The sequence below is a fragment of the Mobula hypostoma genome, chromosome 4 (genome assembly GCF_963921235.1).
Source record: "Mobula hypostoma chromosome 4, sMobHyp1.1, whole genome shotgun sequence".
Taxonomy (NCBI): Eukaryota; Metazoa; Chordata; class Chondrichthyes; order Myliobatiformes; family Myliobatidae; genus Mobula; species Mobula hypostoma.
Window position 1 is genome coordinate 19,510,653 of NC_086100.1, and position 72,089 is coordinate 19,582,741.

General features: G+C 44.3%; 1 protein-coding gene and 1 pseudogene across 1 annotated transcript; one reads left to right on the plus strand and one right to left on the minus strand.

Annotated features, from left to right (window-relative positions):
• Nucleotides 1-4,363: 4,363 nt before the first annotated feature.
• tm4sf4 (transmembrane 4 L six family member 4) lies at nt 4,364-24,375 on the minus strand. The gene is made up of 5 exons (XM_063045371.1): nt 24,032-24,375; nt 21,946-22,035; nt 15,278-15,420; nt 11,355-11,548; nt 4,364-5,326 (listed from the first exon to the last, which is right to left on the minus strand). The coding sequence occupies exons 1-5, from the start codon at nt 24,206-24,208 to the stop codon at nt 5,322-5,324; spliced, it is 609 nt and encodes a 202-aa protein (XP_062901441.1). The 5' UTR covers nt 24,209-24,375; the 3' UTR covers nt 4,364-5,321.
• LOC134346030 (U2 spliceosomal RNA) lies at nt 17,512-17,690 on the plus strand (annotated as a pseudogene).
• Nucleotides 24,376-72,089: the final 47,714 nt, after the last annotated feature.

The following is a 72,089-nucleotide window of genomic DNA, read 5'->3' on the forward strand; positions in this document are numbered from 1 at the left end:
CGTAATGTAGACTGGCTCATGGACCTGTGGTTTCCACCTCCTGAAGTCAATAATCAGCACCTTCTTCTTGCTGACATTGAGTGACAGATTATTGTTCGGCACCATTCAGCCTGATTCATAATCTTCCTCCTATGTGCTGATGAAAGTTTAGGGGAGATGTCAGAGATAAGTTTTTTTACACAAAGAGTGGTTGGTGCCTGAAATGCACTGCTGGGGGTGGTGGTACAGGCAGATACAAAAGGCACATTTAAAAGACTCTTAGATAGGCACATGGATGAAAGAAAAATGGAGGAGGGTTGTGGGCTGTGTAAGAGGGAAGGGATAGATTGATCATGGAGCTGGTTTATACAGGTTGGCGCAATATCATGGGCCCTTTCGGTGCTGTACTGTTCTATGTTATATCAATGTTTCAGAGACACAGGAACAGGCAGGGAATTGAGGGATATAGTGTATACACACACACACACACACACACACACACACACATCACAGATGCCAGAGTCAAAATACATCATAAATTGTGAACCAATTATGTATGATCAGCCATGATCATACTGAATGGCGGTGCAGGCTCGAAGGGCCGAATTAATTAAACAGTTGAGGCCAGTTCATTGGCCATATTTAAGAGGGAGTTAGATACGGCCCTTGTGGCTAAAGGGGTCAGGGGGTATGGAGGGAAGGCAGGTGCAGGGTTCTGAGTTGGATGATCAGCCGTGATCATACTGAATGGCGGTGCAGGCTCGAAGGGCCGAATGGCCTACTCCTGCACCTATTTTCTATTTTTCTATGTTTCTAATCCCTGGAGAATTCCATTGTTCTAATCTCAAAACATGAAAATTGTGAACCAAACATGTTCTAATCTCAAAACATGAAAATTGTGAACCAAACATGAAAATAACCGATATATTCTAACATCAAAAAGCAAAAGAACTACAGATGCTAGAGATCTGAGATTAAAATAGAAGATTCTGGAAATACACAACAAGTGGCCCTTCTGTAAAGTTAACATTTCAGGTTGGCAATCTCTCATCAGAGAGTTTCGATTAATAGTTAGCAATATCTCTCTCTCCACTAATGCTACCTGTTCTGCTAAGTATTTCCAGCATTTTCTATTTTTATTCACACTCTATTTTTTTATCCCTTTACCCACCCAAATATATTCCCAACCCCCACCCCTGTGAGCCCTTTATTTCATTATTTTTTTAAATTTAGAGATTCAGGCCCAATGAACCTGCGCAACCCAGTTACACGCATGTGACCAGTTAACCTATTTGTATCTTTGAAAAATGGGAGGAAACCGCAGCAGTCAGGGAAAACCCAGGTGATTACCAAGAAAAAGATACAAACCCTTACATACAGCGTCGGAAATAAACCCTTATCACTGTCACTGTAAAGCACTACGCTAACAACTAAGCTACTGAGCCACCCTAATGAAACAACCTCCTATGTCCCATGTTGTACATACTATTTATTATAAATTACTATCAGTTGCACATTGCACATTTAGATGGAGGTGTAACATAAAGATTTTTACTCCTCCTGTATATGAAGGATGTAAGGATGTGACCTGTACAAAACGGAAAGGTTGCACTTGAGTCCCAGGGGGACCAATATCCTGGCAGGGAGCTTTGCTAAGGCTACTGGGGAGACTTTAAATTAGAATTGTTGGAGGTGGGAACCAAACTGATATGATGGAGGAAAGGGAGGTTGGCTCACAAATAGAGAAAGCTTGGAGACGGTGCAAAAGGGAGGATAGGCAGGTAGTAGAGAAGGGATGCGCTCAGACTGATGGTTTGAGATAGGTCTATTTTAATGCAAGGAGTATTACGAACAAAGCGGATGAGCTTAGAGCGTGGATCAGCACTTGAAGCTATGATGTTGTGGCCATTACAGAGACTTGGATGGTGCAGGGGCAGGAATGGCTATTTCCAGTGCCAGGCTTTAGATGTTTCAGAAAGGACAGGGAGGGAGGCAAAAGAGGTGGGGGTGTGGCATTGTTGATCAGAGATAGTGTCACAACTGCAGAAAAGGAGGAAGTCATGGAGGGTGGAAGTTAGGAATAGGAAGGGGTCAATAACTCTACTGGGTGTTTTTTATAGACCACCCAATAGTAACAGGGACATCGAGGAGCAGATAGGGAGACAGATTCTGCAAAGGTGTAATAATAACAGGGTTGTCATTGTGGGAGATTTTAATTTCCCAAATATCGATTGTCATGTCCCTAGAGCGAGGGGTTTAGATGGGGTGGAGTTTGTTAGGTATGTTCAGGAAGGTTTCTTGACACATTAAGTAGATAAGCCTACAAGAGAGGAGGCTGTACTTGATCTGGTATTGGGAAATGAACCTGGTCAGGTGTCAGGTCTCTCAGTGGGAGAGCATTTTAGAGATAGTGATCACAACTCTATCTCCTTTACCATAGCATTGGAGAGGGATAGGATCAGACAAGTTAGGGAAATGTTTGATCGGAGTAAGAGGAAATATGAGGCTATCAGGCAGGAAATTGGAAGCATAAATTGGAAACAGATGTTCTCAGGGAAATGTATGGAAGAAATGTGGCAAATGTTCAGGGGATATTTGCGTGGGATTCTGCATAGGTACGTTCCAGTGAGATAGGGAAAGGACGGTAAGGTAGAGGAACCGTGGTATACAAAGGCTGTTGCAAATCTTGTCACGAAGAAAAGAAGAGCTTACGAAATGTTCAGAAAACTAGGTAATGATAGCATCTGCCACCTGTCCCACACCTCACCCCGGCACTCCTCTTCTGCCACCTGTCCCACACCCTTGGCACTCCTCCTCTGCCACCTGTCCCACACCTCACCCCTGGCCCTCCTCCTCTGCCACTTGTCCCACACCTCACCCCTGGCACTCCTCCTTTGTCACCTGTCTCACACCCCTGGCACTCCTCCTCTGCCACCTGTCCCACACCACACCCCTGGCACTTCTCCTCTGCCACCTGTCCCACACCTCACCCCTGGCCCTCCTCCTCTGCCACTTGGCCCACACCTCACCCCTGGCACTTCTCCTTTGTCACCTGTCTCACACCCCTGGCACTCCTCCTTTGTCACCTGTCTCACACCCCTGGCACTCCTCCTCTGCCACCTGTCCCACACCCCTGGCACTCCTCCTCTGCCACCTGTCCCACACCCCTGGCACTCCTCCTCTGCCACCTGTCCCACACCTCACCTCTGGCACTCCTCCTCTGTCACCTGTCCCACACCCTTGGCATTCCTCCTCTGCCACTTGTCCCACACCTCACCTCTGGCATTCCTCCTTTGTCACCTGTCTCACACCCCTGGCACTCCTCCTCTGCCACCTGTCCCACACCCCTGGCACTCCTCCTCTGTCACCTGACCCACACCCCACCCCTGGCACTCCTACTCTGTCACTTGTCCCACACCCCACCCCTGGCACTTCTCCTCTGCCACCTGTCCTACACCTCACCCCTGACACTCCTCCTCTGCCACCTGTCCCACACCCCTGGCATTCCTCCTCTGCCACCTGTCCCACACCTCACCCCTGGCACTCCTCCTCTGCCACCTGTCCCACACCCCTGGCACTCCTACTCTGTCACGTCCCACACCTCACCCCTGGCACTCCTCCTCTGCCACCTGTCCCACACCTCACCCCTGGCACTCCTCCTCTGCCATCTGTCCCACACCCCACCCCTGGCACTCCTCCTCTGCCATCTGACCCACACCCCACCCCTGGCACTCCTACTCTGTCACTTGTCCCACACCCCACCCCTGGCACTTCTCCTCTGCCACCTGTCCTACACCTCACCCCTGACACTCCTCCTCTGCCACCTGTCCCACACCCCTGGCATTCCTCCTCTGCCACCTGTCCCACACCTCACCCCTGGCACTCCTCCTCTGCCACCTGTCCCACACCCCTGGCACTCCTACTCTGTCACGTCCCACACCTCACCCCTGGCACTCCTCCTCTGCCACCTGTCCCACACCTCACCCCTGGCACTCCTCCTCTGCCATCTGTCCCACACCCCACCCCTGGCACTCCTCCTCTGCCACCTGTCCCACACCCCCGGAACTCCTCCCTCACCATTCCCAACATCCTTTGCTCCCTCCAGATATACCAACTCACTCTCCACTCTATTTTGATAAATACAGGACTATGCAAAAGTCTTGGGTGCTTTGATTATATATATGTGTCTAAGACTGTTGCACAGTACTGTACTTTAACCTTGTATAGATTGGAATTGATTTTTTCTGATATTACTCTTCATCATATGCAGGGAATTTCCTGTATGACTTGCTCTTGAGGACAAATGTAAAAGCCATTTAGCCTGCACTAATGGTTACTGTGAAGATATAGTGGGACTCTAAGTCAAAGGAAATGAACAATTATGCCAAAGAGAAGCAAAGACTCCGGCAAGAGTTTAATAATTCACAAAAAGATACAGAACATGATTTGTGCACATTTGTTTATTACAGCAAACTCCCATTTTTCATAAGACATGGGTCTTCCAAACAAGAGGCTGGAGAATGGACCAAAGACTTGAATCAACTGGATTAAGCATAACACAGATATTGGCTCTCTGGAGACTGGTCTTTTTGAGGTTCAGGATGTAAACTGGAGAATTCTTCCCTAAATGATGAGAAGAATTCAGGTGGGATAAGATTCAGCTGAAGCATTATAGATGGTCGGACATTTACCCGAATAAAATATTTTTTTCTGTTAGCTTTGATAGGCAGCCGTTCAAGTGGAATTGCAAACTATGACAGCCGACCACAAATAAATAGATTTATCCCACAGTGGCAATAAACTTTCCCAAGGCATCCTGGCTGAAGGGGGGATTTGTAGGTTCATCACAAGTCATAGAAATTGCCCGAGTTTCTGATTTTCTTGGAACCAATAGAACTGAAATTGAAGCAATTTCTTTAACATAGTCAGAGCCAAGGGAATGCCCCAAACCTCCAGCTGAAGAGCTCCTTCCGGAGATCTGTATTAGTGAGACAACTTCAGTCAGAAAAAAAATTACACATTTTAAAAAATACATTTTTATTTTAAAGCAGCAGTTTTCTTGAGTGATACTAGCCTCTTCCCTGACCTAGAAATTACTGATTGAAATATTACAGTGATCCTACTGTATATAGATGCGATTCAGATAGGAACCTCTAACAGTCTAGTGGTGAGGTTAAAATCAATGCCCTAGGAATGTGACTTAGTTTCAGTGGTTTCTGCCGTGTGTCCTCAGGGAACAAAAGAAAGGGTGCTGTTTTGGAAGTCCATTTGTCAAACTCTGCTGTAGTTGCATAGACCTGATTACTGAGCAGTTTGATCCCATCCAGTTCACCTTTCAGCTTCTAGGCTATAGAGGGAGGGGGAGAGAAACAAAAGGCTCATATTAAGTCAAAAATTCAAAGTTCAAGGTAAATTTATTATCAAAGCAAATATATGTAATCATATCTACTATCTTGAGACTCATTTTCTTGAAGGTATTTGGCAGGGGGGAAGAAATACAATACAATTTATGAAAAACCATACATACACTAAAAAAGTAACAATGAGCAGAAGAAGACCGTAAGACTACAAGACATAGGAACAGTTTTCGGTCATTGGGTCATTGAGTTTTCGCCACCATCCCATCATGGCTGATTTATTATCTTTCTCAACCCCATTCTCCTGATTTCTCTCTGTATCCTTTGCTGTCCTAACTAATCAAGAAACTATAAACCCCTGCATTAAATACACTCAATGCCTTGGCCTCCACAGCCCTATGTGACAATGAATTCCACAGATTCACCACCCTCTGGCTAAAGAAATTCCTCCTCATCACTGTTCTAAACGGATATCTCTCTAATCTGAGGCTGTACACTCTGGTCCTAGACTCATTCACTATAGGAAACGCCCTCTCCACAATCACTCTAGCTAGGCCTTTCAATATTCAATAAGTTTCAATGAGATCCTCCCCACTTTCTTCTAAACATCAGCAAGTGCAGGCGCATAGCCACAAAACGTTCCTCACACGTTAACCCTTTTCATTCCCAGAATCATTCTAATGAACCTCCTCTGGATCCTCTCCGATGCCAGCAAATCCTTTCTCAGATACGTGTCCCAAAACTGCTCACAATACTCCAAGTGCGGCCTGATCCTTGCCTTATAAATCCTCAGCATTACATCCTTGCTCTTAATTCTAGTCCACTCAAAGTGAACACTAACATTGTATTTGCCTTCCTTACCACCGACTCAACCTGCAATTTAACCTTTAGGGAATCCTGTACAAGGACTTCCAAGTCCCTTTTGCCCCATCATCTGCCTGTCCTTCACAGTCTCATTGTACACTGCATTTATTTGTATACTAACTGACCCATCTTTAGCCTTATCAATCTGGTTCCCAACCTCCTGCCAAATTAGTTTAAACCCTCCCCAGCAGCTCTATAAAATGTGCCCCCAAGGATATTGGTCCCCCTCGGGTCCAGTGTAACCTGTCCTTTTTTGTACAGGTAATACGTTCCCTAAAGAGATCCTAATGATCCAAAAATATGGAACCCCACCCCCCTGCACCATTTCCTCAGCCATTCATTCATCTGTACTATCATCCTACTCCTGCCCTGACTAGCACGTGGTATTGGGGGTAAACGAGAGAATACTAGCTTGGAGGTTCTACTCTTCAGCCTTGTCCTTAACTCCCTGTACTCACTGACAGGACTCCTTCCCCTTTTCTACCTGAGATTGGTGCCAGCGTGCACCATAACCTCTCTCTACTCATTCTGCAGCCACCCTGAGATGTTCTTGACCCTGGCACCTGGGAGTCTACACATCGTCTTCGAGTGTTTCTTGCAGCCACAGAATCTCCTGTCCATCCCCCGAGTTATCGTGTCTCCTGTCACTATCCCACTACCTGACTTTACCCTTCCCTGCTGAGCCTCAGATTTGGCCACAGTGCCATTGGCTTGGCTACTGCTGCTGAGTCCTGAGAGGACATCCCCTCCCAGCAGTAGCCACCAGTACACATATTGCAGCAGGGAATGGCCACAGAGGAACCCTGCACTTACCGTTTCCTCCCCTTACTTCTCCTGACGGTCATCCATCTACTATGTGAAGCCTACCCTCTCGGTGTGACCACCTCAGTAAAAGTCTCATCTGTGAGGTTTTCAGCCTTCCGGGGGGTCCTGAGTCCATCCAGTTCCAGCTCCAGTTCCTTGGCCGTGTCAGTCAGGAGCTGAAGTTGGCTGCACTTCTTGCAGATGTAAGTCATGATGGAGATCATTAGGTAACCTGCATTTCATTGCTTTAACTACCTACAGTTGTTATAACTTTGGCTCCAATTTCTCAAGCTTAAGTTCTACAATGAACTGAATGACTCCAAAAGACTCAGCCACTGCCTGTTCTTGCCAAAGCCTGTTAAACCAAAGATTGACCACCCTAACACTGAAGACAAACTGTGCAATATAAAAATATTGAGAATATTAGTTGTATAAAAACATATAGATTGTTGTTGTCTATAAAATGTGCAATTACTCTTATTATTTGTATTCTGGATTTTTAAATTGTGACGTTTATTGGGAGAAAGGTGTGTGAAGACTGGGAACTTCTCTGGTAGATCAGAACTCCGAGGCCTTAAGCATAGATCCCTTCTTATCAAGTGTATGTCTCATGTTTTGTTACTAAGACAGAGCTCTAGGAAAAGACATTGCAATGGACATTAGGACAAACCAGGAAGCAGCACTTCAACAATCAATTCCATTCCAGGCTCGATTTTCAGTCACAATCAATTCAATATCCATGATTGTAAGAAGCATAATGGCATTATAGTATATTATGCTCATTGAAAGTAACGGGCTAAGGTGTACTCAATATCTACTCAAGAGGATCCATTTCCATCTTGTGAATTGCGTTTGTATTCTAGTGCTAACAATAAGCTGGTTCATTTTAAGTAGCAGGGTTCATCCACTGGGAGATGCAACTGGGGCAAAGAGGGACAAGTTTGCAACTTTCACTCTCATCCAGTGTGCCAGGGAAACTGGCAGGCCGATCTTTCCCCTTACATTTAGTTCGGGAATTGTAAAAGTTAAGCATGGCCCTATTAACTTGTTTGCCACCATTAGCAAACGCAGTATGTTTCTTGTTGAGATCAGTGCTTTGTGAAGAAGAGAAGCAGCACACGTTATTGGTAATACAACCTGAAAGGTTAATGGGGTACACAGCAAATAAGAAAACTGTTTGACCCATTGCAGCAATGCTAGCCCTTTGAATGTACTATCCGAATTGGTTGCTCTATTCGTTTGCATTTTCAAAAATTCTTTTCCAGTTCTCTTCTGTCACTTTCCATTGAACGCACTTCCATCCTCCATTTTAGACAAAACTTCACTCATGCTATTATTAAAATTATCAGCAACATCAGCTCTTATTCTCCAACCTAACCAGCTCTGAATTGAGGCCATGGTTGACAGTCAATCACATTAGTAGTTCTGCAAGTAAGAACTGAAGGTCTTTAGTGAATGAGGTGTGCCTTTTCAACAAGTCAGTGGCTTCATTGTTGCTGTATTGTTTATTTTTCCTTCATAAAAGACTGCCCAAGTTTCAGATTTTTTAAAATTTAACTGGTTGCATCAGTATAAATTCCAAGTTCAAGTTCATTGTAACTGGCATGCATACACTCAGTGACCACCTTCTTAGATACCTCCTGTACCTAATAAATTTAGATACCTCCTGTATCTTGTCAGATACCTCCTGTACCTAATAAAGTTAGATACCTCCTGCACCTTGTTAGATACCTCCTGTACCTAATAAAGTTAGATACCTCCTGTACCAAATAAAGTGATCACTGAGTGTATGTTCGTGGTTTTCTGCTGCTGTTGCCCATCCAATTCAAGGTTTGATGTGTTGTGTGCTTGGAGATGCTCTTCTGCGCACCACTGTCGTAATGCATGCAACACACATCAAAGTTGCTGGTGAACGCAGCAGGCCAGGCAGCATCTCTAGGAAGAGGTACAGTCGACGTTTCAGGCCGAGACCCTTCGTCAGGACTAACTGAAAGAAGAGCTCGTAAGAGATTTGAAAGTTGGAGGGGGAGGGGGAGATCCAAAATGATAGGAGAAGACAGGAGGGGGAGGGATGGAGCCAAGGGCTGGACAGGTGATTGGCAAAAGGGATACAAGAGGATCATGGGACAGGAAGCCCAGGGAGAAGGAAAGGGGGGGGGAAACCCAGAGGATGGGCAAGGGGTATAGTCAGAGGGACAGAGGGAGAAAAAGAAGAGAGAGAGAAAGAATGTGTGTATATAAATAAATAACAGATGGGGTACGAGGGGGAGGTGGGGCATTAGTGGAAGTTAGAGAAGTCAATGTTCATGCCATTAGGTTGGAGGCTACCCAGACGGGTTAATAAGGTGTTATTCCTCCAACCTGATTGTGGCTTCATCTTTTCGGTAGAGGAGGCCGTGGATAGACATATCAAAATGGGAATGGGATGTGGAATTAAAATGTGTGGCCACTGGGAGATCCTGCTTTCTCTGGCGGACAGAGCATAGGTGTTCAGCAAAACGATCTCCCAGTCTGCGTCGGGTCTCGACAATATATAGAAGGCCACATTGGGAGCACCGGACGCAGTATATCACCCCAGCTGACCCACAGGTGAAGTGTCGCCTCACCTGGAAGGACTGTCTGGGGCCCTGAATGGTGGTAAGGGAGGAAGTGTAAGGGCATGTGTAGCACTTGTTCCGCTTACACGGATAAGTGCCAGGAGGGAGATCAGTGGAGAGGGATAGGCGGGACGAATGGACAAGGGAGTTGCGTAGGGAGCGATCCCTGCGGAATGCAGAGAGAGGGGGGGGGGGAGGGAAAGGTGTGCTTAGTGGTGGGATCCCGTTGGAGGTGGTGGAAGTTACGGAGAATAATATGTTGGACCCGGAGGCTGGTGGGGTGGTAGGTGAGGACCAGGGGAATCCTATTCCTAGTGGGGTGGTGGGAGGATGGAGTGAGAGCAGATGTATGTGAAATGGGGGAGATGCGTTTAAGAGTCTTTCCTTGTAAGCGGAACAAGTGTTACGCATGCCCTTACACTTCCTCCCTTACCACCATTCAGGGCCCCAAACAGTCCTTCCAGGTGAGGCAACACTTCACCTGTGAGTCGACTGGGGTGATATACTGCGTCTGGTGCTCCCGATGTGGCCTTTTATATATTGACGAGACCCGACGCAGACTGGGAGACCGCTTTGCTGAACATCTACGCTCTGTCCGCCAGAGAAAGCAAGATCTCCCAGTGGCCACACATTTTAATTCCACATCCCATTCCCATTCTGACTTGTCTATCCACGGCCTCCTCTACTGTAAAGATGAAGCCACACTCAGGTTGGAGGAACAACACCTTATATTCCGTCTGGGTAGCCTCCAACCTGATGGCATGAACATTGACTTCTCTAACTTCCGCTAAGGCCCCACCACCCCCTCGTACCCCATCTGTTACTTATTTTTATGCACACATTCTTTCTCTCACTCTCCTTTTTCTCCCTCTGTCCCTCTGAATATACCTCTTGCCCATCCTCTGGGTCCCCCCCGCTTGTCTTTCTTCCCGGAACTCCTGTCCCATGATCCTCTCGTATCCCCTTTTGCCTATCACCTGTCCAGCTCTCGGCTCCATCCCTCCCCCTCCTGTCTTCTCCTATCATTTTGGATCTCCCCCTCCCCCTCCAACTTTCATATCCCTTACTCACTCTTCCTTCAGTTAGTCCTGACGAAGGGTCTCGGCCTGAAACGTCGACTGCACCTCTTCCTAGAGATGCTGCCTGGCCTGCTGCGTTCACCAGCAACTTTGATGTGTGTTGCTTGAATTTCCAGCATCTGCAGAATTCTTGTTTTTTGGCTAAATCTTCCCAATTCTGATAAGTGAAACTACACTGTACATACTTTATTTCTACTTTATATAGGCTGTGTATTTATCATATCATTCCTGCTTTTACTATATGTTAGTGTTATTTTAGATTTTATGTGTTATTTGGTATGATTTGGTAGGTTATTTTTTGGGTCTGGAAACACTCAAAAATTTTTCCCATATGAATTAATGGTAATTGCTTCTTCGCTTTACGCCATTTCAGTTTACAAAAGGTTTCATAGGAACACTCTACTTTCGGATAGCGGGGGAAACCTGGTAATGGAAATCGGGAGTAAAAGCTAATAAATCGTGCTGGAAATCTTGAGCAAAACACATAAACCGCCAGAGCAACTCAACCAGTCAGGTTGCGATGCTGAGTTCCTCCAGCATTTTGTGTATGTGTGTGTGTGTGTGTGTGTGTGTGTGTGTGTGTGTGTGTGTGTGTGTGTTTTGCTCAAAGTTTCCAGCATCTGTTGAGTTTATGAACAGTTGCCATAATCCTCAAGAGTAATAAAGTGAATCACCTGAACCGCAGCAGGAACAACAGCTGCACTCGCCACAGATAAAACCAATCAGCCCGTTGATCACTTGAATGGCACAGAGCACGAGCTGGACTCCACTCATCACCAGCAGGAGAGCGAACAACGTTACGTGCCAGGGGACAATATTCGGAGGCTCTACGCATTCATCCCACATCGTGTGGTTTCCCAGGTAATCACTAGTAAGACAAGGAGACAAAGCATAAACCCCATGAAACAATCAGCAGACATTTCATAGCGGGAATGGAGGCCATTTGGTCCATCAGATCATCCTGTCCCATTATTCCAGCATTTCTTCACTTTTCCAACAGTTCTGGAACATTTTCTTCCATATCAACACATACAGCTAACTCTTTTCATTTCTGCCTTTTGTGTTATGGAAATGTGCCCTTGCAGAATTCACAAGTTACTACCTAAAACAATTGAGGAATATAATAAAATTCATTCTCATGGAAATAATGTGAAAATAAAGTAAATTAATAAATGCAGTATTAATTTTCTTTCAGCTTTGCTTCTTGACCCTTACACAGATGATGGGCTTCACATTACAGACAATTGTGGTACAGACTGATTTCCTTCCCTGTAATTCTGAGGTCACCTGAAATTCTTTTATAAAAATTATACCTGAATCTTTTGTCATTGCTCATTCAAGCCCTGTATTTCAGATAATGACAACTCCCAATTTATCATTGACTCTCTGTCCCGGCCATTCAAAATGGTCACGGCTATTCTGCCAGAGGCCTCAATTCCTCTTTTGTGCCAGTTTCCCTCAGCCTCAACTCCCTGGAGCTAGGCCTATTTCTAGGACCTCACCTTCACAACGCTCTATCGGGAGACAAAACCCAAAGACTCACCATCTCTTGTGAGGGTGCTTTACAGATCTATGCGATCAAAATGTAATATGAGAGGCAGATTTAACTGATCCATGAGAGAGGAATCAAGCTGACGGAAACGAAATTCTGGTCAGCGTAAAATGGCTCAGTGACAAAGCATTCTGAATGAAAACATTAATTCTGTAGTAAAGACTGACCAGGACTTGAGAGCAGGGAGGTTGTTATGGTTTATGATGATCTTGGCTATCTCTTTGTAGATTATACCTGAGTGATTAGTCTCAGCTGCCAAGTCTAATTGTTGGAGCAGATGGGAAGTAGTCAATTATCTTTACTACAGGGCTTATCAGACCTAAATAAAGAGACAACATTAATGTTTATTTTGTTTTATTGTTTCTCCTTAATTGTACCCGGACTTGAGTGCAACTGATATGTTTGGGTTTATATGGATAGGTGTATAGTGAGTTCAAGTTTAATTATCATTCAACCATACGTGAACATAGTCAAACAAAACAGTGTCTCTCTGGGGTCAGGGTGCAAAGCATATTAGCGACAGCACACTGCACATTGCACGTAGCACAAATGGCATATATGGTTACTATTTTAGAGGAATATACAGTCACAAAGAGACAAAAAAATTATATAGCCCAAGTCTGTGTGTTGTCCTGGTGCAGCTTCAACCAGGTGAACACTGGAGGGCAACACCAAGCGAAGAGATGTACATGGACAGGTATGGAAAGGTTTTCCTGCTGTTTTGTCAGTGTCCTGTCCAGAACCAGTAACAAATCCTCCCCTTTGTTGGAATGACACTCTTCAGTCAAAGGGGAATTTTTAACTCCAAATTAGGGACCATTTCTGTACTGGATTGGCAGGGGGAGGTTTGCTGCATTGTTGTACTAGGCTGGGATGGCTACCTCTGCATTGCTGATCTATAGACAGAGGCCTGGACAATGGGTCCAGGAATATGAGTAGAAATCCTATCACAGCAAATGCTGGATTCCATACGACACAGGGGCAGATTTAGGCCATTTGGCCCGTTTATGAGGTGGCATGGTAGAATCACGGTTAACACGACGCTGTTACAGCTTTGGACATCGGAGTTTGGAGTTCAGTCCCTGCATCCTCCGTAAGAAGATTGTACGTTCTTCCTCACACAGGACGAGTCTGTGTGGGTTTACTCCAGTCTTCTCCCACAGTCCAAAGACCGACCGGTTAGTAGGTTAATTGGTCACTTAAATTGTCCCTTGACTAGGCTAGGGTTAAATAGGTGGGTTGTCTGGGTGACATGGCTCATTGAGACCGGAAGGGTCTGTTGCACGTTGCATCTCTAAATAATTAAAAAATTAAATAAAAGATTCTGTTCCACGATGGCTGATTTATTTCCCTTCTCAACACCATTCCGCTGCCTTCTCGCCCTTACTAATTAAGTGGGATTTGTGGAAGTGGGCGGCTGCTGGTCAGTACCAACTCAATGGGCCAAAGGGCCTTTCTCTGTGCTCTATCTCTCTTTGATGCAATGACTCTTTGAGAACTGTTCCACCACCAAAGGTGGTGATTTGGCCCTTCGATTGTACGGGGGCCCCTAGAAGGTAACCTCATTGCTCTCCTTCTGCCATATTTTCCTTGTGGTCCTGTAAATTATTGTAGTGAGCACTTGCTCCATCATGACATGTGAGGGAGCTGAACCATTTTATTGTGATAAACACAAAACAGACCAGGCACCCTGACCCAGAGAGTGAACCCAACCAGTCTCCAACAGATGGGGGAGGTGACCATCACACATCTCGGTTACAGATAGGGTGACCCACAAATATACAAGCAAATAACCATATAACCCAAGCTAAAATGTGACAATAAGTGAACTGGAACTTCCCACCATAATCCCACAAAAGCGTTTTAACACAAGGGCAATAAACAGTGCTGGTCACTAGACATGCAGGGGCAGGCTGTCGATACCCCCCCCCCCAACAGAGCGTCACATTATATTCCCACAAATGCCTGTCCAACTGCATTTTGAAAAGGCCAATTGAAACTGTTTCACCACCCTAACAGACAGTTAATCCCAGATCATCTCAATAAAGCAATGAAGCGAGGGGAAAGTACAATGAAGCATGTCAAGATCATAAAATTGGAACGTAGAAGGTTACAGCACAGAATGTCTGTGTCAATGACTCTCAATGTGTATAAAGTGATATTAAGGTCACCACTTTAAAATAGTCACATTCACTTAATCCCAGAGTTATCAGCACCCTATTGCCCACCATTGAGAACATCTACCATAAACACTGCCTGGGCAGGGCGAAAAGCATTATCAGGGATGCATCTCACCCCAACCATGGACTTTTTACTCTCCTCCGATCCGGCAGGTGCTACAGGGGCCTCCACTCCTGCACCAGCAGGCACAGGAAGAGCTTCTTCCCTGAGGCTGTGACCCTGCTGAACCTTTCATCACAGCTCTATGCAGAATTGCATCCGTATTGTACTGTCTCAGTAGCTTTATATTTGTGTGCTGTAACACTTTTTTTATTCACAGTTATTTTGTAAATAACACTATTCTTTGCATTTCTGGTCAGATGCTAAATGCATTTCATTGGCTTTGTATCTGTACTTGGCACAATGACAATAAAGTTGAATCTAATCTAATCTAATCTAATAAAGGATGCCAGCTCACATGAGTAATGGTTGTTAAGCCCCCTTGGCTGGATTTATGTCTCTAAGATTCACGTTACGTTTTGAATCTTGCAAGGATATACTTTGTCAGTTCTGTATGACACCACACCATCATTGCCACGGATGCCTGTGGAGGCCAAGTCATTGGGTATATTTAAAGTGGAGGTCAATAGGTTCTTGATTCGTAACGGTGTCAAAGGTTACAGGGAGAAGGCAGGAGCATGGGGTTGAGGGGGATAATAAATCAGCCATGATGGAATGGTACAGTAGACTCGATGGGCCGAATGGCCTTATTCTGCTCCTATGCCTTATGGTCTTATGCTCTTATGGACTAAAAGAATATCCTTGGGAAAAGTTCCTGTTTCTTCAGACTGTTGTAATGAGTTCATCAGGCATGAAGTCTCTTACCCATTCTCGAAGGGGTAGATATAGCTACTGTTGCCCTTTGTGATGGTACATTTTGGTCCAGTGTTGAGGCCCACTGCGGAAACAACGAAGCAATAGGCAGCTCCTGCCACTCCTATCCCGGCAAAGATCACAGAAGAAAAATTCTAGATGAAGGCAGAACAGAAAGTTGATTAAAAGATGATGTTAGTAAATGGAAAGGTTCCAGGAATTTCTTAACTTTTGGCATTCAAAATGTATCACTGTCTCAGTAAGCAGTTGACATAATCAAAGACCCCACTCACCCCGGACATTCCCTCTTCTCCTCCCACTCACTGGGAACTTTCTCTGTTACTGGAACACTTTATTCTGCATTGTGTTGTCTTCACTCGTCCTACTTCAATGCAGAGATGTAATGAAATGAACTGTATCAGTAGGCTGACATGCAAAACAAAGTTTTTCACTGTACCTTGGTACACATGACAACAAAAAAGAACAATTTATTCATTTACCAAATGGTCTTTCCTGTTAGAACTAGCCTTTTTAAACTGTTTTGTTAAACATGTCTGCTAATGTGACCTCGTTGCAGTGGAGCAGCTTGTGAATTCCTGAGAGGTGAAGATTCTAAGATTCCAAGCACATTTATTATCAAAGAATGTATAAATTATACACCTTGAGATTTGTTTGCTTACAGGCAGCCACAAGGCAAGAAATCTGAATAACCCAATTCAAAAAAAAGCAAGTCCAAAAAACCCTGCACAGAGACAGGGAGAATAAAAAACACAAATCACACGAACAATAGAAGCAAGCCAACAGCATTCCAAACCAAACTGAATCCTAGATCCACTCCTGGAATAGCCAGAGTAGACCGAAGCCTCGGTCCCAGTTCATCATACCAGTGGGGCAAACGCAGAACAGCCAGATCCGTTCACAGCCTCAGTGCTGCAGAGAAAGGAATGAACATTCGCGGGAAAGCAAGCAAAATCAGCCCAATCTTCGCCTCCAGTCCCGACAATCAGGCTTCCAGTCTATTTGGGCTGGGGTTTAAATTGTCCAAGCCCCGGGCAGTGCCTCGTTCTAGGACCCGTATCCTGGCGCCACGATTCGCTTGGGTCACCCAGCCTACAGCCATTCTCGATCTCACCAAGTAAGCATAGCGCTTGGAGCAATCCAACCTCACAGCTAGGTTAGGTGGATGGGCATCAAAACCCTTGTGCATTGACTCTTCTCCAAATCACTCACTCCATCTCCGGCAGTGATACCAACACCGTCTGGCGACCTCGACTCGAACACATCGCGCCTCACAATACCCCAGCACGGCTCATCCTCCGATCCGGCCTCGCCTCACCTGCCTTCTCACTCTCTGTGGCAATAGTTCAGCACAATTTACGTCAGTAAAGATGTTGTAAGTAGTGTTTTTAGTCGAATCTCTTGCCTTTCAATCTGCTGGTAAGCTGTTGCGGGCCTTTGGTAGCACCATCTTAAACTGGAAAAGCGATGGCACCTAGGGTTTAGCCATTTGGCTCTTAGCTCCTGGTAAGGTCACCCCTGGTGATAAAGCCAAGATGGAGAGTCTGAACAAAGAACAATCCAGCCAAGACTTCAGCAGCGGCGCTGGCAAGCGACGATGACTCGTCACAATGGCAATGAAGGCGGAGGAATGACATCCAACTTGCCTTGAGAAAAATTATTTCTTTGATTCCGAACCTCAGTCACAGCCTCTTCCATAATCCCACAAACTATTCTCCTCATTTGTATCAAAGTGCATTTAAGTTCATATGAGAGGTCTTTGACATGACTCTGTTTCTCTGTTCATAGATCAGGGGTTCTCAGTCTGAGTTCCACGGACTCCATGGTTAATGGTAGTGGTCCATGGCATAAAAAAAGGTTGGGGACCCCTGCCATAGATGCTGCCTGACCCACCAAGTGTTTCCAGCATTTTCTGCTTTTTTAATATATCAGAAGCCAACATGAACAAAATTTTAATGTAATGCAGTAGGAGCTCAGAAGGTCAGGCAGCATCTATGGAAAAGAATGAAGAGTCAATGCTTCTGGCCAAGGTCTTTCATCAGGACTGGAATGAAAGGGGAAAAAGTCAAAATAAGAAGGTGGAAGGAGGGGAAGGTGCAGAGTTTCGAACTGAAATGTTAACTTTTTCTTTCCTCTTTCAGATGTTTTGTGACCCACTGACTTTCTCCAGCAGATTATTTGTTATTCTTTGATCTTTATTGGCCTTTTGAATGTTTCCTCAGCAGCTGATTGCTTCTCAGCCTTATGGCTCTATGTAGTTTCTACCCTTACCAGTTTAATACTGGGTATGTCCCTTCTTTAGGGACCATACAGTATATTAAACTGATTTTTGGAACAGAGAGCTGGGATAGGAATTTTTAGAGTCACTCTCAAGGACTCTACAACTCATGTTCTCAGTTTACTTATTTACTTTTTAATTATTTGCACAAATTGTCTTTTATGTACACTGATAATAAATTCATTTTGAACTTTGAACCTTCATTCCCTTGCACTACCAGGCTCCCAATCATAAAAAAAACTTCTATTGTTCTGTGTAATAAACTTAGAGAAACTTCCAAAAGCTTTTCACTGAAAACAAAGTAATAAATGCATCATAAGCTCAAGGACTTATCCTGAACTTTTCAAATTCTGAATTCTACAAATTCATAAATTAATTGAAGATGCAATGCTTTCTAATTGAGCAAGTGCACCTCCTGGTGAGATACAGAGTGATTTGAACAAGAGAGGCCAGGATTTAATCCTTGGTGCATTGTGCAGTTGTTGATCATCCCCAGGCCAGCAGTTGGGGAACAAGAATGGTGGCCTCAAAACATAGAAACATAGAAAATAGGTGCAGGAGTAGGCCATTCGGCCCTTCGAGCCTGCACCGCCATTCGGTATGATCATGGCTGATCATCCAACTCAGAACCCTGTACCAGCCTTCCCTCCATACCCCCTGATCCCTTTAGCCACAAGGGCCATATCTAACTCCCTCTTAAATATAGCCAATGAACTGGCCTCAACTGTTTCCTGTGGCAGAGAATTCCACAGATTCACCACTCTCTGTGTGAAGAAGTTTTTCCTAATCTCGGTCCTAAAAGGCTTCCCCTTTATCCTCAAACTGTGACCCCTCGTTCTGGACTTCCCCAACATCGGGAACAATCTTCCTACATCTAGCCTGTTCAATCCATTTAGGATTTTATACGTTTCAATCAGATCCCCCCTCAATCTTCTAAATTCCAATGAGTATAAGCCTAGTCGATCCAGTCTTTCATCAGATGAAAGTCCTGCCATCCCAGGAATCAATCTGGTGAACCTTCTTTGTACTCCCTCTATGGCAAGGATGTCTTTCCTCAGATTAGGGCACCAAAACTGCACACAATACTCCAGGTGTGGTCTCACCAAGGCCTTGTACAACTGCAGTAGTACCTCCCAGCTCCTGTACTCGAATCCTCTCGCTATAAATGCCAGCATACCATTCGCCTTTTTCACCGCCTGCTGTACCTGCATGCCCACTTTCAATGACTGGTGTATAATGACACCCAGGTCTCGTTGCACCTTCCCTTTTCCTAATCGGCCACCATTCAGATAATAACCAAAGTAAATTTATTATCAAAGTACATATATATCACCACATACTACATTGAGATTCATTTTCTTCTTGGCCTCCTGTCCACATACCTGCCCAACTGTAACCATGTTTAAATGTTGCTTATCTTCTGCCTCTCCTGACAGCGTGTTTCATGTACATATCACTCTCGATTTAAAGAAACTTGCCTTATAAATCCCCTTTAAACCTTAAAGACTAGTCATGTAATAGCTGACATTTGCAACCAAGGAGAAAGACTTTATCCTATATGCCTCTCATAATCCTATATAGTTCTATCAGGTTGCCCCCTCAGCCTCTGACCCTGAGACAAGTCTGTTGTGTTAGGCAAATGCAAGTCAGACAGATTTCTATTGGAAATTAGCAAGGGGTACAGGTCCTAAGTATCAGGAGCAGTGACAACAACTTTTTGGACTGGTACAAGGATAACAAAGGTTTGGAAGGTTATGGGCCAAAGGCTGGCACATGGAACTAGCTAGAATGGGCACCGTGGACGTCAAGTACCAGTTGGGCTGAAGTGCCTGTGTATGTCCTGTATGGCACTATGGTTGGTAGGTGTAACATGTCTGGGACTAACAGTTGCTGAAGCTCTCCACCAGCTGGGAAATGAAGGCAGTGCTTGTGGATTAATTGATGGAGACGGCTTGCTAGAATTAGTTAATGAGTTGTGTTCTGTAACTACGTGCAGATCAGCTGATCTTCATCTGTCCATGTTAGCAACAAAAAGAAACGTAGAAAATCTTTTCCCTCCCGGAATGAACTGGCCTCCTTGACAAGAGCCCGTGCCAGTATAATGGATCCCAGTGCACTGTTGTTGGTTTAGAATCGTAGAAGCCCAGCAGCACAAAGGAGACCATTCAGCCCTTTGAGACTCTGCCAGCAGTCCGGTCAGTCTTGTTCCTCTTCCCTTCCCTCTATACCCACAAGAAAAGGGAAAAGAGGAGGCAGCCACCTAACCCCTCAAGCCTGTCCCACCGCCCAATATGATCGTGGCTAATCAACCTCAAGCCTTAAATCTCCCTCACTGTCAGATCTTCATAGCCTTCAATCTCTGATCTTTCAAAAATTTGTCTGCTTCCACAATTTGGGGGAATTCCATCTGCAAGAAAGAAAGTGTCTACCTTTACTTTACATGACTGGCCCCTCATCTGGCCCTCCAATCAAAACTATCCCCTTAGTGAAAATATCTCAACAACTACCCTATTATCCCTCTTATGTGTTACATGTTTGAATAAGAGAACATTTTATGAACAGCTTTTTCCCTTCTCCCATCAAATTTCTGAATGATCCACGTGTCACAATGTGCACTGGCAATATTGGAACCCAAGTGCAGAAGAAAGACAGACTCCAATGTAGAGACGGTGACCAGAGTTTATTCATAAGAATTCCAACAGAACGTCAATGGCTTGGCCGAGCGACACCACAAGACGCAACGTTCTCAAAGCTAGGTTCCCACAATTAGCGCTAATCAGGCATCTGCTTAATTAATACAGGTTACACAGAATCCCTGAGCTTATCAAAGTAAACTTAACAAGCAGAAACAGAAGGCACCAGGAGACCGCATTAGTAAGAGCAAGTTGCTCAAGAAAAAACACAAGGAAATCTAAGTGAGTAATGACTCTTGTTAAAGAACAATGATCAATTTCAGGTGCTCTGAAAGCTTTGGAGACCAGCATTCTCTGATGCTGTGCACAGGCCCAAAGAGCTCTTTATACTATGAATTCATGAACACTACTTCATCATTTTGCTCTCTTTCTACACTACATATTTTCTGCTTTTTTTATTTTTAATGTACTTCTTATCGTGACATACAGTACTTTTTATGTCTTGCACTGAACTGCCGCCACAAAAGAACAAATGTCACAACTTATGTCCGTGATAATAAATCGGATTCTGATTCCATCTTCCGGCCTCTATTCTTGGACAGGCTTCTCTTGATGTTTTTCACGTACTTAGCTGATTCCCTTTTGAAATCCACAACTGAATCTGGATCCATCATCCTTCCACTCCTTGTGTTTTTTCACGTATCTGTAGTCTTGGTCATGAGCACACACAAGAACAGTTTCTCTGCACTTGCCCACTCAAAATTCATTAAAACTTGGCACACCACGACTAAATCTCACTTCAGTCTTCCCTGGCTGAACCTGAGATCCCTCAACCCTGAAACACTTCTAATCTGAAGCAACACACGCAAAATACCGGAGGAACTCAGCAGGTCAGGCGGCATGTATGGAAATGAATAAACAGTCGACGTTTCATGCCGAGACCCTTCTTCAGCACTGAGAAGACTCTAGAATGAAAAGGGAGGGGGGAGGGGAAGGAGGCTAGCTGGAAGGTGCAGTTCCGCTGCTAATCCTTCCAGAGACCCAGGTTTGATTCTTTCCTCAGGGTGATCTGTGCGGAGTTTCTACGTTCTCCCTGTGACTGTGTGAATTTTCTCCACGTGCTCCAGTTTCACCCCACGTCCCCCAAACTAGTAAATTGGTTCATTATTGTGACATCTACCAAGGTTCAATGAAAAGCTTTGTTTTGCCTGCCATCCAGACAGATCATTTCATTACAACTGTGTTTTGAGGCAGTATGAAGGGAAACAATAACAGAATGCAGAATATCGTGTTACAGTACTAAGAATGTGCAGTGCAGGATGATAGTGAGGCCTTACTCTACTAGTCTTATAAAATGTAGAATGTTGATTTAATGATCACTGTAAATTGCCCTTTGTCTAGGTCTGTTGTTGGACCATCAGAGTGGAACTGAAGTGAGAGAGAATAGGTACAGGATATTAAAGGGGTCAATGGGAATGTAAGGAAGGCTAGTATAAACTTGAAGGGCTGAATTGCCACTTTATATATCTTACTATATTTAAATATAACAATGAACTTCCCCTATACCCTCATTTTCAAGTTCGCATTTTGTACCCTTCATTGTCCATGTATTAACAGCATGAACTATTCACACAATTTGATAATAAGTCAAACAGTAATCAGGCAGGGAGGGAAGAGTGGGGTTTGGGGGAGGGATGTGGTAAAGGAGGTTTTTTTGTCCTGAAAATGCCAGTGTTCCCTGCAATTCTCACCGCAAATCTTTTACCGCAGTCTTCATTTCCACAACACCCACAGCAGTCGTTGTTTTCCATTCCCATGAACACCAGGATTGGGAACACCATCTGTGAAAAGTTTCCAAAGGCAAAATTAGACAGGCCAACGAAAGGTCTCGGCCTTGCAGGCAGCTGTCTTTCGGAATCCGCACAATAAAAGCAGAAGTCGACATTGAGATGGTGCTATCAGAAATGTTTTGCATGGTCAAATAATTTAATTGCACTGAAATTAACTCAATATATTTCCCTTAAAACTGAACGCTAATCTGGGTTATAGCATCTGGTAAAACAATGCATAGAAATGTGCGTGATGTAGAAAACGGTGACAAGTTTCGTGTGAAAGTATTGAGACCACATTCTATGGATTGCCATTTTTTAAAAAAGATATTTATTCACAGAATGTACAAACGTTTGTAGATGAAACTGGCAATGCTACTCTTATGGTCCATGTCTGGATTGGATAGTATTCTTGCCTTCATTGGTCAGGACATTAAGTACAAGAATTGGGATGCCATATTTCAGCTGTACAAGTGGTTGGTCCAATCCGTCATGTGTAAAACCCTTCCCACCATTCGAGTACATCTACATGAAGTGTTGTTGCAGGAAGGCAGCATCCGTCATCAAGGACCCACCCCGCCCAGGTCATGCTCTTCTCGAGCCTCAGGACTCACATCACCAGGCTCAGGAACAATAACTACCTCTCAACCATCAGACTCTTGAACCAAAGGGGATAATTTCACTCAACTTCACCTGCCCCATAACTGACTGTTCCCACAATGTATGGGCACATTTTCAAGGACTCTTCATTTCACTTATCTATAGTTATTGCTTATTTATTATTATTATTATTATTATTATTATTTGTTTATTTTAGTATTTGCACAGCTTTTTTGACTTTTGCACACGGGTTGAATGCCCAAGTTGGTGCAGTCTTTTATTGAATCTATTATGGTAATTATTTTAAAATGGACTTATTGTGTATGTCCGCAAGAAAATGAATCTCAGGGTTGTATATGATGACAAAATGTACTTTGATAATAAATTTACTTTGCACTTTGACCTTTGGTGAGACCCACTTGGAGTATTGTGCAAGGTTCTCATTGCCCAGCTGTAGGAATGATGTCATTAAACTGGGAAAAGGGCAGAGAAGATTTGTGAGGATGTTACCAGGACTGGACAGTTTAAGTTTTCGGGAGAGGCCAAATAGGCTGAGGCTCTTTACCCTGGAGTGTAGGAGGCTGACGGATAATATTATCAAGGTATATAAAATCACAAGGGGCAGAGATGAGGGGGATGATCGCAATCATTTTTCCGGGTATGGATGGACACAGATTTAGGATGAGACGGGAAAGATTTAATGGGGAGTTAAGGGTATATTTATTACACAGAGGGCAGTGAATGTATGGAATGAGCTGCCAGAGGCAGAGATACTTACTACATTGAAAGACTAGACAAGTACATTGATAGGAAAGATTCAGGAAGATATGAGACAAGCACGGGCAAATGGAACAAGCTCAGATAGATGTTTTGGTCAGCATAAGATGAAATGGACCAAAGAATTTGTTTGCATGTTGCATTATTCTGTGACACCATTGGTGGGTTTGGAATTACATATGGACCAACCTAGGTGAGGATGATAGGCCACACACACAAAATGCTGGAGGAACTCAGCAGGCCAGGCAGCATCTATGGAAAAGTGTACAGTCCATGTTTCAGGCTGAGACCCTTAGAAAAGGTTTGCTTAGTTACTTTAAGCTGCCAGCTACCACAATAGGGTTCAAACTCAAACAGGTTGAGAACCGTGACTTGGAACTTAGTAATTTCGCCAATAACTTACTGCGACCCCTGCTAACATTGAATAAGTCTAATCCATTATTAGTGCTTTGCACACATTATCGCTGGGATTAGTTTCAAAGCAAATTATTTGTTTCATTTTTCAATGATTAATTATTGGACATAGTTAAAGCTTAATTTGAATAATGTTCAATACTTATGTCTAACCTGTAAAATAGCCAGCCGTACATGTGCTCTACAAACTTTGAAAGTTTTCCAAAATGTGGCTTACCAACAATCCTGAGCCGAAAATCCCACTGAAGCACCAGACACTGTCTGCTAGTATTTCTGGGGTGTTGTACCCTGTTTCTCCATTTGGGAAAAAAAGCAGGGTGTTTGCAATAATGCACAGAAGAGACAGAGGGATCAGGGTGATGCCAAGGCATCGTGCACACTTGTTGTAGCACATGCTGCCTGCTGCAGAGTTTGGTTTTCCCACTGGTGTCAGTTCTGTCCTTGCTTGTGCCCCAACCAGGACACAGGCAAAGCTGCAGAAGGATGCGTTTAGTCCTGCTTGGCTGAGCGTTGATAAAAATGAGGCAGTTGCTTTTGCTTGATAGCCTTTTTATAGGGCAGTTCCAGATAAGATATTGATGGCATTACGTTAGGCCAGATATTGCTCCGGTTACGTGGAGAGGAGTGCGCGGTGTTGGAGAGGAGGTTGGCGGGGAGGAGGGGGGACCAAAAGGTCCTCATTTGCCATGGTAACTATCTGTTATAGTTAATAATTTACTGGTGACCACTGGTACATTCAGAGTTCATATGCCCATCTGTGTAAAATGTATTAATTAACCCGCAAAACTGAACTACTGGGGGCTCAGTTCATAGCTCCACCCAGACCAGTCATTTTAAGGAATTAGTCATTTTCTGAAAATAGTATCATTATTCTTTCAGTGTCATCTTCTTCCCCACCCCATCTCAGTGCCCAGCCTTTTTACGTTTGCTCATATACTGCAGGGGTTGACGGAGGAACAGTGATCGAAACGGTTGGATTGCACCTTTCAGAGTGACGAATCGATACTTGTATTAAGTTAACACTGCAGGGGTAACACGCAGAATAAAGAAACAGTTCAGGAAGTGCCGGCTGCTCTTTTCTCACTTAACTTTATCTTCAGCTTTGAATAGATGAAATATTTCCATGAAACAGGCAGCCGATATGACTTATCTCTCCGAGATCCCCCCCCCGTGGAACTTTGAAGACAGCAGAATTTCGGTTCAGGAGAGGAGCAGGTAGAAAATAAACATAGAACATATCATCACATTGCAGAGACAAGCCCTTCTGCCCACAAATTTAATGCTGACCATGATGCTAATTAAACTTAATCCCCTCTGCCAGCACACGATCTCTATCCCTCTGCCCTGAATATTCATCAGTCTATCTGACAAGCACCACTGTCGTAGCTGCTTCCACCATCCACCCACCCACCTGCGGCAACCCCTTCCTGCCACCTACCACTCTCCGCGTACAAAAATACTTGTCCTGTGCATCTCCTTCAAGCTTTCCCCCTTTCACCTTAGATGTAAGTCCTCTGCTACTAGACATTTCTGACCCGGGGAAAAGATCCTGTCTGCCTTCTCTACACTTCTGATGATTTTTAAACCTCACATCAGGTGTGGGCCTGCAGTTATGGATGTCAGGTGGAATCTGTCTGCACTCACGCTTCCTCTGGCGACCAAGAAAAAGGCCACTCGGCCCACCGAGTCTATGATATTGAGTCAGATCTATTCTGTTAATTCCAGCTCTCCGTTTCTTCCTCTGTAATCTATTCTCTCTCATAAACTCTCAGCCTGATTTCTCAAGCGGGCACCCACACAAGAGGGGGAACTTACAGAAGCTGGTTTACCACTTCCTTGGGAATTGAGAGGAAACCCCATACGGTCACAGGGAGGACAGGCAAATTCCACCGGAGGTCAGATTGAGCTGTCAGGCGGCAGTGATGGAGCCGGGGCTGGAGGATAGGGCTGGTGGGCAGCTAGGATCAGGAGCTGGAGACCAGAGGAGGGGAGGAGAGTTGGGGTTGGTGAGGGTGTGGGGGAATTGGTGAGAAATGAGAAGGGAGGGATCAAGTGTTCAGCTGCTTGAGAAGATTAGATTAGATTATTAGATTATGAGGACACGCAGTCCTCTTTTAGATTATGAAGACACGTAGTCCCCTTTTATTGTCATTTAGTAATGCATGCATTAAGAAATGATACATTATTTCCTCCGGTGTGATATCACAAAACACAGGACTGACCAAGATTGAAAAAACTAACAAAACCACATAATTATAACATATAGTTACAACAGTGCAACAATACCATAACTTGATGAAGAACAGTCCGTGAGCACAGTAAAGTTCAAAGTTTCTCAAATGTTCCACATCTCACGCAGACGGGAGAAGGAAGAAAAACTCTCCCTGCCATGCCTGACCACAGTGCAACTCTGAGTCGTCGGAAAACTTCGAGCCTCCGATCAGCCCTCCGACACCGAGTACCAAGCACCATCTCTGTCCGAACGATTCGACCTCAATCTCGGTCACCAGCAGCAGGCAAAGCCAGGGATTTTGAGGCCTTCCCTCCGAAAGATTCTCGATCGTGCAGTAACAGCGGCAGTGAACTGGCGTTTCAGAAATTTCTCCAGATGTTCCTCTGTGCTTTCACGTCTGTCTCCATCAAATCAGAATTGTCCACGGCCCCTATTTAACAGATATGGTATCATTTTCACCAGAGAGCTGCGTGTGTGTTTGTCAGTGTTTGCATGTTTGTATGGTGCGATGCACAAAGGCATGGGTATGTAAATAACTCATAAGTAATTTTATATATTGCAATACATAGTTGCCGCCAAAAAAATCATGACATATGTGAGTGATGATAAACCTGATTCTGACGTGGGTCTCTATTGTGAACTGAGTGGGAAGGGGGCAGGGAGAGGGGAATCATAGTTGGGAAAAGGGGAAGGGAGAGGGAAGGGAGCGGGAAGCACCATAGAGACATTCTGTAAAGATCAATAAACCAATTATTAGCCATCAAATAACCTTGCCTGGCGTCTCAGAGCTGGGTGTGCCTGCACCTGTGCCACCCCTGCCCCGGCACTTGTTCTCTGGCACCTGTCCTACACCCCTCCCTCTGTGCTGCACCCTTGCCATTCCCAACGTCCTTTGCTCCAGCAGCTTAACAAACTTGCTCTCCGTTCCACATTGACAAATGCAGTCCTGTGCAAAAGTCTTAGACACCCCAGCTATATATATATATGTGTGTGTGTGTGTGTGTGTACCTTAATTAGTAAAGGTTACAGGGAGAAGGCAGGAAAATGGAGTTGAGAGGGAAAATAAATCAGCCATGTTCGAATGGCAGAGTAGAATCAATGGGCTGAATGGCTTAACTCTGCTCTTACGTCCTATGGCTTTTGTGTGAGTGTGTGAGTATGTGTGAGTGTGTGTGTGTGTGTGTATGTGTGTGAGTGTGTGTGTGTGAGTGAGTGAGAGTGTGTGTGTGAGTGTGTGTGTCTGTGTGTGTGAGTGTGTGTGTGTGAGTGAGTGAGAGTGTGTGTGTGAGTGTGTGTGTCTGTGTGTGTGAGTGTGTGTGTGTGTGAGTGTGTGTGTGTGAGTGAGTGAGAGTGTGTGTGTGTGTGTGTGTCTGTGTGTGTGAGTGTGTGAGTGAGTGTGTGTGTGTGTGTGTGAGCAAGTGAGAGTGTGTGAGTGTGAGTGTATGTGTGAGTGAGTGTGTGTGTGTCTGTGTGTGTGAGTGTGTGTGTATGTGTGTGAGTGTGTGTGTGAGTGAGAGAGTGTGTGTGTGTGAGTGTGTGTGTGTCTGTGTGTGTGAGTGTGTGTGTGTGTGTTTGTGTGTGAGTGTGTGTGTGAGTGAGTGAGAGAGTGCGTGTGTGTGTGTTTGTGTGACTGTGTGTGTATATGTGTGTGTGTGTGTATGTGTGAGTGAGTGTGTGTGTGTGTGTGTCTGTGCTCATGAACAAGTGCACTTGTAGGTATGTGTGTACGCACACGTGCATGTGCGTGAGAGTAATTACTTTCTGTCTTGCTATGTACTTTATGTGCTGAGTCTGAGATGTCCCGGCCCCTGGCAACCGGGAGGCCTCAGACCATCTGGGAATCTCATTCTTGTCCACAGAATATCCCGTCTGTTCCCCTAACCAACGTATCACGTCTCCCCACTGCACTTGTCTTCTCTCCCTTTTCCCTTCAGAGTCTCAGACCTACACTCAATGCCAGAGACCTGACCACTGTGGCTTTCCTCTCCTGGGACATCCCCCCAGCAGTATCACCTGCCACTGGGGGGAATGGCCACAGGGGTACGCTGCACTGGTTGCCTATCAGGAATTCCCCTCCTGGCGGTCGCCCAGTTGCCCGTGTCCTGCACCTTTGGTGTAACTACCTCCTAGTATGTCCTGTCGATCAGCCCCTCAGCCTCCTGAATGATCCGGAACACATCCAGCTCCAGCCTCCAATTCCTTAACGTGGTCTGAAAGAAACAGCAACTGGATGCACTTCCTGTATGTGCAGTTGTCATGGACACTGGAGGTCTCCCTATCTTTCCACATGCAAGAGGGGCGTTGCACTGACTACCCGACAGCTCTAAATGTGCATAAATAAATACATGAAAAAATCTACCTACTGCCTCCACTTCTCCCTGCTGAAGCCTCTATGAGCCAAAGCCTGAACTCCCCACTGCGTTGAAAGGACACCTCTATTCTCCACAGTTGACACAATGAAGCCATGTACAGCTTCCATTTCTCCAATTAGCATGTAGAGTTGGGAAAAAGAAACAAACAAAAGATGACTGGGCAGGAGAAACATGCAAAATGCTGGAGGAGCTCCACAGATCAGGGAACACCTATGGAAGGGGATAAAGAGCTGCCGTTTCGGGCTGAGACCCTTCATCTGCATCAGGCGACTCTCTTCTTCTTTCCACAGATGCTTCTTGGCCTGCTGAGTTCCTCCAGCATTTTGTACGCGTTACTCTGGATTTCCAGCACCTGTGGAATCTCTTGTGTTTAAAATTGGACAAGAAACTCGCCAGCAGGGAAGAAGAGAATCTGAGACAACATGCTTTTCTGAATTAAATTTAATAGAAGAATCTCAGGGATAGAGGAATAAACTACAAAAATGGTAAGAAGGGTAAAGAATCAACAAAATGACCAGCATTTATCCTCTAACTAAACTTACACAAACATTTAGAAGAGACTATTCCATAATACTCAAATATTTAGCAACTTGAATGTAATTTTTCTCTTTATTTACCTGGTGTTTTTCTTTTTCTATGATGGTGGCAGCATTTCCAGGGTTCTTTTCCATCCGCCTCCACACAATTTCACTTCCCACTTTAGAAGATGTGGTGCCAGCAAGGGTACTGGTATTGGCTGCAGCACACACAAAATGCTGGAGGAATTCAGCAGTCCAGGCAGCATCTATGGAAGTGAATAAACAGTCGACATTTCATGCCGAGACCCTTCTCCAGGACTCAATTGGTATTGGTTAATCATTTTCATATGTACCAAGATATAGTGAAAAGTTTGTCTTGTTCACTGTTTATATCCATCAAATTATTACACTGAGCAAGAATAAGGTAAAACAATAACAATACAGATTAAAGTGTAAAGCTACTGGAAATAAAGAGAAAACATTTGGGCTGAGACCCTGCATCAGAGGTGGAGAGGACGAGGACAGTAGCCAGAATAAGAAGTTGGGGGAATGAGTATAGGACAAACAGGCAGGTGATAGGTGACACCGATGAGCAGGAAGGTAGGCGAGTGGGGTAAAATTGAGAAGCTGGGAGGTGAAAGGTAGAAGAGGTAAAGGGTTGCGGAAGAAGAAATCTGATAGGAGAGTACAGTAGATTAAGGGAAGGAGGTAAGGAACCAAGGCAGGTGATGGACTTGTAGTTAAACCCCTCTTTTCACCCTCTTATTCTGGTTTCTGCCTCCTTTCTTTGCAGTCCTGATCGAGGGTCTCAGCCTGAAACCTTGACTATTTTAACCCATAGATGTTTCCTGATCTGCTGAGTTCCTCCACCGTTCTGTGTGTTGTTTTGATTAGTGCCTGCCTTTCCAAGTAATCATTAATCCTATGCCTCAGCATTTGTACGCTACCCTCCCTACTACTGACCTTAGTCTCACAGCTCCATAATTGACAGGGTTTGTACTGCTGCCCTTTTTGTGCATAATCATTGACTTTAGAAAGAAGAAGTTGGGTGGCCGTACGTGAGTTTGAATTAGTGGGTCATAGGTGGAGAGAGTTAACATCTCATCTAACCTGTCCTGGGCCTAGCACTTAGATGTAATAACGACAAAGGTAGCGTCTCTACCTCTTCTGGAAGTTAGGAGATTTGGGATGTAAACTAATACTCCAACAAACATTGATAAATGCACTTTCAAAAGTATCTTGGCTGGTTGCAGTATGTTTGTAGTATTTCAATTCCAATGCACAAGAATGCAAGAGGTCACAGAGAGTAATGGACATGACCTGACATAGCCCTCTCCACCATTGCCATCTAAACTGTTGAAAAACTTCTATAGATGCATGGTGGGCAATACACTGAATGGGAGAGTCACAGCTTAATATGGAAACACCGATGATCTTAAACAGACAATCCAACAAAAAGTAATGGATATGGCCCAGTCCATCACAGGTAAAGACCTCCCCACTGTTGAGCACACCTAACCATATAACCATATAACAATTACAGGATGGAAACAGGCCATCTCGACCCTTCTAGTCCGTGCCGAACTCTTACTCTCACCTAGTCCCACCGACCTGCACTCAGCCCATAACCCTCCATTCCTTTCCTGTCCATATAGCTGTCCAGTTTAACTTTAAATGACAACATCGAACCTGCCTCAACCACTTCTGCTGGAAGTTCGTTCCATACAGCTACCACTCTCTGAGTAAAGAATTTCCCCCTCATGTTACCCCTAAACTTTTTCCCTTTAACTCTCAACTCATGTCCTCTTGTTCGAATCTCCCCCACTCTCAATGGAAAAAGCCTATCCACATCAACTCTATCTATCCCTCTCATAATCTTAAATACCTCTTTCAAGTCCCCCCTCAACCTTCTACATTCCAAAGAATAAAGACCCAACTTGTTCAACCTCTCTCTGTAACTTAGGTGATGAAAACTAGGTAACATTCTAGTAAATCTTCTCTCTACTCTCTCTATTTTGTTGACATCTTTCCTATAATTTGGTGACCAGAACTGTACACAATACTCCAAATTTGGCCTTTCCAATGCCTTGTACAATTTCAACATTACATCCTAACTCCTGTACTCAATGCTCTGATTTATAAAGGCCAGCATACCAAAAGCTTTCTTCACCACCCTATCCACATGAGATTCCACCTTCAGGGAACTATGCACCATTATTCCTAGATCCCTCTGTTCTACTGCATTCTTCAATGCCCTACCATTTACCATGTATGTCCTATTTTGATTAGTCCTACCAAAACGTAGCACCTCACATTTATCAGCATTAAACTCCATCTGCCATCTTTCAGCCCACTCTTCTAACTGGCCTAAATCTCTGCAAGCTTTGAAAACCTACTTCATTATCCACAACTCCAACTATCTTTGTATCATTTGCATGCTTACTAATCGAATTTACCACCCCATCATCCAGATCATTAATGTAGATGACAAACAACATTGGACCCAGTACAGATCCCTGAGGCACACCACTAGTCACCTACACGGAGCGTTGTTGCAGGAAAGCAGCATCCATCATCAGGGACCTCCACCATCCATATTTCCTTCTCGCTGCTGCCATCAGGAAGAAGTACAGGAGCCTCAGGACTCACATCATTAGGAACAATTACACTTCAACCATCAGGTTCTTGAACCAAAGGGGATAACTTCACTGAACTTCATGCCCCATCACAGAAGTGTTTCCACAAGCTATGGACTCACTTTCCAGAACTCTTCACCTCATCATCTCAATTTATTTATAGTTTTTATATTTATTATTATTTCTTTCTTTTTGTATTTGCACAGCGGCTGAACATCCAGTTGGTGCGGCTTTTCATTGGTTCTATTATGGTTATTGGATTCATTGAGTATGCTTGCAAGAATTTCAGGGTTGTATACGGTGACATATATGTACTTTGATAATAAATTTACTTTGAACTTTGAACTGACCTGCACAACCCTTCAAAAATGGAATACCAATGGACCATATCCTACACTAACATAGAATTTGTGGGTTTTTTTGCACAAACGTGTTGTTTTTATACAGTATTTTACTATCTTACATTTGTTAAATTATTGGGTAGCTCTTCTTAACTTACGGAGATTCTGACTAGAATCTCACCTTGCCTCCCGCTGTGTTCCCCGACAACAAAGTCCTTTCCTTTTTTGAATATGGATGAAAAGTATTCCTTAGGACCTTTCCAGGCACAGATTGGCCCAGTTGTCATGAATTAACATACTTTTAAAATGTCTTAGGATTTATTTCAGCCTGTCTATCAGTGATATTTTATGACCATTCCTTGCCTTCCTAATTTACTTCTTTATCTCTTACACATTTTATACTTTTGATGGACTTCCCCAATCTTTAGTTCTCTCTATCTGCTTAGTGATTACTTTCTTCATTTTGTCCAACCTTCAATGTCCCTCAAGGATTGGAATTTGGGTAAGTGTTCTCAAGCTACTTGAATCTAAGGAGTAAGCAGTTTCTGGGAATAGCTCACAAGGTGCAGGATAGATATGTCCCACAGAGGAAGAAGTTCTCAAATAGCAGGGCTAACAAAGGAAGTTAAGGACTGCATAAAGGCCAAGGAAAGGGTATATAGGTAGCCCCAAGAGTGAGTGGGAAGTTGGGTGACTGGGAAACTTTTAAAATCCAACAAAAGGCAACTAAAAAAACAATAAGAAGGGAAAAGATGAACTATGAGGGCAGACTGGCTGATAATATAATGAAGGATACCAGAAGTTTTTTCAATTATATAAAGAGTGAAGGAAGGTGTGATTTAGATTATGAAGACACGCAGTCCTCTTTTATTGTCATTTAGTAATGCATGCATTAAGAAATGATACAATATTCCTCCGGTGTGATATCACAAAACACAGGACAGACCAAGATTGAAAAAACTAACAAAACCACATAATTATAACATATAGTTACAACAGTGCAACAATACCATAACTTGATGAAGAACAGTCCATGAGCACAGTAAAGTTCAAAGTTTCTCAAATGTTCCACATCTCACGCAGACGGGAGAAGGAAGAAAACTCTCCCTGCCATGCCTGACGTGCTTTCACGTCCATCTCCATCAAATCAGAATTGTCCATGACCCCTATTTAACAGATACAATATCATTTTTCATTGGAGGGCTGCGCACGCACGGCGCGCTGCTTCTCTCTCCTCCCGCCTATTGATACTGGACCACTGGAAAATAATGATGGTGGTGGGGGACAAAGAAATGTCAGATGAACTTAATGGGTACTTTGCATCTGTCTTTATTGTGGAAGACACTAGCAGTGTGTGAGTGGTCTGTGAGTGTCAGAGAGCAGGAGCGAGTGCCATTGCTAATACGAAGGAAAAGGTGCTAGACAGACTCAAAGGTCTTAAGGTGGACTACATCCCAGAGTCCTGAGAGAGGTTGCTGAAGAGCTAATGGATGCACTGGTCATGATCTTTCAAAATTCACTTGATTCTGGCATGGGCCTGGAGGACTTGAAGATTGCAAATGTCACTCCACTCTTTAAAAAGGGAGGAAAGCAAAATAAAATAAATTATAGGCCAGTTACTCTAACCTCAGTAGTTGGGAAAGTGTTGGAGTCTATTATTAAAGATGAGTTTTCAGGGTACTTGGAGACTAATGATAAAATCAGTCAAAGTCAACATGGTTCCTGTAAAATGAAATCTTGCTTGACAAATCTGTTAGAGTTCTTCGAGGAAGTAACAAGCAGGGAGGGGCAGGTGATGTCATTTACTTGGATTTTCAGAAGGTGTTTGATAAGATGCCACACATGAGGTTGTGTAACAAGATAAAATGCTGCGGCGTTACAGGAAAGATACTGACATGGATAGATGAATGGCTGATAGACAGGAGGCAGTGAGTGGGAATAAAAGGGGGCTTTTCTGGTTGGCTGCCGGTGACCAGTGGAGTTCCTCAGGGGTCAATATTGGGACCGCTACTTTTCACATTGTCAATTATTTCGGTAATTGGGACAAAGTTTGCAGATGATAAGAAAATAGGTAGGGGGTAGGTAGTGCTGTGGGAGCAATGTGATTGCAGCAGGACTTACACAAATTGGACGAATGGGCAAAAAGTGGCAGATGGAACACAGTGTTGGAAAATGTATGACAATGCATTTTGGTAAAACGAACAATAGTGCAGACTATTATCTAGGTGGAGAGAAGGTTCAAACATTAGAGGTGCAGAGGGACTTAGGAGTCCTTGTGCAAGACTCCCAGAAAGTTAAATCACAGGTTGAATCTGTAGTAAAGAAGGCAAATGTAATGTTGACACTTATTTCAGGGAGAATAGAATATGGAAGCAAAGAGATAATGCTGAGCCTTTATAAGACACTAGTCAGGCCTCACTATGAGTATTGTCAACAGTTTTGGGCCCCTTATCTCAGAAAGGATGAGTTGTCATTGGAGAGAGTCCAGAGGAGGTTCACGAGGATGATTCTGGGAATGAAGTGTTTAACATATGAAGAGCGTTTGACAACTTTGTGTTGAACTCATTGGAATTTAGAAGGTGGGGGGGGGATCTCATTGAAATTTACCAAATGTTGGAAGGACTAGATAAGGTGGATGTGGAGAGGATGTTTCCTATGGTGGGGGTATCCAGAACAAGAGGGCACAGCCTCAAAACTGAGGGGTGACCTTTTAGATCAGTGGTAAGAAGTAATTTTTTTAGCCAGAGAGTAGTGAATCTGTGGAATGCTCTGCCACAGACTGCAGTGGAGGCCAAGTCCGTGGGTATATTTAATGCGGAAGTTGATCGTTTCCTGATCAATCAGAGCATCAAAGGATATGGTGAGAAAGCTGATGTATGGGGTTGAGTAGGATCCAGGATCAGTCATGATGGAATAGCGGAGTAGACTTGATGGACTGAATGGCCTAATTCTGCTCCTATGTCTTATGGTCTTCTGGTCTTCTGAGGAACTCAACTCACTGAGATCCTCCACATTGTTTATTAATCTCAGTTAATATATAGGAAACTGAAAACTACTGCTACAATAAATCTTATTATATCTCTCAGTTCTGTACTTACATATCTGTGCTTCTCTCTCCTGTTGACTGTTAAGAGGTCTGTAATACTACCCAGAAAAGTTCTGAATCTCTACCCTCATGCCTCGTTTTAGTTCAACCCTGGGCAGTAGCCTCCATAGAAACATAGAAACATAGAAAATAGGTGCAGGAGTAGGCCATTCAGCCCTTCGAGCCTGCACCGCCATTCAGTATGATCATGGCTGATCATCCAACTCAGAACCCTGTACCAGCCTTCCCTCCATACCCCCTGATCCCTTTAGCCACAAGGGCCATATCTAACTCCCTCTTAAATATAGCCAATGAACTGGCCCCAACTGTTTCCTGTGGCAGAGAATTCCACAGATTCACCACTCTCTGTGTGAAGAAGTTTTTCCTAATCTCGATCCTAAAAGGCTTCCCCTTTATCCTCAAACTGTGACCCCTCGTTCTGGACTTCCCCAACATCGGGAACAATCTTCCTGCATCTAGCCTGTCCAATCCCTTCAGGATTTTATATGTTTCAATAAGATCCCCCCTCAATCTTCTAAATTCCAACGAGTATAAGCCTAGTCCATCCAGTCTTTCATCATATGAATGTCCTGCCATCCCAGGAATCAATCTGGTGAACCTTCTTTGTACTCCCTCTATGGCAAGAATGTCTTTCCTCAGATTAGGGGACCAAAACTGCACACAATACTCCAGGTGTGGTCTCACCAAGGCCTTGTACAACTGCAGTAGTACCTCCCTGCTCCTGTACTCGAATCCTCTTGCTATGAAGCATACCATTCGCCTTTTTCACTGCCTGCTGTACCTGCATGCCCACTTTCAATGACTGGTGTATAATGACACCCAGGTCTCGTTGCATCTCCCCTTTTCCTAATTGGCCACCATTCAGATAATAATCTGTTTTCCTATTTTTGCCACCAAAGTGGATAACTTCACATTTATCCACATTAAATTGCATCTGCCATGAATTTGCCCACTCACCCAACCTATCCAAGTCACCCTGCATCCTCTTAGCATCCTCCTCACTGCTAACACTGCCGCCCAGCTTCGTGTCATCCGCAAACTTGGAGATGATGCATTTAATTCCCTCATCTAAGTCACTAATATATATTGTAAACAACTGGGGTCCCAGCACTGAGCCTTGCGGTACCCCACTAGTCACTGCCTGCCATTCTGAAAAGGTCCCGTTTATTCCCACTCTTTGCTTCCTGTCTGCTAACCAATTCTCTATCCACATCAATACCTTACCCCCAATACCGTGTGCTTTAAGTTTGCACACTAATCTCCTGTGTGGGACCTTGTCAAAAGCCGTTTGAAAATCCCAATATACCACATCCACTGGTTCTTCCCTATCCACTCTAGTATCCAGGACACCTTCGAGGAGTGATGCCTCAAAAAGATGGCATTCATCGTTAAGGACCCCCACTCCCCAGGTTATTCCTTGTTGTCATTGCTACCATCATGAAGGAGATACTGTAGCCTGAAGACACACACTCAGTGATTCAGGAACAGTCTCTTCCTCTCTGCCATCAGATTTCTGAATGGAAACTGAACCCATGAACACTTACTACCTCACTACATTTTTATTTCTACTAATTAATACTATTTACTCTTTAATTTTAACTATTTGATATATACACTTACTCAGATTTTTCTCTATTATTATGTATTGCATTGTACCGCCGCCACAAAGCCAACAAATTTCACAACACACATCAAAGTTGCTGGTGAACGCAGCAGGCCAAGCAGCATCAACATATGCCAGTGATATTAAAACTGATTCTGGTATCGTTTTTCTGGACTGAAGTAATGCATTTCCTGACCAATGCTGCCTCCTGTTTTACATCCCTGTTCTCACCTGAAAACTCCACACCCTGATGGTATCAGTAATTCATCTTTGAGATTGTCTCCCACACTAGTTAAATTATTTACTTTACAATAGATGCAATGCTGCTCAATGTTCTCTGTCACTAAGGCTGTCTACACGTCTGCTTCTCTATCTCCCACTGATTACAGGAGGACCTGTGGCATTACCTGACATAGTGTAAAGATCACTTCTTTCTAATTTGTAAGTTTGAGCACTATGGCCTCTTTAAAAGAGACTTCCAAGACATCCTCCCTGAGTACAACAGTGATGTTCTCCTTAATCAATATTTAGAGCAATCATCTCTATAACATCTCCTCACTTTATCTGAAACTTCAAAGACTTGCCAGTCCTGCTCTGAATTCATCCAGATTTATGTGATTGTAATATAATTTCATGTGCTGAACAACTCTCCAAGTTCATCAGCCTCACTTGCTTCCTACCCCTCTTGCCATGCTTCCGAGGGAACTGTTGGATCTGAAGGCTGTGCCTTGCGTTGAGTCAGATATTGGCTCCCACTGCCTCCGTGGGTCAGATTGGGCCTCGGGCTCCACATCATTTCAGGCAACGTGTCGTGTTCACTGTAGCCTCTGTGGATCAGGCCAGACCTTGGGTTCCATGTCAGGGTAGACCTTGGTCTTTGATCCTGCTGCCTGCATGGGCTGGGCCTCACGTGAAGTGGGGCCTTGCGCCCAGCTGCCTATGATGACTGGGCGTCCTGGTGGTGAGGCACCTGGCAGGTCAGGCCTTCACTCCAGTAGATCTTCAGGTTTCTTTTTCCAGGAGTCAGGTCTTGATGGTGGGGGCGGGGGTGTTAGCTGGGGTCGGTGCCAGCTTTGACTTGAAGCTGCAACTTCAGTCAGCAGCTCAGCTCCTGGAGGACAGAAGATTGTCAAACACATAAGAAGATTTAAAAGAAGCTGTCTTAGTTTGCAAGCCACCAAGATCTGTCTTTCCCCCTTCAAGACCTTCCTGAGTAATGTACAGTAGCACAGCTGACAGAGCCACTGTTTTTGCACCTCCTGTGACTCAGGTTTGGACCTGACCTCCAGTGTTGTTTATTTATTTAAAGATACAATGCACAAAAGGCCCTTCTGGCCCACTGAGCCACACCGGCTCTCAAACCACTAACCCTAGCCTACACACAGGACAATTTACAATGACCAATTAACTTTGTCTTTTGACTGAGGGAAGGATCTGATGAACATAGGACTAATGTACAAACTTACTTATAGAGGGTGCCAGAATTGGTTTCTGAACTCTGATGCCCCAGGCAGTAATATTGTTGCTCTAACCACTAGGCTACTATGACACCCCAGAGTAGTGAAGTCTACCATGTCTGTCTTTCTGTGTGAAGCTTCCACAATCTCCTCATATCTGTGTGGCTTTCCTCCAAGGTCTCCGGATTCTGTCCACATTTTCAAAATGTACTGGCTGATAGGTGAATTGGCAACTGTGAAATTACCCCTACTGCACAGATCGGTGACAAAACCCTGGATATACCCTCTTCTTATCGCTACCATCAAGGAAGAGGCGCAGGAGCCTGAACACACACGTTCAATGTTTAAGGAACAACTTCTTCCCTTCCACCATCCGATTTCTGAATGGGCAATGCACCATTACACTATCTCACTATAGTTTATGTTTTTTGCTCTCTTTCTGTACTATTTATTTAATTATATGTATATATTCTTGTTGTAACTTGTCATTTTTTATTATTATGTGTAACCTTCTCATGATAGGTTCATAAGGTGAGTTAGCTATTACGCGAATACAAGCTAACAGCAAAATAACTTGACAAAGCATGGGAAATAACGATGAAAAGGTAATTTCCATTAAATAAACATGTCAAAGGTAAATATAATTCTGCTGAACACAACCATAAAAGTTTGAGTGAACCTTCTAAGGGAAAATGAAGGCAATTACTTGTATGAACACCGACACATCCATACAAATATGTCATTCGCCAGGAAGCAATAATTTAACTCACACCAGTATAAACTTAGATCGAAATTGCATTGATAAAATATTATATTAAATATTAAACAGAGTAATATTATATAATACAAAATAAAGATAAAGGCACATCATATATATAAATATTAGTCTATATCATGTACGTAATCGTTGGAGCTTATCGTTGCATATTCAGTCCAGTTTGTTTCACTTCATTTACTCACGGTAATGAAACGGTTTTGACAGAAAACCCAGTCCAAGTGAAACATAAATAAAAATCCAAGGAAAAAGGTGTCGAGCTTTCTCCAATGGCCTGTGCTAACTAGCTAATTAAAAGTTATCTGCACATTCTCTGTGAGTCCATTGTCTACATGAGGATTCTTCGACAGCAGTGGATTCTGTGAGCATTTCACCATGTTCTTCTGCTATGTTGGTTGTCGATTTCCATTCTCCTTCTTTCTCCTTCTTCAATCCCACGCCCCCTCTAGAAAATTGTCCCTCATTCTTTTTCCTGCACTCTCTCTAGAACGTTCCCAAGACAAATCCTGTTGGCTCATTTAATAAGTCTAACCTAATCAACTGAATTTTTGTTTTAAACAACTGTACACAGTAATTAAAGGAAGATATTGCATTTTGAGAAAATCTGTAGAAAATAAAATATCCAAGTGCATAAATGTATTAATAAAATAATGCCTAGTCTTAAACCAAGTTATTGCCTATATTTTGCACTGTACTGCTGCTGCTGCAAAACAGCACATTTACTGATATATGCTGGTGATATTAAAACCGATCCTGATTCTGAGAATGTGAAGAGAATAGACTGGCTGAGGGAAACCTGCTTCTATGCCATATCTCTCTATTGGTTTTGTGTACTGAAGTTACTAAATAACACATTTGTTATGATACATTATGGAAATCCTCTCACAGCATTCCAAAGTGCAATATAACCTCAATATGAGATGTACAACGAAAAGCAGGCGTGACATTTTTACTACCTGCACTGGATAACTTACTCAGGCATAGAATAAAACAGCATGTAAACAGGCCATTTGGCCCAACTCATTTATGATAACCAGAAAACTAGCCCAATTTGCCCAGATTGGCACATCCTTCAAAGCCTTTCCTATCCAAGTATCTATACAAGTTATTTTTAAATGTCGTTAGTGTACCCGCTTCAAACACTTTGTCTGACAGATCATTCCATATACAGACCACCATCTCAGTGAAGAAAATGCCCCCCAGGTCTCTAAGTCCTTCACCTATAACCTTAAGCCTACACCCTATATATTTTAGTTACCCTTCTCTGGGAACAAGACTATGTGTGTTCATCTTGTCCATGCATGATTTTATACAGTTCTATCATGTCTTCTATGGCCTCGGTCCCCAAGGAATAAAGTTGTAATTTTCCCAAAGTCTCCCTAAAACTAGGGCCCTCGAGTTCTGGCAGCATCCTCATAAATCTCCTCTGCATTCCTTCCAGTTTAAATCGTGTCTTTAACAGGGTGACCAAAACTGTACAAAATACTCCAGCTGTAGTCTCAACTCCTCTACTCAAGCCCTGACTGATGAAGGTTACCGCTTTCTGAGCAATATCCAGTCTATCTGAACTACTATTGGCTCTATGCCATTGATGTCTAGCCCCTAAACACCAGAGTAGCCTCCTTAAGCATCACCACCATTTTCTCTCCTTGAACCCAACTTTGATTAGCTTTTGGTCAGTTGACCTAACTAATATTTCTTCTTCCCTGATGACAATTTCTATCAATGATAACACTCAAATGTACAACTGATGGTCAGTATGAGCCTAAAGGACTGCATCTAGGCTGGAAGCTTGAACGACTGCAGTAGTTGGGGCCTTGGACAGATGGAGCAGGATTGTTTTGATTGGCAGCTCAGGCTTGAGGGGCCAGGTGAACTAGTCCAGCTCCTATTATGACCAGGTGAACCAGTCCTTCTCCTATTGTGACCAGGTGAACCAGTCCAGCTCCTATTATGACCAGGTGAACCAGTCCTTCTCCTATTGTGACTAGGTGAACCAGTCCTTCTCCTATTGTGACCAGGTGAACCAATCCTTCTTGTACTGAGACCAGCTGTACTAGTCCTGCTCCTATCGTGTAGTGTTTTTATGCAGTTTCTTAGGAGGTAATTCCAGAGCAGCAGAGGGTTCTTGATGAACAGTGTTGGGAGTATTAAATTCAGGATAAAGGGGACAAGAATGGTTCATAGAAAATAGAATAGTCCAGACTGTCCTGTGTTTACCACTTCACTCTTCATCTTTTCAGGATAGTCTTCATCCAGTCTCTGTCCTGTTGTAACCTACGGCAACCTCTACACCATCCATTACATCTCCAACCTTCATGTCATCTGCAAACTTACTAACCCATGTTTTCAATTCCTCTTTGAAGTCATTTATAAAAGTCATAGAGTAGGGATCCTGGCAGATATCTGAGTGATGGGTAAGGAGAGAGAAAATGCACACCCTCTCCCAGTTCCATCTGTCTCTCTCACCTCATTCTTGCTTGCATACTGTATATTGCTCCTCGTTGCTCTGTGGATTTTCACGAGAGATTCTTTCTGCCTCTGACATGAAGAGCCTATTTTTCTCACTCTGTTGGTTTCCGTGAACCCATACGACATCGGTAAGGAGAGTAATCAGGCGGTGGCTCTGACTGTTGCAACATGAACGGCCACCGGGTTTTCGAGAACGTCCATGGATCACATCACATATCAGACAAGAATCGCATCAACTTCGGCAGTGGGGAACAGCTAATGCTAATTAATGAGCAAGTAGTTTCTAATTAATGTGATATGGGCAATAAGAGACAGATAACTAAAACTAATCAAACACATCCTGAGCTTGCAACATGCACCCGATCCTCCCTCACCTCTTAAAATGATGCCATTGCATTCCTGTCCTCCCCATCTGTTCACCCAGCCTCCATTTGAATTCACATTGAGTGGAAGTCAGTGATACATTGCCACGGGATAAATCCTCCCATCCCAGCACCGTGTCAGTGTTGGACACTGGGGTGCGTACACAAGAACGTAATGGATAGAGAGGGTAGGAAAGGGACCATTCACAGGATAAATCTCCCCACACCAACACCGTGTCAGTGTTGGACACTGGGCTGTGGACACATTGATGATAACGAGAATAAAAGATAGGGAATTAAACTTCCACTGATTATTTGAGGAATTTGTATCTGTATTCAATGAATGTTTCGGGTGTCCATACACAGGGACTTAGGGAACTTGAAGTACATCTTCCACAGGCTGAAACATTACATTTGTGGATAATTGAGAATTAGAGGAGCACAGATTCGTGAAGCATTGGCACAATGAAGAGGGTTGCTCACAAGTAGGGATAAGATTATTGAGGGATGAAAATAAGGAATAAGAATTTTGTGACTGAGATGAGCACAGAGGTAATCAGTAAATGACACAGTGCGACTTGGGAAACAGCAACCATCATGTTTGTTCCCTCAAGCTGTCATGGGCTCTGTCAACACACATAAAAGTTGCTGGTGAACGCAGCAGGCCAGGCAGCATCTCTAAAGGAAGAGGTACAGTCCATGGGCTCTGTCAGTCTGTTCAAAATCACTGCAGCACAGCAGAAAGAGAATAAAGATGTGGAGCGGTCTTGGTAGATTTTAAATTCAGGATAACAAGGGGCTAGATTGGAGAGCAGAGATATGGTGGGGAATAAGGCCAGAGGAGATGCACACCCTCTCCCATTCACAGCTCCCTCTGCATCCTCAGCCGTGTTTGCTTCAGTTGCTCAATGTTCTCTCGTGGCTCTTCACTAGATATTGTCTCTACCTCTGATGCAGAGATCCATTGTTCTCTGTCTGTCAGTGTGCAATAACACACGTGACACCAGTAAGAGGCACATTTGGGCAGTGGGCTCAGACCATTGGAAATTTCCTGGCCAGCAGGCGTCAGAGAACACCCACAGAACATACAGCATACAACAAAAGAAACAGATCACTTCGGGCAATGAATGGCTATGTACGGAGACATACAAAATGGGTAAGGTCCTCAATGAATATATGTCCTCCAGCTTTATTATAGAGAAGGACAAGAAGACTTTGGAACATGAAATAGTTAATAGGGATATCCTGATGATAGTCTGCATTACAGGAGAAGATGTGCTAAGTGTCTTAAAATGCATTAAGACTGATAAATCTCCAGGGCCAGATTGTAAAGGTCAGAGTGCTGAGTGTGAGGCAAGAGATGGGCCAGTTCAGCTTGCTGTTCAGTGAGGTTTATTCCTTTCTGGCTGAACCAAAGCTGTGGTCTGCAACCAATTGGCTCCTGGATCTGCTGGATCTGTTTCCACAGCTGTGGACTCACTTTCATGAAATCCAGTTGTTTGCTTGCTTTTGATGTTTGCATGATTTGTTTTTTTTTGCATATTGGGGGTTTGCGATCTTCTTTTTTAATGGTTTCTATTGGGTTTCTTAGATTTGTAGCTGCTTGTAAGGAGACAAATCTCAAAGTTGTATATTGTATCACAGACGAGAGAAAATGGGCAGATGTTGGAAATCGAAGCAGCACACACAAAATGCTGGAGGAACTCAGCAAGTCAGGCAGCCTGAAAAGAGTAAACAGTCGACGTTTTGGGCCAACACCCTTCATCAGGATTCACCATACATACTTTGTACACACACTTTGAGAAAAAAATGTACTTTGAGCTTTGAACATTGTATCTCCATGAACACTGTTGGAATGTAAGAAAAACTTGGAGAAGACCTGACTGAAATAAATGCATCATCGTTAGTGACGGGTGAAGTACTGGAAGACTGGAGGGTGACTAATGTTCTGCCTTTATTTAATAAAGACTACAAAGAAAAACCTGTAAACATAACAACAGTAGTAGACAAGTTACCAGAGATGATTCTAAGGGATAAGATACATAATCCAAAAAGACAGATATTGATTAGGGATAGTTGTCAAAGTTTTTTTGAGTAAGTAACCAAGAAGTTTGATGAGGACTGGGCAGTAGACGTAGCCAATATGTACGTACCTCAGTAAAGCCTTTGACAAGGTTCTGCATGGTCGGTTGCTACAGAAAGTTGGACTGCAGGGAATCCAGGGAGAGCTATCTAACTGGACGTACAATTCACTTGATAAGCAGAGGATGGTGGTATCAGTTTCTTCTGGTGATACCAGAAAGGAGGCCTGGTATCAGTGGCATGCCCCATTGCTTTTTGACATCTACGGTACTGCGCCAAAGTCTGAAGCACATTTAGATTAGATTAGATTTTGAGGACACTCAGTCCTCGTTTATTGTCATTTAGAAATGCATGCATTGAGAAATGAAACAATGTTCCTCTGGTATGATATCACAGAAACGCAAGACAGACCAAGACTAAAACTGACAAAAACCACATAATTATAACATATAGTTACAACAGTGCAAAGCTATACCGTAATTTGATAAAGAGCAGACCATGGGCACGGTAAAAAAAAGTCTCAAAGTCCTGATAGCCCCAACATCTCACGCAGACGGTAGAAGGGAGAAACTCTCCCTGCCACGAGCTTCCAGCGCCGCAAACTTGCCGGTGCAGCATCCTGGAAGCACCCGACCACGGCCGACTCTCAGTCCGTCAGAAAACTTCGAGCCTCTGACCAGCCTTCCGACACCGAGCACCGAGCACCATCTCTGCCGAGCGCTTCGACCCTGGCCCTGGCCACCAAGCAACAGGCAAAGCCGAGGATTCAGGGCCTTCCCTCCGGAGATTCTCGATCGCACAGTAGCAACGGCAGCGAAGCGGGCATTTCAGAAGTTTCACTAGATGTTCCTCTGTGCTCTCAGGTCTGCCTCCATCAAATCAGAATTGTGCACGGCCTCCTACTTGACAGATTACAGATATTCATCACCGGAGAGGCCGCATGCACTGCGTCGTGTCGTCATCTTCTCCTCCTCCTAACTAGGGTGCCTAAGACTTTTGCACAGGGCTGTTAATGTCAATGTGGAATGGAGAGTGAGTCAATATATCCGGTGGGAGCAAAGGATGTTGGGAATGGTGAGGGTGAAGTGGGAGGGGTGTGGGGCATGTGACAGAGAAGCAGTGCCAGGGGCCAGAGGGGAGGGGGCTTGTGGGTGCAGACGCCTCCAGCCCTGAGACACCAGGCAAGGTCATTTGATTCCAAACAATTGCTTTATTGATCAGTAAAGAATGCCCTTCTGGTGCTTCCTGCTCCCTCCCCACTCCCTTCTCTTTTTCCCAACCATGATTCCCCTCTTCCTGCATCCTTCCCAATCTCAGTCCACAATAGAGACCCATATCAGAATCAGGTTCATCATCATTCATGTATGTCATGTTATGTGGAGATACATGAGGGCCCTGTCTCAGTGTCTGCCACAGCTCCAGGTGACTGTAGCAGACGCAGCTGCTGTAATGATGCAGGAACACACATAAAAGTTGCTGGTGAACGCAGCAGGCCAGGCAGCACCTCTAGGAAGAGGTACAGTCAACGTTTCAGGCTGAGACCCTTCGTCAGGACTAACTGAAAGAAGAGTTAGTAAGAGATTTGAAAGTGGGAGGGGGAGGGGGAGATCCAAAATGATAGGAGAAGACAGGAGGGGGAGGGATGGAGCCAAGAGCTGGACAGGTGATTGGCAAAAGGGATATGAGAGGATCATGGAACAGGAGACCCAGGGAGAAAGAAAAGGAGGAGGGGGGAAAACCCAGAGGATGGGCAAGGGGTATAGTCAGAGGGACAGAGGGAGAAAAAGGAGAGAGAGAAAAAGAATGTATGTATATAAATAAATAAATAACAGATGGGGTACGAGGGGGAGGTAGGACATTAACGGAAGTTTGAGAAGTCAATGTTCATGCCATCAGGTTGGAGGCTACCCAGACAGAATATAAGGTGTTGTTCCTCCAACCTGAGTGTGGCTTCATCTTTACAGTAGAGGAGGCCGTGGATAGATGTATCAGAATGGGAATGGGACATGGAATTAAAATGTGTGGCCACTGGGAGATCCTGCTTTCTCTGGCGGACAGAGCGTAGGTGTTCAGCGAAATGATGCAGGATCTTGCTTTGTTTAACACTGACAAGGGCATTTAGTGAGGGACTGCCATGCTAGACATAAAAGTGCAGAGAAGATGACAAGTGACAGCTGTGGTCTCCTAGGCCAATATGTTAGTGTCCTAACAGGGAAAGGACAGTCACCCACCAAGCCAGGTAGAGACCACAAAAAAAACTCAGTCTCCAATGCCAACAGTGCTCTCTCGGTCCAATCTGACTGCTGACCAGATTATAGAATTAGTAAAGACAGCCTCAAGGTCAGACAAATAGCTGGTAGCAACCCACATCATCAGCACTGGTGACTAACGGATGTGCATAACAGCGTTGTTAGGGGGCAGGCAATGCAATATGTTAGTTTACACAGGGGCATCAGGATTGATAACCAACCTACCAATGACTGGAGAGGCTATTTATATTATGTGAGCAGGGGGAGGAACAGTGAAGGCAGCGAGAATTGTGTCACAGGTATTCGAAATTGGCGGAGTGCAGCTTCCAGTGGATTATGGGTCTGTCCAAATAATGAGCGTACTATCCTTGGAATAGACTTACTGAGGGAGGCAGGGACTGTTCTCGACTTCAGGAAGGCAGAAATAACATGGACATGTCAAGGACAGTGAACACATACAACCAGTAGAGTATACAACCCATCCAGCGTAGCGTGCAACTGCTATAATCAACAGGGACTGGAGCCACAATGGTGTCTATGGGTTACTTTGTCAGCAGTTCCAGTGTTGTGGGCTAGATAAAAGCAAGATTGTGGTCGGACAAAGATAAACCCAGTTAAGGTAGAGGGGGATTGCCATAAATCCCATAAACAGTACCCTATAAAAGCTGATACACTGTCCAGAGCATAGCGAAGGATTAAAACACCAGGGGATATTGAGAGTGACTTCGTCAACCACTAACTTGCCCTTATGGCTAGTAAAGAAACCAGCTGGATCATATTGGTTAACAATAGACTACAGCTCCCTCAATAAGACTACACCGAGATGCTAGACCTGCCACAGTCCTGATTGGCCTGCTCCAGAACCTAACATTTTCTCAGTCCTGGGCATTGCTGATGGATTTTGGGGGTTCCCATTAGCATCTGAGTTCCCAAGACCAATTTGCCTTCACCCTGGGTGGGCAGCAATATACGTGGACCACACTGCCCCAGGGAACCGACAATAGCCCAGCCATTTTTCATTGGGTTATGGCACAGACTTTGGGACAGTCCAATTCAACACCCTACCTCTTGACTATCTTGCAATATGTAGGTGATCTTCTAATTGCCTTGGAGGATAAAGCAGGTGACTTGGGAGCGATAGCCATTCTGTGGGACAAAGGGATTAAAATAAGCCCCTACAAGGCTCAGATAGGGAGATGAACTGTACAGTATCTAGGATGCATGATTTTTCAGGGGCAAAAGGACATGTCAGATGACAGATGTTCTGCGGTCAGCTCCATGCCCCGCCCAGTCAATGTAAGGGGAGGAAAGCAAAGGGTCGAAATACCGCCTTAATTTCATAACAAAGATCTCAGCACTAGTGGATCTGATACAGGCCTTAATCAAAGGAGGGAAGCCCCCTCTGGAGGAAGTAAAATGGGGGCCAGATGAAGAAAAGGCTTTTACAAATGTCACGAAAGTCTTGGTCTCTGCCCCTGCTCTAGGGTTACCTGATACAGCTCCCCCCTTTCACCTTTACTGCAGCAAATGAGGGCAGGTTTAACAACAGAGTGGTGGTGCAGGCCCACAAAGACACAAGAAGATCAGTGGCATATCATTCAACAAAGCAGGCACCTGTTGTAGCAAGACCTCACCACAGCACATCAGCATTAGACTATACGGCATGGGCAGTGAGGGTGAGGAAGCGAACCTGTTGTGATGATGGGACAACTCTTGCTACACACGCATTGAAGAGATCCTGAACCGGGGAGGCTGCAAGCAAAAGGGCAGCTTGGGAGGTGTCCCCCAAAGACAAATCAGTGACAATAGTAAGGGACTGGAATGAACCCCCAAAGTATCACCATAACAAAGAGGAGGCATATGAATGCCAATTGGAAATAGAGCAGGATGAAGATATTAGTGTGAGAGAAACACCCCTGGAAGGGCAAGCAAAGGAAATTTTTATACATGGGTCTCGGAGGTACAAAGGTGGGAAGCGATGGACTGGATGGGCTTTGGTGAAGGAAACAGATGAAGAATTAGCTTCAGGAACACTGCCAGAGAGTTTCTCAGCTCGGGTGGCAGAGCTGGTGGCCCTGGTAGAAGCAATATGCTACAGTAAAGGCAGATGAGTAAATATACCGCACTTACAGACAGCAGTATGGTTTTGGGGTGGTGCCTGATTATCTGATGGTGTGGGCACGATGAGGATTTGTAACCTCAACAGGAGCAGGCATTCAGCACAGGCACCTAATACAAGAACGGCTGGAAGAAGTGAGTCTGCCAGCCGAGGTGGCAGTAATTAAAGTGAAGGCTCACCAGAAAGGGGAGAGTAAGGAGCAGAAAGGGATTGAGTGGGCAGATATCAGGGCAAACAGGGCAGCAGAAGAACAAGAGGCGACTGGAATTGCAAATGTGCAGGAAGAAATGACTGGAGCCAGTTTAGTAAAATTACACGAAGAAGTGGAGGAGAAATGGAAGAGAGGGTGAACAAAGGAGGGACCAGATGGGAGCCAGACTCATAAGGAGACAGGGGTCACAGTAATCCCACCATGTATTAGGCAGATACTACTGAAACTATATCATGGGGTAATGCACCAGGGTGTATGCACAGCATGATCACGACCCTGGTTGTGGCCAGGGATGGGAGGGGATGTTGGGAAATTCTGCTGCCATGGTATCATTTGTGCCCAGCATAACCCTGGGTAAGGGCGTAAAGGTGCAGCGGGCAAAGCAGCCATGGTCGAGGGGGCCCTGGGAAAACATCCAGATAGACTTTAGGGGGCCCCTGCCAAGAAGCAAGGGGAGAAACCATTGTGTAGTGACCATGGATCACTTCACCCGGTGGTAGAGGCTTTCCCAAAGAGAGATTGTACTGCCAGTACAACAGCATGGATTTTAGCTCAGGAAATCCTCCCCTGGAGGGCAACCCCAGACCAGGTGGACTCGGATCAGGGAGCGCATGTCACAGGGAAAGTGATGAAGGAAATGTGCAACACACACAGAATGCTGCAGGACCTCAGCAGGCCATCAGAAGGAAACGTGCAAACTTTTTGGGATCCAGCATGCCGTACCACCCTCAGAGCTCAGGAATGGTAGAAAGGATCAACTGAACAATCAAGACACCTTAACTAAAGCTGTACCAAAGATGGGAAAGGCATGGGTTGATTTTTTTGCAGGAATTCTGATGAGATTGCAAAGCCACACACTGCGTCAAAGTCCCTATGAATTACTGATGGTGCAAGGAACGCAATTCCATTATGGGGTGATTATGGGTTGCGATGTGCCTGGAACTTATAGGGATAAAATGACCCAGTTTGTGAAGGATCTCTGTAACCAGCTTAGAGTGTTGAGAGACTGAGCAAAAGAACAGAAACACGTTGCTGATCAGAAGGAGAAAAGATCATCTTCCCACAGCTGGGAGACCAAGTCATGATAAGGGAGCTTCCTGAAAAGGCAGGAAGCTTCTGAAAAAATGGTATTTGTGTTTGTGTACATTCATTGCAAGGCAGCTCGTGGAAACACTGGACGCAGGTTAAACTATATGACTCAACTTCTTTCTGCCCACACAGACAGAGCAAGGGATTAAGTCCACCCATTAACAGTGTCATTACAGAGAATCTAAGTGAATATAATACCAGCCTGCTGTGTGTCATATCTGACCACACCTGACTGAACCTGATCGAAGTTGACCCACAGATGAAAGAGCACAGAAATTCAAATGAGAGAGAGAGAGAGAGGGAGAGAGAGAATCGTGAAGAATTTAAAGTATAGTGGTAACTATACTTTGCAATGAAGACTGGTTCTTGGAGGTAGATGATTAGTTGTATAGACCAGAATAGAAAGATATTGGGGAAACTAGATGGGAAGGAATCCAAGTTCAGGCTGAGGCATCAAGTTCAACAACCTCGATAGCAAGGGAGACCGAGGAAGAGAGAATTATGGTTGGCGACTTTAACCAGGCCTGTTTGAAGAAAACCCTGCCTGATTATCACTAGCAGATAACCTGTTGTAAAAGAGGTCCCAATGCACAAGACCACTGCTCCATTACGATAAGGAATGCCTTTTGTTCCTTCCCAAGAGCACATTTTGATAAGTCAGATCATCTGTCTGTACTCCTGCTACCTGCAAACAGACAGAGCTTAAGAAGCAAGGTTCCAGAGATCAAGATAACTAAGAGGAGGTCGCAGGAGGCTGAGGGACAGTTACAGGATTGCTTTGAGTCAGTGGACTGGGCCGTGTTCAACAACTCATCTGAGGATCTGAATGACTACACCAGGGTCGTTACAGACTTCATTAAAACAACAGTGGGTGAGTGTGTCCCCACGAACTCATTCAGGGTTTTCCCCAATCAGAAGCCCTGGATGAACAACAAAATCCTGAACCTGCTGAGAGTCAGATCAGAGGTATTCAAACCTGGAGATCAAAAATGCTACAAGAGGTGCAGGTATGATCACCGGAAGACCATCTCTCAGGCTAAGTGGAGATTCTGGATTAAACTGGAATCAATGGGTGATCTCGACAGCTGTGGTAGGGTTTGAATGCCATAACCTCTTACAAAGCTAAATCTTATGACACAGTGGACAGCAGACCTTCGCTTCCAGATGAGCTCAATGCCTTCTATGCTTGCTTTGACCACTAGAACAGGGAGGAACCATTGTGCACTCCCATGTCTTCTGATGATCCTTTGGTCTCAGTATCTGAAGATGACATGTGGGCTGCCTTCAAGAGAGTGAATCCAAGGAAAGCATCCAGGCTGGATGGAGAACCTGGCCGAGTACTGAAGACCTGTGCTGACCAACAGGATGGTGTATTCACGGATATCTTCAACCTCTCGCTTTGGCTGTGTGTGCTACCTACCTGCTTCAAGTAGGTTTCAATCGTACTGGTGCCAAGAGAGCGTTGTAACCTGTCTAAATGACTATTGCCCAGTGGCACTTACATCCACAGTGACGAAGTTTTGAGAGGCTGATTTTAAAGCATATCAGCCCCTGTCTGAGTGGTGACTTGGATCCACTCCAACTTGCCTACTGAAGCAACAGGTCTACAGCAGATGCCATCTCATTCGCTCTTCACACAACTCTGGAACATCTGGACAGCAAAGGTGTATATATCAGGATGCTCTTTATTGATTACAGCTCAGCTTTTAACACCATCAACCTGTCAAATCTAATCAGTAAACTCTGAGATCGAGGCCTTAATATCCCCTTGTGTAATTGGGTCCTAGATTTCCTCACTTGTAGACAACAATCAGTTCGGATTGGCAAAAGCATCTCTACAATCTCCATCAGTACAGGAGCAATGCAGGGAGGTGTACTTAGCCCCCTGCTCTACTCACTTTACACCTGTGGCTGAGTGACTAAGTACAGCTCCAACACCATATACAAGTTTGGTGATGACACCACTGTTGTGGGCTGTATCAAAGGGGGTGATGAATCAGCGTACAGGAGGGTGATTGAACGTATGGCTGAGTGGTGTAATAACAACAAACTCTCACACAATGTCAATAAGAACAAAGAACTTATTGTAGACTTCAGGAGAGGGAAACCAGAGGTCCGTGAGCCAGTAATCATCAGAGGATCAGACGTGGAGAGTGTCAGTAACTTTAAATTCCTGCGTGTCACCATCTCAGTGCACCTGTCTTGAACCCATCATATAAATATAATTGCAAAGAAAGCACGACAGCCTCTACTTCCTCAGTAGTCTAAGGAGGTTCAGCATGTCATCGAAAACCTTGACAAGCTTCTATAGATGTGTGGTGGAAAGTGTGCTGACTGGCTGCATTATGGCCTGGTATGCGAACACCAATCCCTTTGAGTGGAAAATCCTACAAAAGGTAGTGGATTTGGCCTAGTAAAACCTTCCCAACTGTTGAAGACATCTACATGAAACTTTGCCATAGAAAAGCAGCATTCATCGTCAAAGATCCTCACCACCCAGGCAATGCTCTTTTCTCGCTGTTGCCATCAGGCAGAAGGTATAAATACCTCAGGACTCGCACCACCTCAACTATCAGGCTCTTGAACAAAAGGGGATAGCTACACTCATTCAAGGACTCATTTAAGTACTCTTTATATTGTTATTTCATGCTTGTTATTTATTGCTATTTATTTATATCTGCATTTGCATAGTTTGTTCACAGTTTATAGTTCCTGGTGTTTACAGTTACTGTTCTATAGATTTGCTAATTATGTCCACAGAAACAGAATCTCAGGGTTGTATCTGGTGACATGTATGTACTCTGATAATAAATTTTACTTTAAACTTTGAGCTTTAAGAAATCAAAGTGTCGGAAAGCAACCATCACAGCTGAATGGGGAGTGAACACAAATGAGCTGGGCCCTTTGGTTGGGCCAGTGATCGAAAGGACAGTCCAGGAGGGAGTGAAACAAAGTTACCTTGTAGTTGCTGGAAATCCAAAGATACACATACAAAATGCTGGAGGAACTCAGCAGGCCAGGCAGCAGCTATGGAAAAAAAGCACAGTTGACGTTTCAGGCCGAAACCCTTCGGCAGAAATGGATAAGAAAAGCTGAGGCATAGATTCAAAAGGTGCGGGGAGGGGAGAGAGAACCACCAGGTGATAGGTGAAACCTGGAGGGGAGGGATGAGGTAAAGAGCTGGGAAGTTGATTGGTGAAAGAGACAAAAGGCCATGGAAGAAAGAGAAAGTGGGGAGGAGCACCAGAGGTAGGCGATGGGCGGGCAAGGAGATGAGATGAAGGAGGGAAAAGAGGATGGGAAACGGAGAAGGAGGGGGGGGGGGTGGGGAGCATAACCAGAGGCTTGAGAAATCGATCGCCTGATGGCATGAACATCGATGTTGATTTGTGGTAGGAGATCCTGTGATACATCCCTTGGGATGGTGTTTGAACTTGCACACTGGGCCAATGGGTCAGATTGCTGAATTTGTATGGGGACTCCTAACTACATCACAGAAGAGATGCCACTGATATCGATCCCTTTGATAATAAAGAAAAGACTGTTGGGGAAATGATCTGGCTTCTCGGTTTTTGGCATTCTGTTTTGGGAGAGCTGGGAGGGAGTATTCTATTCCAGCCAACCTTGATCCGGAATATGGTAACAGCCTTGAGGGAAAGCCTTAAAAGCCTTGGTGGAGTGAGTGTGGACAGAGTGTCAAAATGAAGAGAAAAAGCTTTGTTTTCAAAATTGTCCGGCGTAGTGTGGATGTAGCCTCAAAGTCAGTGTATAAGATTGAGGCTACGTCCACACTACGCCGGATAATTTTGAAAACAAACCTTTTCTCTTTGTTTTGACCCTCTGTCCACACTAAGACGGCGTTTTCATCCGCCGAAAACAGAGATTTTCAGAAACAGTCTCCGGAGTGAATAAATCTGAAAACGCCTAATATCCGTTGCAGGGTGTACAGGGTAACCGGAGCTTTTTAAAACCGCTGTCATGACGTGCCGCAACAGATGGCAGCAGCGCGGTATTTCATTGTTTTCTTCTTCTTCTTCTTCCTCTTCTTCCTCTTCTTCTTATTATTATCATAACTACTTTATTACATAGAGAACATAGAAACATAGAAAATAGGTGCAGGAGTAGGCCAATCGGCCCTTTGAGCCTGCACCGCCATTTATTATGATCATGGCTGATCATCCAACTCAGAACCCCGCCCCAGCCTTCCCTCCATACCCCCTGACCCCCGTAGCCACAAGGGCCATATCTAACTCCCTCTTAAATATAGCCAATGAACTGGCCTCAACTGTTTCCTGTGGCAGAGAATTCCACAGATTCACCACTCTCTGTGTGAAGAAGTTTTTCCTAATCTCGGTCCTAAAAGGCTTCCCCTCTATCCTCAAACTGTGACCCCTTGTTCTGGACTTCCCCAACATCGGGAACAATCTTCTTGCATCTAGCCTGTCCAATCCCTTTAGGATTTTATACGTTTCAATCAGATCCCCCCTCAATCTTCTAAATTCCAACGAGTACAAGCCCAGTTCATCCAATCTTTCTTCATATGAAAGTCCTGCCATCCCAGGAATCAACCTGGTGAACCTTCTTTGTTCTCCCTCTATGGCAAGGATGTCTTTCCTCAGATTAGGGCACCAAAACTGCACACAATACTCCAGGTGTGGTCTCACCAAGGCCTTGTACAACTGCAGTAGTACCTCCCTGCTCCTGTACTCGAATCCTCTCGCTATAAATGCCAGCATACCATTCGCCTTTTTCACCGCCTGCTGTACCTGCATGCCCACTTTCAATGACTGGTGTATAATGACACCCAGGTCTCGTTGCACCTCCCCTTTTCCTAATCGGCCACCATTCAGGTAATAATCTGTTTTCCTATTTTTGCCACCAAAGTGGATAACTTCACATTTATCTACATTAAATTGCATCTGCCATGAATTTGCCCACTCACCCAACCTATCCAAGTCACCCTGCATCCTCTTAGCATCCTCCTCACAGCTAACACTGCCACCCAGCTTCGTGTCATCCGCAAACTTGGAGATGCTGCATTTAATTCCCTCATCCAAGTCATTAATATATATTGTAAACAACTGGGGTCCCAGCACTGAGCCTTGCGGTACCCCACTAGTCACCGCCTGCCATTCTGAAAAGGTCCCGTTTATTCCCACTCTTTGCTTCCTGTCTGCTAACCAATTCTCCACCCACACCAATACCTTACCCCCAATACCGTGTGCTTTAAGTTTGCACACTAATCTCCTGTGTGGGACCTTGTCAAAAGCCTTTTGAAAATCCAAATATACCACATCCACTGGTTCTCCCCTATCCACTCTACTAGTTACATCCTCAAAAAATTCTATGAGATTCATCAGACATGATTTTCCTTTCACAAATCCATGCTGACTTTGTCCGATCATTTCACCGCTTTCCAAATCTGCTGTTATCACATCCTTGATAACTGACTCCAGCAGTTTCCCCACCACCAACGTTAGGCTAACCGGTCTATAATTCCCCGGTTTCTCTCTCCCTCCTTTTTTAAAAAGTGGGGTTACATTAGCCACCCTCCAATCCTCAGGAACTAGTCCAGAATCTAACGAGTTTTGAAAAATTATCACTAATGCATCCATTATTTCTTGGGCTACTTCCTTAAGCACTCTGGGATGCAGACTATCTGGCCCAGGGGATTTATCTGCCTTCAATCCCTTCAATTCACCTAACACCACTTCCCTCCTAACATGTATTTCGCTCAGTTCCTCCATCTCACTGGACGCTCTGTCCCCTACTATTTCTGGAAGATTATTTATGTCCTCCTTATTGTCGCCAAACAATTGATACTGGAGCGTACAATCATCACAGCGATATTTGATTCTGCGCTTCGCAGAACCTAACAATTTCAGAACAGACGGCAATGAGACTGAAGCCAGAAGAGTTAGAAAAGTACTCACCAAATACTTTGACCCATCGCTTACTGAATTAATAAGTATACTCACTTTGCCTTGTTTTCTGTCCTTGCTTGTATGAAGGTGGTTTACCTATTTATGCAAGTACTTCTCTGACAATAGATGTGTAACAGCCTAATGTAACATTGTATGGAAATACAAGATAACACTGATGCAGACATGTTTTATACATTTAACAAGGCGCTTTATTAATGCAACAGAGTTCGTCAGTTTTTCAATGTTCGTCGTCAGCGGGTCATACTGTCCGTGAACTCCCTGTCGGTTGCCTCCATACGCTCCAGTATTTGTTTTTTTTAGTTTTAAGTCCTCCTGCGCGAGAGCCAAGAGCAACTCCTTTTAAGTTTTTCTACTCTGTAACTGGACAAATGCGCACTAAGTATACCGTTTCCTCTTCGCTTGTTTTCTGTGTGTCCTGCGCATGCCCAGTAAAGGAGATTTGCCCAAATATCCGTGTTAGTGTGGACAGAGATATCTTGAAAAACGCTTAGTGTGTACGCCTGTCGTTTTACTCGAAACCGGCGTTTTCAAAATTATCCGGCGTAGTGTGGACGTAGCCTAAGTGGAGGGAATCAGCTTGTTGGCTATTTGACTCCAGGGTGGGGCTGGTGGCCTTTTGGGGCTCAGGGAGGCTGATGGACTACTGTAGTATCCTAGATACAGTAGATAGATACTTTATTGATCCCAGAGGAAATTACAGTTTCACAGTAGCATTACAAGTGCACAGATATAAATATTAGAAGAGAAGTAGAAAGAATAAAAAAGTAAGTTACCACATGCAGTCTAGCAGGCACGGGTCATCACTTCCCTGGTTACAGGTTGATTCATTATGACGCCTCATAGCCAAGAGTAAGAATGAACTCATATAGCGCTCTGTAAGACAACTGCAGCACAGTTGTCTTAGTCTATCACTGTAAGTGCTCCTCTGTTCAGCCGAGGTGGCATGCAGAGGGTAAGAAACTTTGTCCAGAATCGCCAGGGTTTTCCGTAGTGTCATTTGTTCTATCACAGCCTAAAGTTTGACTCCTATAACAGAGCCAGCCTTTCTAATCAGTTTATTGAGCCCGTCGGCATCACCTCTGTTGGTGGCACTGCCCCAGCACTACTACAAAGAAGATTGCACTGGCGACAGCAGACTGGTTGACTATTGGAGGTGACCGTTGGGTTTACAGTACTGGGTATCGTACTTTTGTGTTTTATAAGTGGGAGTTTGTGAGAGTCACGAAGGTTGGATCATCACGTTTGCCACTTTCGAGGGGTGGAGTGTCCTGTGGGGGGAGGCGAGGCTTATTCTGATTGTTGAAAATCACTTGCATCATGATGGGTTAGTTTAGACACTGCAGCTGCTTCTCCCATTGGATAGCTGCCTGATGTCCATTTTTAAATATCCCAGGTATATGGAGAGAACATGTGGGAAGTTCTTGCTCTCTCTCGGTTGTTTAAGGCAAGCGCTGCACATGACCATTGGGAAGATATGCTCTGTGCACATTTTTAGCCAAGTATGCTTGTTGAATGTATGTTTGTTGAATATTCAGCCTTGTAGTTCCTGTAACTTGAGGAACATCAGTGTTGGGTTGATCTTTTACTGATTGTAAGTAAATGATTAATATACTTTTCCGCAGTCAGTGCTTTCTGTCTCACTTGCTAGACCGCAAACCTGATTCAACATTACAGTTGCCTAGTAACCCACCTATGTATTACTAGCCTAATCACAGGACAATTTATAACCAATTAACCTACTAACTGGTACATAAGACCATAAGATATAGGAGCAGAATTAGGCGATTAGGCCTATCAAGTCTGCTCCGCTATTTCATCATGGCTGATCCATTTCCCTCTCAGCTCCGATCTCCTACCTTCTCCTGTTATCCCTTCATACCATGACGAATCAAGAATCTATCAACCTCTGCCTTAAATATGCCCTGTGACCTAGCCTCCACAGCTGCCTGTGGCAATAAGTTTCCACAGATTCACCGCTCTCTGGCTAAAGAAATTCCTCCTCATCTCCGTTCTGAATGGATGCCCCTCTGTTCTGAGACTGTGTCCTCCAGTCTTGGATCCCCCACCATCGGAAACATCCTCTCCACACCCACTCTATCAAGGCTGATGCACCATCAATAACTCCAAAAGACTGGAAGTAGAGTAAATACCGAAAGGCTTTTATTAGCAGTAAAATGTGACCTCCATCATGCTGAGTGTCTGCCCCTGGACTGAGGAGGAGGAGGAATAGCGCAATCGCCTTTATTCAGGGGTCTGAGGGAGGAGCCACAGGGGCAGTCAGCAGAGGGGCGTGTCCAGACAGGTAACCCAGTTACAACATATATATATATATATATATAGATGGTTTATCACAAAGGCCTTACAACATTCGATAGGTTTCAATGAGATCCCTCCTCATTCTTCTGAATTCCAGTGAGTACAGGCCCACAGCAATCAATCAGTCCTCATATGGTAACTTTTTCATTACTGGAATCATTCTTGTGAACCTTCTCTGTATCCTCTTCAATGTCAGCACATCCTTTCTTAGATAAGAAGCCAAAAACTACTCACAAGACTCCAAGTGAGTGCTTGCCAGTGCCTTATAAAGCCTCAACGTTACATCCTTAAAAAAATATCTTTTGAAATATAAAAGGAGCTCTGCGACAGTGAGGTTCGACTCAAGTTGGAGGAACAACTCCTCAGCTTCTTACAGGGCACGGATCAGGCATCTGGACTGACCATCAACTTCTCTGACTGCTTTTCTGGCTGTAGCAGAATGGGCCATTTCTGTCCGTCAACGATCTGTGACTTGGCTCAGTTTGGCTCTCATCATTAGTATTATTTCAAGTTCTGATTATGTCCCACAGCGCTACAAAGAGCACATGATATTACGTAGCTGCTCCAGGAGACCATAACCATAAGACCATAAGATAAAGGAGCAGAAGTTGGCCATTCGGCCCATCGAGTCTGCTCCGCCATTTTATCGTGAGCTGATCCATTCTTCCATTTAGTCCCACTCCCCCGCCTTCTCACCATAACCTTTAACCTTTCAAGTTACTCTGAACCCCCCTCCCCGGGTCAGCAATGATGGTGAACTCATCGATGACAGTATCAACAAATATGAAGGGGTAGGCAGAAACTGGGATGCGAAAGCTACAGGTCACTTGTTACCCAAGACAAAGGTGCTTGAGAGAATTATATACCTGGTGAGAATGGTACAACACATGTTCTCAAAGTTAGAACAACAGGAGGTAGAACAAAGCTGATTTTCTCAAGAACTAAATCTGATGGAAGAATTTGGTTCTTTTTTTTCCCACACAGCTCTTTCAGATACTTTCATTGACTGAAAGGTAGACTCTTCATCTGAGATTAACGCAGCACTATATTTTTGTTCCGCGTTCCTTGCATTTAGATAGTTGAAGCTTAGCAGTGTCTGAGTGATACATCCACTCCCACTTTCCTCCGCCCTTTCTTTCAAATCCATCTTAAAAACGGGTAGGGAAAGGGCTGGAAGTCTCACCTTGGCTGCCTTTATACCCAAGGCATCTTTGAACTGTAGGGGAAATGCGAGCACCCGGAGAAATCCCACTCAGTTCACGGGCAGAACCTACAAACTCCATACACGTGGCAGCAGAATTGAACTCCAAACTCCGAAACAAAATGCCTTTGAGCTGTAATAGTGCCGTGCTAACCATTACACTACCGCAGCACCCTAAATGAGTATTTGGATCATAAAAGCGTCCGGGGCTGCGATAAAGCAACAATAAATCAGATGGGTATACAGGGGTACTTGATGGTCAATGTCATCTTCCCTCGGGAAAAGTAGATACATAGAGTGTTACAGAATTGGGCCCGCCATGTCCAACTCCTTTTCATTGCTTCAGCAAAAGGGAACGGAGGATGTGAGGGCAGAATTTAAAGGAGAGTGCAGAATGATTTGAAAGGGTCCTTAGAGGTGACTTCTTCATTCAGAGGGTGATGCGTGTATGTGATAAACTGCCAGAGAAAGTATTTGAGGCAGGCATATTGATGTTTAAAATACATTTTGACAAGTTTGTGGATAGGAAAGGCTTGGTGTGATATGGTCCTGATGCGGGGAAATAGGGCTGTATCAGCTGGGTACCTTAGTTGGCATGGACAAGTTGGTCTGAAAGACCTTATTCTTCAGATCGACTAATCCATGACAAGCAAGGCTTGTTTAATTACTCTGCCCTTTGTCATCCTCATTGTGCCGAGTGTTGTTTTAATCAAACACTCCACAGGAAAGTGATGGGATGAACCAGTGCCAGATCTCATTGGAAGTGGGGAGCAAACTGACTGGAGTGTGAACCCGGATTTCAGGATAGTTCCATGCACTCCTATCTGTTGAGTTAGACTATATAGTCACAGGGATGGTTTCATGATAGGAATGATCACTTCCTTCCTTCCTTAGCTATCTAATATGGTCACTGGGTGATGCTGTCTTTATCTGTTGCTGCCTTTTTCTGGTTGGGATCCTGCAACCAGCCATTGATTGAGTGGGTGGGAGAGAGGAAGAGGAGAGCCATCCGCAGTACCACCGATGCGGCAGAGAGGGCCTCAAGATGGCTGTGGCTCAAAAGAGGGGAGCCATGGAGTCATAAGTAGCTAGCCATCTGGACACAAGCTGGGGTCTTATCAGCCCCGGCTGGGTCACCTGGAGGAGGTTGTATGATGTTGAAAGACCCGAAACACCCGATGATTCCAGGAACATCACTGAAGATGTGTCCAGAAGCATCAGTAGATGTATGTACACAGCAGAAAGGAATTTCCCCATCACTAAAATTACTGTGTTTCACTGGGAGAGAGGAGCAAGTATCCTCCAGAGAGTTGGGAATGCTCGTGGAAAAGACCTCCTAACCGAGAGGAGAAGTCTGAAGAGAAGGCAGATACTCAAGCACCCCCTTTTAGTTCAGGCCGTTAAGCGGAGTCATTCTGTTTTCTCCCATGGTTCTGTATTTAGTTACTAAATCCAACTAAACTAGTGTGAGCAGAATTGGACCAGTTTAAGTCAGAGTTTTTAAGGTACATTACAGTGAGAAGTGTACTTACATCAGAATCAGGTTTAATGTCACCGGCATATGTCATGAGATTTATTGTCTTTGTGGCAACCATGCAATGCAATACATAATAATAAAGAAAAAATGTGAATTACAGTCAGTATATATACAACATATTAAACAGTGAAATTAAATAAGTGGTGCAAAAATAAAAATAAAAGAGTAGTGAGGTAGTGCTCTTGGGTTCAATGCCCATAAGACCATAAGATAGAGGAGCAGAATTAGGCCACTTGGTCCATTGAGTCTGCTCCACCGTTTCATCATGGCTGATCCAATTTTCCTCTCAGCCCCAATCTCATGCCTTCACCCCATATCCCTTCATGTCCTGACCAATCGAGAATCTATCAAACTCTGCCTTAAACATACATAAAGACTTGACCTCCACTGCTGTCTGTGACAAAGAACTCCCCAGATCCAATACTCTGATGAAAGAAATTTCTCCTCGTCGTCATTCTAAAAGGACACCTCTCTATTCTGAGGCTGTGTCCTCTCTTCTTAGACTCTTCCATCAAAGGAAACGTCTCCACATCAACTCTATCAAGGCCTTTCACCATTCAATACTTCAATTTGGTCACTCCTCATTCTTCTGAATTCTAGTGAATATAGGCCCAGAGCCATCAAACGGTCTTCATATGACAAGCCATTCAATCCTGGGATCATTTTTGTGAACCTCCTTTGAACGCTCTCCAGTTTCAGCACACCCTTTCAAAGATAATGGGCCCAAACAGCTCATAATACTCCATTCAGAAACTGCATGACAGAGGGGAAAAAGCAATTTCTGAATCATTGGGTGTGTGCCTTCAGGCTTCTATACCTCCCTCCCGTTGGTAGCGATGAGAACAAGGCATGACCTAGGTGATGGGGTCCCTTAATGATGGATGCCGCCTTTTTGAGATGTCCTGGATACTATGGAGGCTAGTGCCCATGATGGTGATGATTAACTTGAAAATTCTGCAGTTTACATCCAATGCAAGGTCCGTACAGTATTTACAATACAACCATGACCTAGCAATTGATATTGGTTGAGAGATTGTTAACAAAAATATTTTCAAAATTTGTTCCTTGTTCAGATTCAGCAGCAAGAAATAATCACAAAGGAGACACTTTACCTGGATTCAAGGTTATAAGAAATTATTTTATTAGATTAATATAAAGAATAAATACAGAATAAAAGAAAATACAGAGGCAGTAAAAGACACAATGATATTTATTATCCAATCACTAATTCACACTACACAATAAACTGCAGGAGAAAACCACAAGTTTCCAACATCTTTTCATCTCTCCCTCTAAACTCTAACTCTACCTCTAACTCTACACATTACTTATGACCCAGTTTAAGAAAAGATTCCCATTTGCTTCTTGTTATACCCTTCAAAGATCTGACATAACTTTTACATCTTTTAAGCTTAACACCTTACTAAGGTGTTTATAGTGCACATCCACAGCTCTATCTTCATCAATTTGATTGTCAATTCCACAAAGAATTCTTTCAGGCTTGTGAGCCATGACCTGCTGGTTGCAAAGCCATACTGACTATCCCTAATCAGACTATGCTTCTCAAATTCTTTATTAATATTGTCTCTGACAATTCTCTCTAATAGTTTGCCCATCTTTGATGTCAGCCTCACTGATCTGTAATTCACAATGTTATCGTTATTTCCTATTTTGAACAAAGGAATAACATTTGCCATAATTCCACCCTTCTGGCACAAGAAGTCACAAACAACATCACCAAAAGTGCAGCTTTCCTTGATTCCCGTAGTAACCTGGGTATATCCAGTCCCCCTCCTCCCTATCCCCCCCCAAACCCTGGGGCTCATCTATTCTAATGTTTTTCCTAAACCTTCTCTGTCTTAACGTCAGCACGTTCCAATATATTAACCTGTTCTACGCTGTCCTCACAATGATCAAAATAGGCAGAAACAGACAAAAAAGTGATTATTCTGGGAGGAGCTATAGATAGCACCCAGAGGGCAACTTTGAGTTCATCGGTGAAACAGTTTAAATTCTTCTCTTAACACCTCCTCTTTCCTTTTCAAGATGGCTGGAGTCTTGTCGGAGTCTCTGATCTACAGCTGCACTCAGACAGGTTTCTTCACGGTGGTGGGTTCCTGTTCTCAGACCCTTGCTGGGCGGCTGAGCACTTTCGATATCTGCAGGAGCAGCCTGGCAGACTGCGCCTTCGGGGTGACCCAATCCCTCGACGGTCTCATGGAATGAAGCATCGTAGGCGATCAGAACATCAAGACAGCAGGAGCAGCTGTTGGAGGCCTCGGCACTTGGGCAATTGCTCTCTCTGTGGTGAGAGATCTTGAGTCGGCGTGACTTGGACAAATAACTGCGGGCTGTAGCATCGAAATGGCGAGCTGTTGGTCTCCCCTCGCTGTGGCAGGAGTGATAGCTCTCTCTCCCTCGTTAGTGAGAGAGAGAGCCTGTGGGGTGTCGAACTGTTGGGATGAAGAGTGTTTTTTGATGGACTCCAGATCATGATCTCTTTGGTGACTCTGCTGTTGCTTGCATGGTGGGTGGTTGGGGGGGGGTTGATGCTTTCTGCTGGAACTAGTGGGGGAAAGAGAGGGGGGAGAGTTGATACTTTGCTGATGCTTGTGCGTGAGAGGGGGGAAGGGGGCTTTGGGGTTCTGAAGTTTTTATGTCCTTCATTCTTTGGGGGAGGGGGTTTCTTGTGTTTTGTGGATGACTGTGAAGAGTAAGAATTTCAGGTTGTACTCTGATTTTAAATGGGACCATTGAACCATTGGAAAAGTAAAAAGTTTGTTGATACAGGTAGAATGCAGTTCAGCCTTGAGTGAGACAGAATGTTGCTCCTGTGGAGAGAGAAGAGTTTTATAATAAATTTGAGTTATCTGTTGCTAAGTATGTGCCAAACTTTCAACTGAAGTATTCAAACCAGATGAAGTGTAAATACCAGGGCAAAGTGGGTCACCTACATATATCCTTTCTTCAACAAAGAAATAATGTTTGCCACCCTCCAATCTTCTGATTCTACTGTGGCCAATGAGGATGCAAAGCTCAAAATCAATGGCACGGCAACCTCTTCATTCACCTCCCGTAGCAACCTGCAGTATATCCCATCTGTTCCAGGGACTTAGCTGTCCTAATGTTTATCAAAACTTCCAGCACGTTCTCATTCTTAGTGTTGACATGTTTCAGAGTATCAGCCTGTTTTATGGTGTCTGCACATTCGTCAAGGTCTCTCTCACTGGTGAATACTGAAGCAAAGTGTTCATTCATGAATACGCCCTCCTCCCTAACTCCAGGCACAGTATATTTTCGCTTTAATCACGATTAGTCCTACCCTCACGCTACTCATCCTCCTGTTCTTCCAATGTATGTGGGATGCCTTGAGGTTTTCCACAATCCTATTCGCTAAAACCTTTTCAACTCTCCTTTGAACCTTAAAACTTTTGAACTCTCCTAAGTCCATTCTTAACCTTTTTAATACTTTAATACTTTGTAAACACACCAGCAAGAAGCAACAGAAATTTGTAATATCCCCTTTGACCCTCACTAATCTCTACTGATGCACCATAGAAAGCATCCTAACTAAATATATGCAACACACGCAAAATGCTGGTGGAACGCAGCAGGCCAGGTAGCATCTATAGGAAGAAGCACAGTTGGCGTTTCGGGCCGAGACCTTTCGTCAGGACCCTAACTAAATACATCATGGCTTTGTATGGCAAGTGCTGTGTCCAAGACTGCTAGAATCTGTAGAGAGTTGCAGTCCCAGCTCAGGACATAGTGGAAACCAGTATTCTACCTTTGTTGCTCTGTGCACACTTCTTGTTGTCTTGGTGAAGCAGCCACAATCATTAAAGAACACACCCACCTCAGAAGTTCTCTCTTCTCCCTCTTCCTATTGGACAGACGATATAAAACCCTGAAAGCACATCCCACCAGGCTCAAAGGCAGCTTCTATCCCATTGTTATAAAACTATTCAACAGTCCCCTACTATGAAAAGGTGGAATCATGACCTCTCAGTCTACCATGTTATGGCCTTACAACTTGATGCCTGTCTACACTACCCTTCCTTTGTAACTGCAGCAGTTCGTTCTACCTTTGTTGTTGATTCCCCTTGAGCTACCACAATGCAGTAAAATCCACATTTCATAAAGAAATAGTTTGCTCGGCTTTGGTGTGCTCTGAATGAATGATGAGTTTGCTCGGCTTAAAGCATTGCTCTGCTGCAGAAGATGCCGTTACAGGACCAACATGTGATACTCTTATGAAAATTTGGCCACTCTTTAAAGATTCCCGCTGGGCTCACCTAGAAACCATTGCTCTCAGTACGGAATATTCTGAGCAGAACATCAAACAGGAGTGCGACACAAATGATGATTTCCACAGTACTGATCACCCACAGCGTGGAGAATAAACTGATGTGCCAAGGGATCACATTTTCTGGCTCCATACACTTGTTCCATAGGTTGGAATCATTCAGGTAATCCCTGTCAAACAAGGATAAAGAATAGTTAGCAAATCTTTAAAGACATGAACTGGGATCTGAAGTCAATGTAAAATTTTAAATTTGAAGTTTCAAATGTATAAAGTTATCATTTTAAATAAATAGCACTGTGGCATCTTCTTATGTCCACTTGAGTGAGTAGATGCGTTAATTCAGTAACAGAGATCCCTTTGGTGTTGTATTTGGAATCCTGCCACAAATTCTGCAGGACTTGAACCAATAACACAGTGAGTGGTGGGTGTGTGGAATGCACGCCAGTGAAGGTGGATACAATACAGTCTTTTAAGAGACTCTTAGATAGGTACATGAAGCCTAGAAAAATAGAGGGCTATGCGGTAGGGAAATTCTAGTCAGTTTCTCGAGTAGGTTACAAGGTTGGCACTACATTGTGCACCGAAGGGCCTGTAATATGCTGTAGATTTCTATGTTTCTAATAACTTTTCAATCCGAGACAGAAGTGCTCAGCCATTGCTGAACCAATTTACGCTTCTGCACTAAGCGCTGTCTTACCCTCGTTTGAAAGGATGCCTCCATTCTCCCAGCTCTGTTACACGGCATAATGGACCAATTTTCAATGCCACAGATGACACAATGAAGCCATATACAGCTCCCATCACCCCGATCACACTGAAAACTAGCATGTGGTTCTAAAAAAGAGAAATAAACCAAAAATAACCGGATAAGAATCTTGCAAGGAGGGAGGAAGACAATCTGAGACAACAACTTCTCCGAATTAATATTAATAGAAGATTTTTAATGATGGTAGAATAAACTACAAAGACAGTGAGAGGGGCAAAGAGTCTACAAAATGACCAGCATTTATCTTCTTCCTAAACTTACTCAAACATTTAGAAGAGTCTCTTTCATAATATTCAAATACTTAGCAACTTCAATGCAACTTTTCTGATTATTTTTGGTGGCATTATCTTTTTCTATGTTGGCGGTACCATTTCCAGGCCTCTTTTATTTCTGCTTCGACCCTTACCTCTGCACCATTTCATTTCCCACTTCAGTGGGTGCGGTGCCAGGAAAAGTAACAGTGGTGTTGGTTTATTGTGATGAGGACAAGATAGTGAAAAGCTTGTCTGGCTCCCAGTTCATGCAGACCAAACGTTACACAGTACATTGAGGGAGAACAAGGCAAATCATTGATGATGCAGAATAAAGCGTAAAAGATACTGGAAAAGTGCAATGCAGGAAAATGATAAACTGCAAGGTCATATGAGGTCAAGAGTCTATCTTATTGTAAAAGAAGTCTGTTCAAGTGTCTGATAGCAATGGGATAGAAGCTATCCTTGAGCCAGGTGTTATGTGGTTTTAGGCTTTTTTTTACGTTCTGCCTGAAGGGGAGGGGAGAAGAGAGTTTGCCCAGGGTGGGTGTAGTCTTTGGTTGTGCTGGCTGCTTTACTGAGGCAGCAGGAAGTGTGATCAGAGTTCATCTACACAGAGTGGGGAGTCTGTACTTCCTTGGGGTTAGGATTACAATGGGACCACTCAGGGTGGTTACAGGGTCTTTGGCCTGTCAAGTTTATGCCCAGCACTAACTATTTCTCTGAGGGAAAATTCCTAATTCAATCACGGAACTCTCTGTGATCCCGGGAGAAAATTGCCATTCCCAAAAAGCCATTTCTTCATTCGCTCTTGGGCTGATGACATATAAGACAATATGATGCTAAAGCAGGAATATTGATTGACAAGCCTAAAGTCCCACACCATCAAATTTAAGAGCAGCTGCTTCCCTTTAACCATCCAGTTAACCAGTCCAATCACTACCTCAATATACAACATAGTGGCCAACTTGCACTGCAATTGATTTTGATTTAAAAAAAAATTTACTTCTGGGGTTGGTGGCCTAGTTGGTTGTGCAAAAGGTTTACCTGGGGTCAGTGCCAACATTTAATGTGGACATGGAAATGCAAGAGACTATAGATACTTCAATAAGGAGCAAAAAGACAAACTGATAGAGGAACCTAGCATCTGTATCTGTGGAAGGAAATAGACAGTGGATGTTACGGATCGAGACCCTTCATCCTATTCTCGAGAGGAGACAACCAGTAGGTGGTAGGAAGCAGTGGACAAGGAAGGATAATGGCTATGGTAGCAAATCTGGTCGCAGAGCAAGAGTTGGAGAGGAATGGAGAAGGAAGATGGCCAGTAGAAAGAGGAAAAGAGACATTGTGTAAGAGGAGCCCAAGGTAACTGCTGAACTGAGGAAGGGTGAAAGGTGATGAACAGGTCGAGACAGAGGCACATGGGTGATGGATAGAGACAGGATAACAGAAAAGGAGGGGCAGATGAAGCAAGATGGATGAGGGGTGGGGTAAGTTTGGAGGTAGCTGATTAAGCAGGAACACAAAAGGATTTCAGTGCTGTAATCTGATAAGTAGAGGAGGTTAAGGGAGATGGGAAAGGCAGATGGAATTTCAACCAGATGGGGGAGGAAGTGGGTGGACCTGGTGGGTGAAAAGTGTGTATACGAGGGGGAAGGGGATGAGGATGGATGATGTGGGCTGGAGGGAGGTGGGAAGGAGGGCAAAATAGGAGAACTAGTGGAGAATCAGAAACAGAGAGAGGAGAGGGGTGAGATGGGAGAAAGAAAACACATCAAAGATGAAGGTCACCTACAACTAGAAACTCAGTGTTCATGCCTTTGCATTGTAGACAACCCAGGCAGAATATTAGGTGCTAGGTACAAATTGCTGGAGGATCTCAGTGGGCTAGATAACATCTTTGGGTGGAAGTGGACAGTTGGGATTTTGTATAGATCCAGTTCACAGCATCTGCACTCTATTGCTTTTCAAGAATATGAGTTTTCCCTCCTTAGCTTGTGTTGGTCCTCACCCTGACAGTGTTAGAAGGCTGAGGATGGAAAAGTACGCATTGGAATGGGAAGAGGATATACAATGGAATGTGTGAGTGGACTGGGGTCCTGGTTGGCAAAAGATAGTGCTCCCAAATAAGGAGGCGGCAATCATAGGGAGGGCCAGTGGTTTCCTGGCCTTGGGGAGGGGTTACTGGCAAACAGGAGATAGACCATTCTGGAGGACTCTCAACCGAAGATTTATGTCAGATGTGTTAAAGACCAGGGAAAGCAGTGACTGAGGAAACATTGATATGTAATCTTCAGTCCCTCAGATTGACAGTCTGTCCCCAAATACCGTGGGTGGGGGTGGGTGGCCTACCTGGGGGAAGCAACAGTGGTCGTGCCTCTGGCACAGAGTCTGGCCCTGTGGCTCAGATGGGTAGGGAAAGGAAGAGGATGGCAGCAGTGATAGGGGACTCTACAGTTAGGGAGTCAGACAGGCGATTCTGTGGATGAAAGGAAGAAATGCGGATGGTAGTTTGCCTCCCTGGTGCCAGGGTTCGGGATGTTTCAGATCGCGTCCATGATATCGAAATGGGAGGGAGAACAGCCAGAGGTCGTGGTACATATTGGTACCAATGACATTGGTAGGGAAAAAGAGGAGGTCCTGAAAAAAGACTACAGGGAGTGAGGAAAGATGTTAAGAAGCAGGACCTCAAAGGTAGTAATCTCAGGTTTACTGCCTGTGTCACGTGACGGTAAGTATAGGAATAGAATGAGGTGGAGGATAAATGTGTGGTTGAGAGATTGGAGCAGGGGCAGGAATTCAGAATTCTGGATCATTGGGACCTCTTCTGGGGCAGGTGTGACCTGTACAAAAAGGATGGGTTGCACTTGAATCCTAGGGGGACAAATATCCTGGCGGGGAGGTTTGCTAAGGTTGTTGAGGAGTGTTTAAACTAGAATTGCTGGGAGGTGGGAACCAAACTGAAGTGACAGAGGAAAGAGAGGTTGGCTCACAAATAGAGAAAGTTTGGAGACAGTGCTAGAGGGAGGATAGGCAGGTGATAGAGAAGGGACGCACTCAGTCCAGTGGGTTGAGATGTGTCTATTTTAATGCCAGGAGTATCATGAATAAAGTGGATGAGCTTAGAGCGTGGATCAGCACTTGGAGCTATGATGTTGTGGCCATTACAGAGACTTGGATGGTGCAGGGGCAGGAATAGCTACTTCAAGTGCCAGATTTCAGATGTTTCAGAAAGGATAGGGAGGGAGGCAAAAGAGGTGGGGGTGTGGCATTGTTGATCAAAGATAGTGTCACGGCTGCAGAAAAGGAGGAAGTCATGGAGGGGTTGTCTACGGAGTCTCTGTGGGTGGAGGTTAGGAATAGGAAGGGATCAATAACTCTACTGGGTGTTTTTTATAGACACCCCAATAATAACAGGGACATTGAAGAGCAGATAAGAAGACAGATTCTGGAAAGCTGTAATAATAACAGGGTTGTTGTGGTGGGAGATTTTAATTTCCCGATATTGATTGGCATCTCCCTAGAGTGAGGGGTTTAGACGGGGTGGAGTTTGTTAGGTGTGTTCAAGGAGGTTTCTTGACACAATATGTAGATAAACCTACAAGAGGAGAGGCTGTACTTGATCTGGTATTGGGAAATGAACCTGGTCAGGTGTCAGGTCTCTCAGTGGGAGAACGTTTTGGAGATAGTGATCACAATTCTATCCCCTTTACCATAGCATTGGAGAGGGATAGGAACAGACAAAGAAATGTTTAATTGGAGTAAGGGGAACTATGAGGCTATCAGGCAGGAACTTGGAAGCATAAATTGGAAACAGATGTTCTCAGGGAAACATACTGAAGAAATGTGGCAAATGTTCAGGGGATATTTGCTTGGGGTTCTGAGAGGGTACGTTCCAGTGAGACATGGAAAGGATGGTAGGATACAAGATCCATGGTGTACAAAGACTATTGTAAATCTAGTCAAGAAGAAAAGAGGAGCATATGAAAGGTTAAAAAAACTAGGTAATGATATGAATCTAGAAGATTATAAGGCTAGCAGGAAGGAGCTTAAGAATGAAATTAGAAGAGCCAGAAGGGGCCATGAGAAGGCCTTGGTGGACAGGATTAAGGAAACCCCAAGGCATTCTATAAGTATGTGAAGAACAAGAGGATAAGATGTGAGAGAATAGGACCAATCAAGTGTGACAATGGAAAGGTGTGTATGGAACCGAAGGAAATAGCACAGGTACTTAATGAATTCTTTTCTTCAGTATTCACTATGGAAAAGGATCTTGGCGATTGTAGGGATGATTTGTAGTGGACTTAAAAACTTGTGAATGTAGATATTAAGAAAAAGGATGTGTTGGAGATTTTGGAAAGCATCAAGTTGGATAAGTCACTGGGACTTGACGGGATATACCCCAGGCTACTGTGGGAAGTGAGGGAGGAGATTGCTGAGCCTTTGGCAATGATCTTTACAACATCAACGAGGATGGGAGAGGTTCCAGAGGATTGGAGGGTTGCGGATTTTGTTCCCTTATTCAAGAAAGGGAGTAAGGAATGACCAGGAAATTATAGGCCAGTGAGTCTTACTTCAGTGGTTGGTAAGTTGATGGAGAAGATCCTGAGAGGCAGGATTTATGAATATTTGGAGAGACATAATATGAGTAGGAATAGTCAGCATGGCTTTGTCAAAGGCAGGTCATGCCTTACGAGCCTGATTGAATTTTTTGAGGATGTGACTAAGCACATTGATGAAGGTAGAGCCATAGATGTAGTGTATATGGATTTCAGCAAGGCATTTGATAAGGTACCCCATGCAAGACTTATTAAGAAAGTAAGGAGGCATGGATCCAAGGGGGCATTGTTTTGTGGATCTAGAACTGGCTTGCCCACAGAAGGCAAAGAGTGGTTGTAGGTAGTCCATATTCTGCATAGAGGCCGGTGACCAGTGGTGTGCCTCAGGGATCTGTTCTGGGACCCCTACTCTTTGTGATTTTTATAAAGGACCTGGATGAGGAAGTGGAGGGATGGGTTAGTAAATTTGCTGATGACACAAAAGTTGGGTGTGTTGTGGGTAGTGTGGAGGGCTGTCAGGAGTTACAACAGGACCTTGATAGGATGTAAAATTGGGCTGAGAAGTGGCAGATGGAGTTTAACCCAGATAAGAGTGAGGTGGTTCATTTTGGTAGTTCAAATATGATGGCAGAATATAGTGTTAATGGTAAGACTCTTGGCAGTGTGGAGGATCAGAGGGATCTTGGGGTTCGAGTCCATAGCACACTCAGAGCTGCTCCACAGGTTGACTCTGTGGTTAAGAAGGCATGCTGTGCATTGGCCTTCATCAATCGTGGGATTGAGTTTAAGAGCCAAGAGGTAATGTTGCAGCCATATAGGACCCTTGTCAGACCCCACTTGGAGTTCTGTGCTCAGTTCTGGTCACCTCACTATAGGAAGGACGTGGAAACCATAGAAAGGGTGCAGAGGAGATTTACAAGGATGTTGCCTGGATTGGGGAGCATGCCTTATGAGAATAGGTTGAGTGAACTCAGCCTTTTCTCCTTGGAGTGATGGAGGATGAGAGGTGACTTGATAGAAGTGTAGAAGATAATGAGAGGCATTGATTATGTGGATAGTCAGAGGCTTTTCCCGAGGGCTGAAATGGTTAGCACGCGAGGGTATAGTTTTAAGGTGCTTGGAAGTAGGTACAGAGGAGATGTCAGGGGTAAGTTTTTTATGCAGAGAGTGGTGAGTGCATGGAATGGGCTGCCGGAGCCGGTGGTGGAGGAGGAAACGATAGGGTCTTTTAAGGACTTCTGGATGGCTACATGGAGCTTAGAAAAATAGAGGACTATGGGTAAAGTTGTAAGGTAAGGACATGTTTGGCACAGCTTTGTGGGCCAAAGGGCTTGTATTGTGCTATATGTTTTCTATGTTTCTATACAGATACTCAGGACCTTGCATTACCATTTAAACCCAAGACACAGTGAGACTGAGATCCACAGCCAGTTCTTGGCAGGTTAATGAACTTGTAGCCAGCAGTGACTGTGTTAAAATGGGAAATGAATTGAAATAAATGTAATTAAATCACCTCAATATGTTGCTTACCGGGGATCTTCTGTCCCTTTGGCTTGGCCTGCACGTGCAGGAATCTGGAGAGCAACGGCTGCAGTCTGGGCGTAGACAGAGTTGAAAGATGGCACCCAGACATCCACCAAGAATCTGGAAGAAGGTCTTGCAGGTACAGTCATGACAGCAAGCACAGGGGGCACACTTGTATTCAGGGCAGGTCTCGCAGGTACAGTCACGACAGCAAGCGCAGGGGGCACAATTACATTCAGGGCAGG

Bases quoted from the DNA above. Each gene is read 5' to 3' on its own strand.
- tm4sf4 (XM_063045371.1), bottom strand. From the start codon at position 24,208: ATGTGCTACAACAAGTGTGCACGATGCCTTGGCATCACCCTGATCCCT. The intron at 22,036-24,031 runs GTAAGCCACATT...AACTTTTCACAG, and splicing joins TTTTCGGCTCAGGATTGTTG to ATGGTGTTCCCAATCCTGGT. The intron at 11,549-15,277 runs GTAAGAGACTTC...TTGTCTTACTAG, and splicing joins ATCTACCCCTTCGAGAATGG to TGATTACCTGGGAAACCACA.